General features: G+C 42.8%; 4 protein-coding genes and 1 non-coding gene across 6 annotated transcripts in view; 2 read left to right on the forward strand and 3 right to left on the reverse strand.

Moving 5' to 3' along the window:
• The window catches only part of hsf2 (heat shock transcription factor 2), a 22,959-nt gene extending 18,823 nt beyond the window's left edge, over positions 1 to 4,136 (forward strand). For both annotated transcript variants that reach the window (XM_078275184.1, XM_078275185.1), the window contains exon 12: positions 1,278 to 4,136. In XM_078275184.1, coding sequence (XP_078131310.1) covers positions 1,278 to 1,618 — 341 coding nt within the window. In that variant the 3' untranslated portion in view covers positions 1,619 to 4,136. The remainder of the gene's footprint in view (positions 1 to 1,277) is intronic.
• Positions 4,137 to 5,697: 1,561 nt separating this feature from the next.
• serinc1 (serine incorporator 1) lies at positions 5,698 to 17,533 on the reverse strand. The gene is made up of 10 exons (XM_078275186.1): positions 17,397 to 17,533; positions 16,545 to 16,706; positions 15,096 to 15,289; positions 14,734 to 14,813; positions 14,243 to 14,380; positions 13,007 to 13,176; positions 10,683 to 10,773; positions 9,693 to 9,834; positions 9,366 to 9,590; positions 5,698 to 7,344 (listed from the first exon to the last, which is right to left on the reverse strand). The coding sequence occupies exons 1-10, from the start codon at positions 17,433 to 17,435 to the stop codon at positions 7,206 to 7,208; spliced, it is 1,380 nt and encodes a 459-aa protein (XP_078131312.1). The 5' UTR covers positions 17,436 to 17,533; the 3' UTR covers positions 5,698 to 7,205.
• Positions 17,534 to 23,055: 5,522 nt separating this feature from the next.
• slc35f1 (solute carrier family 35 member F1) lies at positions 23,056 to 35,129 on the reverse strand. The gene is made up of 8 exons (XM_078274799.1): positions 35,032 to 35,129; positions 32,564 to 32,739; positions 27,938 to 28,065; positions 27,497 to 27,656; positions 26,637 to 26,793; positions 25,583 to 25,635; positions 25,291 to 25,445; positions 23,056 to 23,427 (listed from the first exon to the last, which is right to left on the reverse strand). Exons 1-8 carry the CDS (start codon positions 35,127 to 35,129, stop codon positions 23,194 to 23,196), a joined length of 1,161 nt encoding a protein of 386 aa, XP_078130925.1. The 3' UTR covers positions 23,056 to 23,193.
• Positions 35,130 to 41,258: 6,129 nt separating this feature from the next.
• nus1 (NUS1 dehydrodolichyl diphosphate synthase subunit) lies at positions 41,259 to 58,445 on the reverse strand. Its single transcript, XM_078275031.1, has 5 exons — positions 57,872 to 58,445; positions 55,648 to 55,779; positions 47,849 to 48,001; positions 43,081 to 43,180; positions 41,259 to 42,090 (listed from the first exon to the last, which is right to left on the reverse strand). Exons 1-5 carry the CDS (start codon positions 58,263 to 58,265, stop codon positions 42,000 to 42,002), a joined length of 870 nt encoding a protein of 289 aa, XP_078131157.1. The 5' UTR covers positions 58,266 to 58,445; the 3' UTR covers positions 41,259 to 41,999.
• A 6,086-nt stretch (positions 58,446 to 64,531) lies between these two features.
• trnaq-cug (transfer RNA glutamine (anticodon CUG)) lies at positions 64,532 to 64,603 on the forward strand. Its single transcript has one exon. It is a non-coding gene; the product is annotated as a tRNA-Gln (tRNA).
• The last annotated feature ends 7,486 nt before the right edge of the window (positions 64,604 to 72,089 follow it).

Below are 72,089 nucleotides of genomic sequence, written 5' to 3' on the forward strand. Positions count from 1 at the left end.
TCTTTGACAAGAAATCTAGGAGTTGAGCTGAAGAGTTGCTGAAACAAAATGACAATAAAAGGTGGCAACAGACGGCATTTGATTCTCCATGACTGTGTCACATGCTAATGTGATGATCACGTTTCTTTCCCCAGTACCTGAAAACCATTCATGTTACTAATAGTCTTTTTTATTTGAACGTCCCCGAAATAGGAGTATAAAAAGTCAGAGTGAGAGACGTCCCCTAACTATATCTACGTGGAGATACCGACCCTACGCCGTAGCCTGACGCACACCTCTCGAAAAATGTAACTACACGTCGCGGCGACGCATGTCGCTCGGCCGTGGTTGGTCGTATTCCCCCGACTCATTTGCTGGTTCTCGTTCTCCATCAACAACATGAAATCGAGGAGAGGGTTAACTTCTCCCGCTCCAGATTTCCCACCATGGTCAGAAAGAACAGGAGAGACACTTTGTTTCTCTCACTATGACTCTAGAGTTGCTACTCACTCTGAAGATAATCGCCGTCACTCTCTCACTCGCTCTACCACACACACACACACACACACACACGCCGGCCCTGCTATTCTCTTAAAGAGATCAACGCGCACACCAACGCACAGGTATAAACTTCAGGCCACTTACGTAGGCTACGGCGAAAGATCTGCGTGGAGCCTCCGCAGAACCGTAAATCACGCTTAAAGGTGCTCTAAGCGATGTCACAGGTTTTTTTAGGCTACAACATGTTTTGTCCCATACAGCAAACATCTCCTCACTATCTGCTAGCTGCCTGTCCCCTGAACACGCTGTAAAAAACAAATAAAAAAAACGCCGTCTCTGTAGACGGCCCGGGCTCCACAAACGGCAACAAAAACAAACTGGCCAACCTGCACCACCAAACATAACAAACAGAGTTCCAGCGTTCCAGCCAGTAACCGACAAGAAGGATTTTGGGGGTGGGGGTTGGGGGGGTTAGTGCGCGGAAGGGAGGGGGAGGGGACGAGATGAGGAGGAGGAGGGAGGGGCGAGCTGGCCTCGTTTTGTTTGACAATACTTCGAACGTCAACAAGAAGTGACGTCACCCAACATCGCCTAGAGCACCTTTAAGCTGCCCTATCGAATAAAGGCCTAATATGCCAAAAAAAAAAAAAAGAACAAATCTTAATCTTCATAGTTGTTCTCCATACAAGAAAGGATGAATGGTGTTCACAATCCAAGAAAGTGAATACCTTGAGGAAGATACAGACACAGTCCAGGCTGATCATTTTTTCTGGACTCCTCTGGTTTCTTGTGTTCAGACAAGCAGTTGATCCAGTACACCTCTTGCCCCCTGCTGGCCTTCCTTGATGGCAGCATTCCTCATCCAGAGCTGGACCTGGGCAGCGGCAGCAGCAGCGACAGCGACAGCTCCTATAACACCCACCTCCAGCCCTCTTCCAGCCCTGGCGCTCCTGTGGAGGCTGAGCCGCCCACCGAGCTGCTGGACACCAGCCTGGAGTCGAAGCAGCCGTCCCGCAGCTCCCTGATCCGCCTGGAGCCTCTGACGGAGGCGGAGGCCAGCGCCGAGACGCTCCTCTACCTGTGCGAACTGAGTCCCGCCGGAGCGGAGGCCGACGCCACCCTGCTGGACAGAGTGTGAGCGGGAAAGGGAACAGGCGTGACGGTGGCCCCATCCCTCCATCCTCCAGACAGGGACTGACGTGTGTTAATATTCCCTCACTTCTTCGGGCCTGAGCTGTGTGTTTGTTGAGAAGCAGTGAGAGAAGTGAAGGAAGAAAGCAACAAAATAGCTGCAGTTGGTACCGTGTGCACATTTAACGTAAAAGGCCTTTGTATTGAAGATCACATTTGAGTTCCAGAAGTAAGACCCATTTTCATTAAATATAATAATAATAATAATAATAATAGTTTTAACAACTTATGTTATTTGTTATGGGAGTCATAAGTGGGTCACAACAGAACACATACAGTATATCTGTATGTGCCCCTTAAGGAAATCATATTTTCTCCTCCGTATCAACAGTAAACCAACTGATTGTTCTGACATCAGGACTTGTGGTGTGTTCCAGTTGAACTAGGAAGTCGGAATTTTTTTTGAATTTTCAAAAGTATTGTCATCAACTTGTATTGCTAACAATGGCCAACCTGGCTGGAGTCCCCCTACCCCCGTTTCCCCCGACGTGTAACTGGACCGCGGTCCCACCCAGTTCTGACCTCCCGACTTCCGAGGTAAATAAGAAATCCTGCATTATTGGCAACGTTATACTACCTGTTTACATCACCCAAAGCATGATGGGAAGTATAGTCCCAAAACACAAAACATTTTCATCCCAAATGGAGAAAAAAAACCCCCACAAAGTGACAAAAACCCATTGATCCGTCGTCGCAAAGTGACACCATGACTTCGCGTAAACATACACGCCACTTTCTAAAGCCAAGTGGCGCGTGTTATCTGTACGCATTATGAGCTGTCCGCGTGTATGTCTACGCCAGAACGGGACGTTGCATTTGGAGCTCGGGTTGGGTTTAGGAAAAGAAGAACGGGGCGGTTGGACTTAGGAAAACAATAACGGGACGACAATAACGGGACGACAACAACGGCACGGTTGGGTTTAGGAAAAGTAGAACGGGGTTGGGTTTAGGAAAAGTAGAACGGGGTTGGGTTTAGGAAAAGAAGAACGGGGTTGGGGACACAATCCCCGGTCTCCTGAGTGAAAGTCCTGCGTTTGACCCATCCTCCCCCCCGACCGACCTCCCTACGCGGATTTTCGGCCTTTCATACTCCTCGCTACGGCGTAAATTGACGCGCAATCACGATCGTGATGTAAGTCAATGGAGGCCAAACGGCGTTGATAAACGCGCTAAAAAGCAATTATACGTCTTGGTAACACGCCAAAATAGCATAGAATTGGTGCGTCATACCTCTGGCCATTCATATACACACGTCCTGTGCTGTGTTTAAAACCTGCAAACAAACTGTCGGATTAATTGTGAGATTAAATCCACGTGTAGCTGAGACGCAGTGACTCCCGCGCAGAAAACGGAAACGGAGACCGTTGACTGCCACACGTCTGAAATGGAAACCCATTTCTTTTTGATAGGAGTACTTTTATTTCCACGACTTCCAATGTTTTTTCTTCAACACAATGCTTTCAAAGGTCACAATTAAACGATGTGCACAAACTGTGGCAAGTGTAAGCACAGGACACGAGGGCTCGGCTTCTCCTTCAGCGCAGCTTCACTTGGTCTCCACTTCTCTTCACTATCTTCAAGCATCCCACCTGATCCCACACGGTCCCCGTGACCAGCCTGTATTAACACACTGAACTTTGTATGTACTTCTGAAAATGTATTTATTCTGTTTTGAGGTTGTTTTTTTTTTTGTTTTTTTTACATACATTTTTACATTTATGTCCACAAAGCTAAGACTCTTCAGATAGTGTGAGTTTTGAGTTCATTCATTTAATGAAAGCCACGTTCTAGAAAACTGGGACAAAAGGTTATCTCAGCTAAAGACTGTACATTAACCTGGTAAAGCATCAGATTATTAAAATGGAATGCTAAACCTATCAACATTTCTGAGATATGTAGGTGCGTGTGTGAGAGAATGGGTGTCCAGCAGGTGATGCCGCCGTCCAACAAAGACACCACGAGGAGAATATTTGGGTCAATTTGATGTTGCGGTCAGCTTTTTAGGTAGCAAAGTCATCCTATATTGTCAGTTTGAATCACCTTTATCAACAGTCTAGAACAGTAACTGTAACCTGTTGTCCCAGCTGTCCAGAATAAAAAGGTCAAAACGTTATTTCATTATTATTATTTTTTTTTTTAAAGGAACTCTCTGATTTTGCTACAGTTGTTCCTTAACTTCACACACCTCTGAGATTTCTGTTCAGTGAGTTAACACTGTTAGAAAACGTCAGAGAACTGAGAGAAGGCGTGTGAGATCCGTGATGTCACTGTGGTGGTGTTGAGTAGCCTTTTAGTGTGTTCATGTTGTGCTCTGTCCTCGCTGATATAGAAGTGCCTGCATCCCTTTCCTCATTTCTTCTGGTAGAGCCCCACAGGGTCGTGGTCACTTCTCTGACCCGCCCCGCGTCCCACCAGCTGTCTCGTCGTTGCAGCCTTGCAGTTACAATAAAGAAAATGCTACTGTGTACACGGGTCGTTCATTTGGAGCTTTGGTTGCTTCTTGCCACGTTACAATCTCAGTGCTGTGACCACTTAGTCGTTTGTGCTCAAGTCCCAAGTCATTTTGGTCCAAGTCTCAAGTTCTTTTTTGTGGGGCGTCAAGTAGGTTTGGGCATCGAGAACAGATTCCTACTTGGAATCGTTTTCAAAAATTACGATTCCAGTAGAATCGTTTCTTTATTGGAATCGTTTGGAGGATTATGGTTTCAAATCCAATCATCGCTTCCCAATTTAATATGTTATGTATTAATTAATATTTTGGTTTCCGAAGCATCCAGGTAGAGCTGGGCAATATATTGATATTATATCGATATGGTGATATGAGACTAGATATCGTCTTAAATATTGGATATCGTAATATGGCATAAGTGTTGTCTTTTCCTGGTTTTAAAGGCTGCATTACAGTAAAGTGATGTCATGTTCTGAACCTACCAGACTGTTATAACTGTTCTATTATTTGCCTTTACCCACTTAGTCATTATATCCACATTACTGATGATTATTTATCAAAAATCTCATTGTGTAAATATTTTGTAAAAGCACCAGTAGTCAACACTACAATATCGTATCGATATCGAGGTATTTGGTCAAAAATATGTTGATATTTGATAGGGGGGGGAGTACAAGACACAGATAAACAATAAATATAAGTAAACCGAAGAAATAGTGGTTACACTTTACTTTAAGGTATCTACATAAGAGTGACATGACACTGTCATGAATGTTCTCATAAACAAGTCCTAAACGTTTATGGCTTCTTTTAGTGTCATTTGGTTTTTGTCATGACAAGTTATGGTTAGGGTTCATGTGACATGGCTGTGTCATGTGTTCATGACAGTGTCATGTCACTCTTACGTAGATACCTTCCAAGTAAAGCGTTACCTAAATAGTTATAGGCCCCCTTTTCACTTGGCAGTAAAATGCGTCCTGAGTGACCCCAGGTGATCGGATCTCACCCCCTCCGCTCTATATGAAAATAAACCTGTACGTCGTTTCTATTTGCATATAGGCTGGTAGTGTGTGTGTGTTTATAAATGTCAGTTCATACTCTCAGGAGGGGTACCTCACGATAATGAATATAATTACCTGTAATATCCGGTCTTTATGAAGGGAAAAGACAAGGTATGTATACTACTACAAAAAGTATGACAATGAATTTGATCTGTATTATCAATGATATGTATTATCATTATTGATATGTGTGATACAGTGAACTGGCATCCCTCCAGCCACCAGTCCACACTCCATACTTCGGTCCTTACAGGGACTTGAACCAGCGACCCTCCCAACTCCGTACGGACTGAGCTACTGCCACCATCTGTAAAGCATCCCGAGAGAACTCCTGCTGTGAACTGAATTGATGAGGTTCATGATATCGGCTGGACGAAGGACAACCTTCACAGCTCAGCATTTCTAATCGGCGCCATCTTTTTTGTCCGTGCTGTCGCTGGTCTCTGTGCGTCTGTCCCACGGAGACACTGGAGGCCTCACAGCTCCACAGAGGCAAGGACCAAAAACACACCTGGCTTCTTTTCAATCAGTTTTATTAAACGAGTTACAATATACTTTTACATGTCAAGGGGGAAAAAAACAATCATGTTAGGATAAAAAGCACAGGTGAGACAATCTTACCAATGTATGCGTGAGGAACTACAGTACATGCTAAACACTATCAAATAACTTCTCTAGAAGTCTTTCAAACAACCCATTTCAAATTGTACATTTCAAGTCAAAACAATTCAAACGCAAATCAAGAAACAACAAAAACAGGAATGCCTTTGCTGTGTATGTGCAAGCTGCAGAGGACACACAGCTGGTAGAGCTTTAACACAGGATGACTAGAATAACACACACGCACGCACAGCACTGCTCATGCCTGGTGATGGTACACTTCAGTGGACTACGATGAGCCGCTCTCGTCTCAGTGCCACAGCTTGGGAGTCCTGCTTATCAAACAGCGGCAGCACAATCTAAGCAGTTCATTTCTATGCAACAGCATTTCCACATGTAATACTGCAGTCAGCACACCCATCGTCGGCCTAATACAAGCTTCAGATACAGCTACTGTTAATGTCACATCAGGTTTAAAAAAAACAACGGAAAAGCATGCAGCTCTGTCTTTATAGAAGGTGAGCTGAGGGCGCTTTCACACCTGCCTCGTTTGGTCCGTTTAAACCGACCCCTGGAGCGTTTTGGTCTGATAGTCCGGGTGGTTTGGGGGGGGGGGGTTCGCTTCCATGTGAACTAGAGTTCGGTTCACTTCAGGCGGGAACGCGAACCGACCCAAATACAGCAAGTGAACTAAAACCGAGCGGTCGCTCTAGCCTGCACTTTCTACCTCGCGTACAATTTACGGACTTGTATATGATTTAAGGGGTTGATAACTTTCAGATCCATGAGCTGTTCTGAGCACACATCCCCGGTCGTCTGCGTGACATCGTCCCTTCTCCTTCACTCGCCGTCCGTCAGCTGCTCACATTGTTTCGCTTTCTTTTAAAATATGATGAACACTGAAGTGGAAACAGAAAACCCGAGGCGTTATAAATGGCGTTGCTCCGTTACTTCTGAGAGCGGGAAGTGTCGGCTTTCGGATATTCTGTCCAATGAGTCTACCAAACTGTAGGTGTGAAAGCGCCCTCAAATTCAGCCACTAGGAAATACACAGGATACATTTACAATGGCAAACGGCATGGGGGGGAAAACCACGACAACAGGCTGCTCAGGGTTCACAATGACATGACACCAGAGGAGCCCGGGCTGCAGTCAGAGCTGGGACAGGACTCTCCGTTCATCAGCCTCGCAGTGAAGAAACTGCGACGGACTACAGAGACGAGCCACAGCCGCCAAAAACGAGAGCGAGAGAGAGAGTCCTGAAAGAGCCAGTGTGAGCGCAGCCCCTGTCCAGCTGGAACCCACGCAGGGTTAGCTACCTACTGTTCTACTGACTTTGCTGAAACAAAAACACAGGTGTGTGTGTGTGTGTGTGTGTGTGTGTGTGTGTGTGTGTGTGTGTGCGAACAGTGGGACGGCGGGATTCAGTCAAAGTCCCGGTTGACCAGGACCAGCGGAGCCACCAGCGTCCACACGTAGAGGGCGATGCAGATCCAGCTGGAGGAGATCTTCACCCACACCGACGGCCACTTGCTGGTCATGGCTTCGTAGTTGGAGTCGGGGCTGCGGAGAGAACCGACGACAAGAGGAACAGGTTTATACTTTTCTGATATCAGTCTGGGTTTAAAAAAATAAAAATATCCCACTATATCAAATACCTACACATAGGGTACGTACATTTTAGTTTGAAAGAATAAATAGAGCATGAGCAAAAAAAAAAAAAAAAAGCCTGAGCAAAGCATTACTGTCAAAAAGGTGTGTTAAACCAGTGGTTCCATTGGGGTCCCCCAGGGGTCCTTGAGGGGGTTTCAAGGGATGCATGCCTACGTTCCCACAGCCCTAAGTTCCCACATTTCCGAGATCTTTTTCTAAATTAGGCCTTATGTTCGCCTAACCCCTTACCCCCCCTAACCCTAACCCTTGAAGGGAAATGTAGGCACACAAGACCTCATTTTGAAAATGTCCTAGAAATATGGGACCACTGGGCTGTGGGACCACTGGGCTGTGGGACCATTGGGCTATGGGACCATTGGGCTGTGGGACCATTGGGCTGACCATGTTTCAAGGGGTCTCCAGCAAAAAGGGGAATTATTTAAAAAAAATATATATTTTCAATATAATTCCATTCATAAGGAACACAATGACAGCATGTATGACTATTTTAGTCATGGGTTTCATACACTTAATGTAATGTAATAAAACATCTAAAAAGCAACAATAATATCAGATTTGAAGTCTATTCAAATGGGGGACAGTCGTGCTCTAATTAGTGTCAGTTTAGGGGTCACATGAAAACGTTTGGGAACCACTGTGTTAAGGCCCTGACACGCCATCTGAAAACATTTGAAGCGAGAAATAGGCCGTGCAGTATCTGAATCTGTCTTCATTTCAGATCGACAAAGGTCAGTTTAAAAGATTTTCGTCAGATTTTGAGAGCCATTCGTCATGCTAACATAAGTGCACCGATTCGCTAGTCAAGGGCTAGAACTCCACCAATCAGATTGGCCATTGAGTCCGACTGCCCTAGGGTAAAGTTTTAAAGAATTCCCTCGTGTCTCATACCTATTGCTCCAAAACTGAAAGATAGGCTCAACTGTTACATCATATATTCCCTGTACAAGCTTATACACCTGAATCATATCTCTGTATCTCCTAAATATGAGAGTCTGTAAACTTAAAGTGCTCATATTATGCTTTTTGGCTTTTCCCCTTTCCTTTATTGTGTTATGCATCTTTTTTGTGCATGTTATAGGTTTACAAAGTGAAAAAGCCCAAAGTCCCCCCCAAAGGAAAACACTGTTCACAAACTGCTCCAAACAGCTCTATTGTAGTCCAGCCTTTACTTCAGAGACAAACGTGGTCACTTTGGAACACGTTATAATGCTCGCTTAGCTGCTAGCGTGGCACGCCCTCATACTCTGCTTCTGACTGGCTAGTAGTCCTTACCTAGGTACTGTCAGGGCACGCCCTCATACTCTGCTTCTGACTGGCTAGTAGTCCTTACCTAGGTACTGCACATGTGCGACTCCCAACAAAGATGGAACAGAAGTGCAATGCCTCACTCTGTAGCTAAAACGGAGAGCTCAACACACAGGGTGAAAAGACCGAGCTCAATCTTTTAAGATTGAACATTAGTCTGGGGAGTCTGCTCTGTATTTTCTACTGCACAAGAGGCGGGATCAACGGGCATAGTTCAAATGACTCTGTACGCAATTGGAGAGTCCTTCAACCAATCAGACCAACGTAGCAGCGACAGCGGCATCAACGGGTCGCTGCGCTTCAGTGACCAGCTTGTTGAATGTAAACAAAAAGCTGCTTGCCGTGGCACATCGGGCAGGGTTTACCCAGTCTATCTAAATACAATTATGGACCTGAAAATGAGCATTATATAAGCACTTTATGGTAATGGTTATGCATTGCTCCCAGGTTGACCCAGGTGATCTCTGAATTGTCACTGACCAGGGATATATATGTAGACTGGCTTGGTTTGAATTTCCAAAAAGGAGGGTTGAACCCTGAACAGACAACCCTAGCCTAACTGACCCTGGTAGGTGCTGTGAAAGAGCCATTACTGTGAAGCCTACCTGTACCAGTTGGTGAGCGTCATCATGATGTAGAGCGATGCCAGGAACAGCATGAAGTGGAAGAAAGAGTAGGAGTAGGTGACGCCGTCCTTCTCGTTGTCCACAGCTCTGCCGATGCCGCCGCCCTCCTCAAAGTTGTCGCTCTGAGGCCCGTCCTCGATCAGAGCCGACTCATCGCTGGTCAGAGTCAGCTTGTTCACCTGGGCGTTGGACGAATTACGAATACTGACGGACAGGCAGAGGAGAAGAGAGAACGACGGTGCCGTCAGCCGTCTTCTCAAGCAATAGTACAAGGAGACAGACGTATGTCAAAGAGGACTTCCTCACCTGGAGTAGAGGACACACATTAGGAAGAGGATCAATCCCACGATCCCCTGGGCATCCCACCACTGAACCACATGGTCCTGACCCGCAGGACTGGTGCTGTTCAGCCCGATAATACCCAGAAGGCTCGGGTTACATTTCCTGTCTGGAACGAGAGAAGATTGTCAATTCATGCTACAGTATGTCATAGATGGGTTTCTGTCGGCTCTCGCCGCAGCTTTTCATTCATCTGCTACCTGTCACGGGAGCTCAGAGAGAAATGGGTGCTACGAGCATCACAACAGTAACATCACGTCATCGTGACGTATCATCATCAGCTGCCGTGTGCTCTTTTGTTACTTGGATCCTATTTTCATGAGTTTGGACAGTGTTTCTACCAGTTATGGGAACTGGTAACCAGCTTATTCAATTCAATTGTATTAATAGTATCAAATCATAGACACTTCACAGACAGAGTAGGTCTAGACCACGCTCTATGATTTACAAAGACCCAACAATTTCCCACGAGCAAGCGTTTGGCGCGACAGTGGCGAGGAAAAACGTCCTTTTAGGCAGAAACCTGGGACAGACCCAGGCTCTTTGTGAGCATCACTGCCTGCCGGTTTGGACACAGACACTGATATAGAAAAGAAAAAAAAATGATTCATAATTATTATAGTAGTTGGAATGATGAACAGTGGCAGTTATAGTAACAATTAAGATAGTGGAACTATGACTAGAAGTAATAGAAATAATATTTAACACTTATTCACTCAGCTGCTGCTTATTGTCAGCTTTTTTGCAGCGATACGACTTTTTAAACATAATATATAAGAGAAACATCATATATAAGAGAAACACAGTTTGTGTGACCCAGAGGAACCCAATTACACCCCCAAAAAAACTCAAGGGCTCACAGTAACAGAGCCAGGTGAGGCAGCACAGGTAGTTACAATACGCTGATGTGGTGTATAAAAGCTCTATATACAGTATATAGTATGGATGCTACCCTACCAGGCTCGTTGGTCATGGCCGACCAGGTCAGGTACATGGTGTACAGGGTAACCAGGGAGGACTGCAGCAGGCCAGACCTGGGCTGGGACTCCTTCACACAGAGAACAGCAGGAAAAAAATCATTCCAAAGACCGACTGACAACCAAAAATCACTCAGCTGCTTCCCGCTAACAGCCGTCTGTGTATCAGCACAGTCTAAAATGATGTTAGTCGCTCCGTTTCATCCATGTCTTTCACCTCTGTGATTCATTCCACATGCTTCTTCATGATTATCATCATCATGTGTTTGTTTTCCGTCAGTCATGCTACTGCACATCATTTCTTTATTATAAAAATACATATAAACAAGCATCACATTGCCAGCTGAATAGGGCTGGGTACCTAATTCAATACTTTTTAGGCACTGACCGAATTGCTTTTAAGGTATCGAGTATCGAAAAAATGGCTCGTCACTCAATACCAAATTTCAATACCCAAGGAGTAAATCTCATCAGCGTCAGTGAGCCAATGAGCACGCAGCACGCTTCTACCAAGATCTAATAAAGTCTGTGATTGGCTGTCTAACGTTACATGCCGTAGGGACACGCAGGAGAAACTCTACGTTACACACAGAGACGGGGCTCAGTAGTGGGGTGAGCCCTATGTTCCTACAGCCCAATGGTCCCACACGTTATGAAAAAGGAAATGTGGGAACATAGGGCCTAATTTTGAAAAAAAGTCTTAGAAATGTGGGAACATAGGGCTGTGGGAACATAGTTCCCACGTAGTAGGAGCTGAAAAAGAAATAAAAACAATTGTGCCGTAATGTGTATAATGTTGTAATTTCTTTTTGTTTTATAAAACTGGTATCGAAAAAAAGTTTAGGAACCGGTATCGAAGTCACGGTATTGGTATTGGTACCAGTGTCGGATATTTTTGAAGGATACCCAGCCCTACAACTAGGGATGCAGCGGGTAACCGATTCACTACTAACCGTGCTTTTAAAATGTCAGGGGTTAATTATTCACAAAGCGCTACACCAAACTGACTGTACGTTATGTGTAGCAGTTCTTATTAAACCTCCTTGACAACATACAACACGAGCTACACACATGAAATCACCGCAAGTATTGACTGTCAGAGTTATGTTCAACGGCTCCCCGTGGTGGGATAACTTACTGCTGCAATTTTCTTACGCTACGTAAAGTTAGCAAACGGCAGGAAAACTCAGAGCAGAGCCAGGCCCGACCTCACAACAGCTGCAACGGGGAATTCAACCCAAGTTGGTAAGCTTGCTAGCGACTTTGCTAGCAACTTGTTTGTTAACGTTAACAAGCTAACAAACACAGCTGTTTGTTAGTTTGTTAGCTTGTTAACGTTACCAGTTAGCGAACCTTAGCCTGTTTAATGTTAACGGTAACGTTACAGTTAACGAGTCAGAAGCCGACGTTTGCTTTTACAGCGGCCAGCCGACGATAGCGTTACGTTCGTACGAGTCAAAACGCCGCAACAGCTCAATCATGTCCGGACGTTACCACTTAACGTTACTTACTTACTCCTCTTCATCCCCTATGGGACATAAGGCTGCAAAGAGATCTTTCCATCACATTTATGTATTCCTTGGCAACATGCTGCGCATCTCTGTCTCTGTTTGTGGTGGGACTGATTCACCTCTAGTCTTTAATCGTTTCAGATGTTGGTTGATGATTGATCATATTATCATTTTCAAAACTGTTACTGTTATTTGGGTTTCAAAAGGCAGCAATAAATAAACACATTCAAATCTCGAGTGTTCATGTGATTTCATACATTAGCAGTGAAATTATGAATGCATAATAATCGTGAAACCGCAATTATTCTTCAGAATCTTACCAACAAAATCTATAATTGTTGCATCCCTACCTACAACTGAACCACAAAAGTACCACTCTACAGCCTCTGATCTTTCCAGAGATATAAAAAGTGAGGTTACACTTCACTTGACGGTATCTACATAAGAGTGACATGACACTGTCATGAACGTGTCATAAACGTTTATGACATAAGGCTTCTTTTAGTAATTGTCATTCGGTTTTTGTCACGACAAGTTATGGTTAGGGTTAGGGTTCATGTGTCATGACTGTGTCATGAAAGTGTCATGTGTTCATGACAGTGTCATGTCACTCTTATGTAGATACCTTCAAGTAAAGTGTTACCAAAAGTGAACATGTAAAAGTGCCTTGGGGTTGTGTTGAGTACAGACCATAAACATGCATGAACTGAAAATCCTCTGGGTAAAAGCATGAGAAATCTTATTTTCCCTTCTTCAGGCACAGACATGAACGGAGAAGAGAGGCGGTGCGAACCTGGATCTGAGGCAGGATGGACAGGACCGAGGCAGCGACGCAGAGGAGCATGTTAATGCTGATGAACACCTTGTTTTCGGTGCAGCCGTCAGAGTGGGTGTAGTAGACGTAGAACATGACCAGAGACACCAGAGACAACACGTAGTTGATTGTGGTGACCGACAGCAGAGCTGTGAACACACAAAATAACAGATCAACATGATCAAACAGGAAGCTCTTTACCTGGGAGCTACGACACAATCTGATTAGATCACTGTCTTGATTCTTTTTATCATTGGCTTAAATGGAAACGTTTTTTTCCTCACAACAATAAATAATGTCTTAAAGGTCCCATATTACGTTTGTTTTCAGATTAATACATGTATTTTGTGTTTCTACTAGAACATTTTTACATGCGTTAGTGTTCAAAAGACACATTTTTCTCATCTTGTCTGACTACACCTGTATTCACCCACTGTCTGAAATGCTCCGTTTTAGCGTCTGTCTATTTAAGCCCCCCTCCCGCACAAAAAGCCCAGTCTGCTCCGATTGGTCAGCGTTTTCCACGTCCGCGCTCTTTGAGTCTCTGGCCCGTCATTGCAGCCGGGGCCATGACTGTAACGGCACCTTCTACCTTATATATAATGTAGTTGTAACATCACAAATGTATAAAGTCCTGACGGCTCATTTAAAAGGCACAGTTTCTAAATACGGGCTGTGTGCATTTCTCTATGAATTGAGCGCTTTCCAACATGAAAAAAATAAATAACGACCATGTCTACAGAACAGGACATGTTTTACTGGTGGTACAGTATAAAATAAATAAATAAAGAGAACAGGACACAACTTGTCTTTGTCTTCTCTGATTCGTTCCGTTTTGTTGTCTCTATTTCTTCACTTACACTCTGTCGAAATATGCACACATTATCCATAGGGTTAGCGTTTCAAGCTCTAAATCAAACACAACTAAGCCACACAGCCAACGGACGCTCCACAAAATAAACAAAATATTGCATACTTATCGCGGCACTTTCAATATAATATTGCGCAACGTGATATCGCTTTGATCGATACCGATATTGAGTCGATATATCATGCACCCCTAGTCTCCATGAGCAGTTTACGTCACGGTCACATAAAAGAGCCAAAACACAGCTGACAAGCTGTAAATAACCCTAAGCTTCTTTTTTCTTAAGATTGTTATTGATCAAGGTTTTAATCCATACGTTTAGCCTCATAGCAACACTGTCGCCATACCTGCGTACCAGCAGCGAGAGTTGCCCTCCTCCATCTTCTCCACCCAGGACTCATTCCAGGAATGAGCAAAGTCAATGAGTAGGACCAGCTGGATGAGGATGAAGCAGAAGGCTCCAGCCATGCCGACGTAGAACCACACTGTGGAAGAGACACCGTCACAGCATCTGCAGATTCTAATACAAACGCAACCTAAAACCACCGCAAACTGAATTTGATTCTAAACCTGTTCTGTGTGTGCAAAAAGCTTACTCTTGGTTGCCAGGACAGGAATACAAAAAAAAAACATAACAATGTCCAGTAAAGACCATGTATCTCCAAACTAACGGACGGAATGCTTCTTTAAAGTTAGCCTCCTTTTAAGGAGAATTAAACCCTTTAAGAACCCATCGGGTTAATATTCAATGTGTCAGAGCCCAAAACGGCCGATAATCGGTCTATACCTACTACACTGCATTTCATTTGAGAGGAAAAAGACAATGATGAACAGTTACCAGTAGTGAAGGGACCTTCTGTGATGAAAAATGATCCAATTGTTATGGCAGCAGCTGCAGCAAACTTAAAGAACCAAAACCTGAGAGAGAGAGAGAGAGAGCGAGAGAGAGAGAGAGAGAGAGAGAGAGTGTTCCTGCATCAGTTGCTGGCAAAAAAAACTGCAGATATCAGTTCTTGCACAGAATCAAAGTAATCGCTAACAATTTTTAATATGGATTAATCATTCAAGTCAGGCAAAAATGCCAAACATGTTCTCTTTGCTACATTTCATCGGCCTCTATAATGCAGGTGATAAGTTCATTAACATGAGAGTGTCAGTTAATGGATGAACGGACGGATGGACGGACGGATGCTGACTCACCCGTTGTGCAGCGCAGCTCGGGGGTCCTGGCTGCTCTTGACTTTGATCATGAGCAGAGAGAAGAGCAGGAAGAACATGGCCATGCCGAAGCAGACGCGGTACACGGCCTTGTAGCCAACCAGAACGTCGCAGTTCACGTGACCCTCCACGCCAGGAATCGACGAGCCCATCCCGCCTTCACAGAATCCTGGAATCTACAGCAGCGCACACAGGACAGAAGCTGTCATGCTGCGCCAGGAAGCCATCTCACTTTAGATCAGAGTGTCCAACACACACACTAAGAGAGCTGCTCTGCCTTTAAACTCTGTTCCCTTTCAGGGAGTCTTCTCCAGGCCTTCAGGATCAGACAGAAAGACCAATCCTTCGCGTCACTAAAACCCAAAGTGAGAGGCAGTGTGGAATGCACCACGGAATGCAAACGACTTCATTTTTTAAATATACGGATTCACAAATGTAAATATAAAACATCTGCACCACCTCACACATCAGATTGTTTTTATACATAATGCCACCACAACTACCCAACCTCACCGTAGCTACAACAGCACTCCGACCGTGGAGATTAATCACAAGTCTTACGGTACGTGTCCACTGGCGAGTGCCATTTCCACACTTCCCATTCGTTGTCTACGTAAGCAGCCGGGCAATGCATTCTGGTAGCGTTTCGGCAACTTTCGAGAAGCGGGGCATCAACTTGCCCGCTCCTCATTTGCATCAAGTTGAGGTCCATGCTACTTTATGCAAATCAGGGGCGCCCAGGTCGAAAAACCACAAAAATATTTTAAACTGACCGAAAAATATTGACTGATTCTGCAACTGCACAGCCTATTTCTCGCATAACATGTTTTCAGAAACACATTTTGGTGAACTATTTTCGTAAACTAAGAGAACGACTCCAAACGAGCCGCCATTATGGTCCGTTTTGAAATCCGGGAGCAGACAAGTGAAGCCAATCAGGTGCAGCCATCGCGGCTGTAGGAGGGTCTAGCCTGTTTTCTTTCCTCGTCAGTGGACATTGAAGAGGACCTGATAACTGATAGTGCCAAGGCCACCAAGCGTCCAATGCTGGAAAGCGGGGTCGATCCCTGCCATTAAAAAAAAAAAACGCCCATGTGGACACATACTATTAGAGTAATAATTAGGGAATCATAATCGTCAACATTACAGTAGCTCAAACTTTAAAGAAGTGCGATGCCTCACTCTGTAGCTACAACAGAGAGCTCAACACACAGGGTGAAAAGAGGAGCTGCAGCAATGTGCAGTACGTCAACAACATGGTGTTTTTTGAAAATGAAACCACGTAAATGTATTCTGATATAACCTCTAAATACAATTATGAACCTGAAAATGAGCATAATATGAGCACTTTAACCAAAGACGCTAATGTTTTATTATAACCCACAGTTGTTTTTGTTTTTTTTGGAAGGGGGGGGGGGGAACCACACGTACCTTCTTAAGATGCCCCTCCATGCCTGGCATCAACATAATACAGGCAACACCCACTCCCAGCAGCAGGAAGAAGGCGTAGATGAGGCGAGTCACAGTGGAGTTGTTTCCGCTGGGGCAGCATCGACATAGCAGGCAGGGGGCGCTGCCGCACAGGCATGGGATCTGCACACAAATCAGTATTAGAATTATATTTATTTATAATAACAACACAGACATACAGGCAGACAGATATGGCCGGTGTAAGGTGCCTCCGCATGTCGCAATAGATCCTCGTGCTGCTGACCGCAGGGGATACCTGACCTGTTTACATGCTGCAGTGTTGCAACAGCTGGTGTTAACGTCACCTTGCTCTGTTGACATCATCGACAGCTGCGTGTTTATAATTTTCACAAACAGCAAACCACCAAATACACGTCGACACGCTGCGACTATACATATACACTATCAATTCACACGTTTCATTTAGCAACAACAGACGGTTCGGCATGTTGGCGCTTATTTAACGGTAGGGTTAAGGTTAACGTTTGCTGGCTGGTTGACGTTAACGTTAGCTGGTTTCCAAACAAAGGCAGACGCCATGTCAGTTAGCCTCCGGAACTACCGGAGCCAATAACCCACCCACGTTATGAACTAGAACCTTTGTCTCAGCAGCATTATGGACGAACAGTAACGTTAAGTGAATGCTAACTAGCTAACGTTACATTGCGTTTATTAACGTCCGCCGCAGTGAATTATTCAGAGGCCTGCCGTGCGTGTTATTGCGCAGTCACGACACTGACAGCGCTTGTGAAGTCGAAGCTAATAAGCGGAGATAATAACATATCCAGTGATAACAAGACGTGTGTCACTTACCCAGCTCGCCATGGAGCACAATCCCAGCACGGCTCCCATGATGGCCGATGTTTGTTCTTCTCTAGTCTCTCGTTAGATAGCTGGTGCTTTCCCCGAAGATTGATGATGCGCTTCGCTCCCCTTCTCTTCTTCTTCTAAAACAAAGTGGAAGGTGGTTTACATGCACTTTAGCGTTTCTGCTGCCCCCTACAGGACGACTGCAGCACTCTCAGTCTCATGGATGTATTACCATTCTTAACAGTCTTTGGTATTGGTTTTATCATGACAAATAACATGATAAACATAAAAAACAACAACATACAACAGAAAAAAAGTGAGTACATAGACAGATATCATCAGTTCATAAAAATATTATATAGGATAGGGTACATAGATTCAGTTTTAATAGTTTTCTTGTTTTTAGAATATAGGATTAACGTAACGTAAAGTTTGATTTCATTTCCAAAAATTAAAAAAGGGTGGTTTATGATTGGAAAATTTAGATTTATAAATGCGAGTAACGATGTCAAATTGATAGTGTTCATTCACTTTGGTAACAGAGGAAGAAATAAAAGCCAAACAACATATTTTCATAGGAAAAGGGAAAATTCAGAGTCAGTATATTGGAAAATACATTTACTGACAAGAGTGGGGACATGACCAAAAAACACTTAAATATTGAGAGACTTAAAGGAACACGCCACCATTTGTTGAAATAGGGTTATTCACCGTCTCTTCTATATTTATGTAGGTGGGACATTTTTGTCTCAGTGCATGCATTGTCTTAGTCCAGCAGCGCCGCCGCTAGCTTAGCTTAGCATAGTGAATGTAATCCTTTCTTGCCGGTTAGCATGTCGTGAGTCAAAGTGAGCCAACAACAACAAAAACAAAACCTAAGTACTTCTCGTGGCCTGCGTATTCATGACGAGTACAAATAGCAATGCAGATTAAGACTAGACTATTTCGTAGGCAGATATTGATTTGGGACTATATTGGGTGGAAGCACATGCGAAGCACTGCTACTTGGGCGCAGAGATATCATGCAGCACCTGAAAACCCCCAACTTACGTCAACATACCGGCGTGAATATTAGCTGGCTATTTTTCCTACAGTAGACAGTGAATGGCGATGAACATGGCGGATTTTGTGAGAGACGAAGAGGATGACTTCTCAGACAGTCAAGATCCAGAAGCATACCTCTACGAACCACAGTTTTCAGAAGAGGAGCTGCGTGCTTTGGGAATAGAACGACAGGAGGAGGAGGTTGCGATCGCTCAACGGCCTGAGGACGTGACGATGAGAGCCGGACACGAACTGGTGGTGTGAGTGTGGGGGAATATACCAACCTATGCCGACTGAAATAGAGTGTCTGTGCTGTGGCGAGTGGGACAAGGTACTGCCATTGATGACCAGGCTCAACATGTCAGATCAAGATGAGCGTGCCTGCAGTTGTGTCACAGCTACCGAGGATTTCTCGGCGTTGATCCATCCTGCAGTCCTCGACTATTTTTTCGGTGCGATAAAGTCAACTGGAAAAAACACTGAATGGACCCAATAAAAACAGCTGTCCACATCGTGATTATTGTAAACATGACGCATGGTTATTTTACGGGATAGATCGACCCTTATTAGACCTGTATTCAAACAGAGTTGCTGCGTGATATCTCTGTGCCCAAGTAGCAGTGATTCGGCTGTGCTTTGCCCCAATGTAGTCCCAAGTCAATATCTGCCTAGGAAATCTTCTAGTCTTAATCTGCATTGCTATTTGTACTCATTGTGAACACGCAGGCCACAAGAAGTAATTAGATTGTTTTAAGTTTGTTGTTGGCCTACGTTTACTCATGACATACTAACCAGCAACAAAGGATTCCATTCACTATGCTAAGCTAAGCTAGCGGCGACGCTACGGGACTAGGACAACGCATGCACTGAGACAAAAATACATTTGCCCACCTACATAAATATAGAGGAGACGGTGAATAACCCTATTTCAACAAACGGTGGGGTTCCTTTAATAATCATAACATCTTGTTCTGATATCAGCCTAATGTCTTTAGAGAAGTGGCCGTGGTTAGCTGATGGACAGGGCCAAACTGACATGAGGGGGGTGTGGTGTTGTTGATCTGATTTAATCCAGCCATTGCAGATTAGATTCATTCAGGGAATTGATTCTGATTCAGGAAGCAGAGGCGCAGGGCCTCCTTTAGTCTCATTCTCACAGTAAACGCAAAAGTGTTACGAGCTAGGTTAGCCTTTTGTAGCTGTGTTAGCTTTGTGGTACGAGCCCAGGTTAGCTTAGCCGTGTAACAATGTACATACATTAGATTTACTATTTAGTTCATAATTATTGTTTGGTGTATTTGCTTTTCTTAGATAAATAAATATTTCATAAATTGAGTTTGGTTCTGTATGGTCGATAAATAAACAGTTGTACATAAAGTGGTAACATGCTATGGCATGCTATTTAGACTTAAATCTATAGTGCGCAGTTTCTGTCTCCCCCATGAGGAATTCTAAGTAATGACAACAAAACTGTCGGCGCGTCCACATGATGCAAGCCTTCCGTAATAGCGCACGCGCCCCCACCCCTCCTCCACACAGCTGTTAGTAGCCAAGGAGGACACGGAGGATTAAAAAAACATGATGGACTCTTCAGAAGAGGTCATATCTTCACGTTTCTGCACGCGAAAATCGCCTGATGACTCAATCTTGGTACCTGCTCGACTCGCCTCGACTCTACTCACCTTTTTTGCACCTGGTACTAGCCAACAGGTACTTTTTTTAGTATCACCATCGTCAAGGTTCAAACTTGATGTGATTCTTATTTTCCAGGGTTGACACACCAAGCCGATAATTGGCCGTTGGACAGTCTGGCGAGATCAGTGACTTGAGTCTGTTCGGTGTGTTCCGTGCCGTCGTCCGTCCGAGGGGCCGTCGGCCTTCATTTTGGCTGATTTGACATGTATAATCGGCAGGGCGGGCACTGCCGGCAGTCGGACTCAATGACCAATCTGATTGGTAGAGTGCTAACCCGGAAATGGGGAGCGGAGTGAGCGTGACTAGAGTCTCTCAAAATCTGACGAAAATCTTTTAAACTGACCTTTGTCGATCTGAAATGAAGACAGATTCAGCAACTGCACGGCCTATTTCTCTCTTCAAATGTTTTCAGAAACACGTTTCGGTTAACTATTTTAGTAAAATATGAGATTGTATTCTGAACAAGCCGCCATGACAGTCTGTCTTCGAATTTCCAGAGAAACCAGACCCACGTGACGCGTTCGTCCAATCAGCTGCCGGTTTTCATTTTTGGCCGACAATACAGATTAGCGCCGTCTGCTGTTATGGAGACGTATTACGTCTCGTCGCTTTGGTGTGTTCCGAGGCATTCTTTTGACCAATTCGGGGACACTGATCAGTCCAACTGCCTTTTCTGCCGAGGGTCGGCCGTCTGGTCAGTGTGTCTGCAGCTTTAGTGAAATTGAATTTGACAGCCCTGATTTAGATTGTTCTTCCTGTTCAAGTGTAGCCTGATGTGGTCATACTCAGATTCTAGTCAGAATATGAGTCTATACTGCTCCATTGGGCTGTGATTATGTGGCGTGTTTCAACCGAACCAGGAAAGAAAATGCCTCTGCACGCAATTGGATAAAACTACAATCAATCAGAGCAACGGAGACAGACGTCACAGAAGCTGCAAGTCAAAGGCAGGCTTCGACAGAGAAACGGCAGAGGCGGAAGTTTCTGTGTCGTGCGGACGGGTGTGGCAATGTGTATATATACGTGACCGCGGTTCTCTGTTCCTCTTTTAAAATGAATGAATTATATATCTTATATAACAGACACAATGGCGGAATCTACACATCTCAATTCTCCAGCGGCAGCCATCTTTGTTGTAAACAAACTCAACCCAAGCGATCTTTGGTGACGTGGTTGATTATGTTACTGTTGATCATCTGTCCATCATCGTATAAAGCCCGCCCTGACAATTCAATTGGTCCGAACAGCTCTGGTTTGAGCATAGTTGCTCCACAACTTCCCGACCTCAAATGTTGTGGGCGGGGCTAAGTTCGGCTGGCATCCAGGCTAGTTCAAGTGTTCAATTGACCCTTTGCTAAGATACGCCCAAAAACCACCACAGGCCAATCGTGGCTTAGCAACCGTAACTAGGCGCGGGAGGTCTGTCAAGCTTTCGAGCGAGGAAACCGGGAAAGCGTTGTGCGTATGGATTGTGCAAATCTGATACCCGGTACCCTAAAAGTTTGGACGGGGTGGTGGATTTTTTTCCCTTCCCGAAAACTAAAACCCAAGGGGAGAAATGCCGGGCGTGGATCAAGCAGTGTGGGAGGCCCCATTCACAACTAAATGTCGACAGGATTAACAAAAACACCTACGTTTGCTCCAAGGTAAGAACACGCTAATGTTAGCTAGCTAGCTAACTCAGCACAGCATTGCTTGGAAATAATGATGGTTCTTTGTTCATAATGCATATATTTGAACGTAAAATAAGATGATTAAAGGCAAGACAGAGGCTCACTGACATACTTTAATATATATTTCAGCATTTTGTTAATCGCTAAAAATATAAGCGGGAGAATGTTATCATTGCAAAGTGGTCAGGCTAAGGTCTTGTGTTTATTCCATAAGATTTATGGATAAACTGTTTGATTTATAATTATTAGATTATTTTCAAAGTTCACTTACCCTGCTGTACATGAACATAGCTGTTCTTCAATTTGCGTGTTTACCATTTGAATGGTCAGCGTATGAGGCGGCTGCTGCTTGAGCTGGGACCTATAGGCTTTAGCTTCAATTTTGATGAAATTATTCTGTAATCGGTTGCATATTATGTCGTGGATATATCCCTCGAATGCATACTGCAGTCCCTTTTGTCTTGCTCTCTCCGATATTTCACCTGTTCGCCAAAAATGACTAATTATCTCCTTGGGAATGTCTGACACCGGTGCATACATACTGTAATAGACGTGCCAGGCACGAAAGCTTGTCAGGCGTAGCAACAGTAACAAAGGAGGGCGGGGCTTAGCGAAGGGTCAATTCCAAAACATTGTACATGAATGGTATTCGTAAACTGAAGTACATTTTAAAATTGGACTCTTCTCACAGAGCTGGTGGGCTGGGTGTTTTGACAAAGATGTTTTATTTTACTATAAGTAACATTGTAAGCACATTGTTGACAGCAACTTCAATGCACCACATCAAACAGGATACAAAAGCCAATTATAAGAGGGGAATAATAAATCCTTTGTAAATAATCCAGACAGGAGATTATATACAGTCATAAAGTTGACATAGAATCAAACAGTCTTTCAGTAACCCTGTGAAGTTAGGAAATATATTGCTTCCAACATTCCACCGTTTCAACTTTAGCATATACACCGGTATTAAGCACAAACATTCTTGACAGATATAAAAAAATGAAAGCGGGAGATTAAATTACAGTAAAATTACAATACCATCTATTTACATGATTTTTTTCAGTCACTACTGTCTACTCACAGTCTTTGATCACAGTGAACTCAACTCACTTTGCTATTTGTTTTAACGACATTCTGCTTTTAAATTTTTCAGGTACAAATTTTGAATACATAAATTTGTCTTAACTTGGTCACTGAGCGAGTGGAGACTTGGTCCACCCCCACATCCCCCAATACAGGCCATAAAATTAAAACCTGGACATACCTGGGTGATCTCCCAGCTGCCCTGCTGCTGCAGACAGGGTACAGCCAGCACTATTTCTCTGTATACAGTTGCAGCTGACCCACTGATCCCTCAGCTGACAGACTAAACTACCTGCCAGATTTTAGGCGACACGCACAGGAAGCTCATCCCCCGCCTCGGGACCCAGGCTGGTGTAGGTGACGGAGGGCTCCAGGACTCCAGTACCGAGCGGAGGCTGGTCGGAGGCCGGCTGACCGCCTGTGTTCCTGAACTGCTTGTAGACTCGCGGGTCCTGGGCCACATAGGTAGATGAAGTGGAGTAAAGGACAAGGCCCAAGATAATGATGAGGAACGACAACAGATAGAGGCCCGAGAACTGCAACACAGAGACAGATACACTTAAACATAGAGGCTGTATTTCTGCACTGTTGCTTTATGCTGGTTTAATTAAGCCATATTACACAAGAGGGGGTGATTTAACGTCATTTTTGGCACTTCAGCGATGTTTACGAACCGCATCACTGCCGTGCCAATAATGACGTTAAAGGTGCACTATGAATTTCAAACAAAACAGAGCAAGCTCGCCCCTCCCCCCATGTTTCCGTCTGTCATGACAGACTAATTGACTAACGGTAGGTTTCCACACAGCGAAATTTCGCTTCGCTCTCATTGAGGTTGAATGGAGGCGAAAATTGCCCTGATTGGCCGGGATGAGAGCGAATCGCAGAGGCAAGCCAAACAAAGTTGACGAAAGTTTAACTTTATTCAAATGAGGACCACTCGAGAACCAATCAGGTGCGCGTGTTTGTGTTTGGAGGCGGGAGTTACATAAGAAGTCTGACCAAGATGGCGGAGGTTATCAGCGCTGTGGCATGAAAATTTGTATGTGATTAAAATGTTTCTTCACGAACATTGATTTATATGACACACAAACTTAGTCAGGGCACATACACCACTAAATAGACCACTGTATATGTTAGTTTAAACGCTCACTTTCAGCTAGCCGACTAATCGCTAGCATGGATTTCATTGTAAGCCTAGCCAGGCAGCTAGGCTATTTGTGCATTTGTTTGATTACATGTTTTGTTGGCGAACATTGACGCTTGTACCAACACGGATTTCACATGCTACAATAGCAACGATAGCTTGCTAGCAAACTACCTGCTAGCTACCTATGCTACCTAGCTTCAACCCTCTCTGCTAGCTGCTTAGCAGCCGGTGTTCTGTTGCGGTCCGGCGTGTTGTTTTCACGACCAGGCCCCCGAGGCAATATTTCGCTGGCCGAAATTTGCTTGGTGTTTCGCTGTGTGGAAACCTACCGTTACTGTCACTAACCCCCACCCCCAACCATCTTGTCGGTGATTGGCTGGAGTGGTTTGTTGTATTTTGGTGCACAGCCTGTGCCTCTAGTGTTTGTTTGACGTTTATGACCCCTGTGTTGTCTCCCGAGACTGGGCTTTTTCACGGTGTATTCAGGGGGCAGGCAGCTAGCAGATCAAGGAGAGATGCCTACGATTTGAGACAAAAATGAAATCGCGCTGAAACCATGCAGGAACTCACCTTTAAATAACACCCTCTTGTATAATATTGTTATACCAACAAAATAAAAGATATAATCAAACTGTGTTCATATTGTGAGGCAATCTGCTCTCGAAATTACAAAAAAAGCAAGCGACCAGATTTCTAGTCCCTTCCTGTTTAGTTAGCCAGCCAACTTAAGCTAACGTTAGCTTTGTAGAGATTGTGGGATTTCCTAAACAGAATAAATACCGCACACATAAACCAAAAACTGCTATATGTCCGCAGACTTCACACGTAGCAGGCTATTTTTAACATAGCGCTGTGTCAGCGGCACAGCTGATGTGATCCAAACATTTCCAGTAACAGTTAACTCCATAACGTTGTAAAAAAAGAATTAATTTAATCCAATGAATCACTTTATATAAATCCACTAATCCACATCCATAAACCTTCTAAATAACAGGGAATAGATGTTGTGTTACTGTTACTACAGTGTAGAATAGATTTATCATCACACTCCTGTAACATTGTCGGACCGCAGCAGAACCACAGATATTGTATTTTTTGTTAAACACATTCTTCTTCCTCGTCAACACCTTGCGGCCACTTAACCACCATGCAACCCGAGCACCGACACTTTGTTGCGTGATGCTCGATGTCTGGGCATCTTTTGACCTGCACATCACCGAATGAATGCTTCCTGGCAGTTTGACAGTACCTTGTAGTGAAAGAGGAAGAGGCCACAGAAGAAGCAGTATAGGTCAGCTGTGAGCAGAGAGAGATTGACTGAGGTGGCACTCGTTCTCTTTATCACCACCGGCATGAAGCTGTACAGGCCGAACATGAAGGCACTGAAACCAACGTAGAGAAGACCTGCAAACACACAGAGGGAGAAAATCATTAGACGTTACATGCACACGGCTTTTTAAACACCTTTTGGGTAACCTGTTAATTACATTTCGTGGTAATATTACTTGTGTGTCTGTTTATGTGTGCATGTGCATTCTCACCTATCTGCCAGTCCCAGGGTACCTTCAGCAGCTCCTTGTGTTCCATGATGGCCCTGCAACAGAGCACAAACACAGAGATTAAGGGCGTTTTCACACCTACCTCATTTGGTCTGGACTTTCCGACTTTTTTTGATTCGAACCACAATTACAGGTTTGAAACCTCCCCGGATCAAAAGACCAAATTTTGATCTGATAAAAAGAGGTGGTCTTGGTCCGGACCAAACTGAACCATGGTCCTGTTCGTTTATAGTGTGAAAGCATTTTTTGGATGTTCTCCTTGTGTTACAAGACCGGGGAAGCTCCTTTAAGGAATAGCTAGGTGCTTAGTGTGTAGGCTACATGTACAGTATAGGTTTCCGTTTGTCTCAGAATAAATGCTCCAGAAAGAAAGTCCCTGTGTCTTCTCAACATCACAACAAAACAAAAAGAGCCGCGGCAGTAGGGGAGAGCAGCAGTCAGTTGAAAAAACTCCGACACAGAGAGAGGATACGATTGGACGGGGACGCCCGTCTACAAACCAATCAGTTATAAGTATCTGGAGACGCAGCTCACGTATGTGATGACGGCAGGAAGTTTTGTCACGTATAGATCTTTAGTGCGCTTGCATAACTGCAGTGTGAAACCAAAACTTACCAGATCAAATGTATACAATGTAACAAAAACATTAACCTTGGTCCGGACCTTGGTTCGGACTTTCAGGTGTGAAGAGGCCCTAACACAAACCCTGCACACATACAGCAGGAACGTCATGGTGTCTACTGGGAAAGTTGTCCCACTGAGCTCTACAGATTCATTTGCCTAGTCTTATTTCAAATATTTCAACGCCTTATAGTGGAATCAGAAAATGAACTCGTATTTGACAACATCATCTGCAACCCTCCCATGTAAAGGTGAAGATGGGATGTTTGTACAGAAGCAAGGGTTCTCCTAAAACATATAAGTACAAGTACCATAACATTGTACTTAAGTGCTAACAGTACTTGAGTATTGTTAGTCACTTTCCACCCCTGCCCAGGTGTCATGAGGTACATCTCTCCCCACCACACCAACTCACAGCTGGATGCCACTGAAGAAGGATCCGAAGAGTCCCATCATGCCGAGGAACTCCACCCGGCTCAGGTTCTTCACGATGAACTCCTCACAGACGTTGGAGATCCCGTACAGTGTTGCTCCTCCCAGAACAAGAAGGTCCCCAAACAGCTTCTCCTCTCCTGATTGATGAAGAGGAAGGAGATACATGTGAGCAAGAGATTAACTTCCAACAAACTGGCAACATTCACATGCACCCTGAGGATGAACGTGTGTTTGTGCATTTTGTGCCACATTGGCCATGGAGGAAGGTCTGGCAAAGCGAGACTAGGAAGAAATTAACATTAGCAGCCATGATTAGAGGTTTGCCTGGCGTTAGCATGCAGCTACTTGTAGTTAGTAGTGGATTGTAATGGAATAAAGCAGCACTTTTTACTGACAGAAATCCCAGATAAAAGCTTCTGGACCAAATACTACCTGTTTCAGCAGTAATGTGACCTGAAATTGGGGGGGAAATTAACAACAATTGCAGCCAAGATTATAGCTTTCCTATGTAAACACAGCAGTAGCCTAAAAAACTGCAAAAGCCTGCCTGGACCAATCATACAAACCACAGTAGGCAAAAACCTGTTGAAAGTGTAGCGTTTAGAACATTGGGATATCTGAGGTTTTTGCTCACGGGGATTTCTCTGGAATACGTTTACCTCATTATTTGAAGCTCTGGCCACGTTTAACATGAAAATCTTACATTGTAACATTATAGATATAGGTAGGAAAAGCATACTAGGTTCCCCTTTAAAGTCAGCAATGCAACAACCTGTATCTGTGGGCCTAGATGAGCTGACTGCAATCAAAAGTACCTTTGTAACGTGTTCTTTTACTCACCAAGGCCTTGCTGCCGACCAAGTAGGAAGTCAGCTCCCACCATGCAGCCGACACCCAGCAGGCACAGTCCGGCCCCGACAAAGTGGACAGCCTTGTACCTCACCAAAAGAAAGAACCAGGACAGCAGCAGAACCACTGGGATGACGAAACAGTCCAACAGCTGACAGGAAGGACAGAGACACAGAGACATAATGAGTCCAGGTTGTTGTTTCAGCTAGGGCTGCTCCATTATGGAAAAAAATCATAATCACGATTATCATTGGCTTTTGGAAAGATGTTGCAATTATTGAACTTAGTGCAACGTAAGAAAGCTTTTTTGCACACCTCTTTTGTCGGGCAGGTGCGTAGGATATGATCAAAAGTAGGAGCTTAGAGAAGAGTCTCTGACCATTACGAAAGCTGTAATTTATGCAATTTAAACAAAGTTTTACAGAAACTCACCTGTACACTGGAGAGTGTAGTGTACTGGTAAGCTTTCAGCACCAGATAGTTGGCCTCGATGTCTATCAAACCCAGAATCATGTATTTCCACCAGCGCTGCTTCAGAATGGCCAGCAGGTTCCCTTCCCCTGGTGAGACGGAGAGAGAGACAGGGTCAAAACATTAGAATACAATGTTACAATGTGAGAAAAAGAGGTGATACTGGGAAATGTGGGACTGCATCTATGTTGAAATAAACAGACCAGAGTGTCATTGTTACATGTAATGCCAGTGGTGGAATGTAACTTAGTACATTTACTTAAGTCAAGTACTGTACTTAAAGCGTAACTCTCGCCAAAATGCAACCTAGGGTCTTTTTGTGAATGCACCTGAGTCAAACTTTCGTTTAAAAGCATATTTAGGACGGAATCGCCACTTTTAAGCTTTACCGTATTTTCGTTTTTCGGTCAAATGGCCTTTTGAATGGGAGTGCTAGGGGCACTTTTATGCTAGCCTCAAAATAGCTATTTTTAAAACACTAAGAAGGCTCGACACAACATGAGACTTTTCTCCAAGTATCACCAGGGGCTCTACACCTTAACGAAAGCGTTGACAACATTGTTTGTGTACCCAGAGTTTACTAAAAAGAAAGGTTTTCAACAACTCACCGTAGGTCTTGTTCTTTCCGGCCGCTACCACCTCGGCAGTCAAAACGAGTCGATATCCGAATGCGAATGAACGGACTCCATATGAGGCTCCTTTTTCAACTACGAGGTCAATGTTGTTTTTCAATAACGACAAAACAAGAAATAATCCGTGCATTTATATGGAACTAAGCTTTAGGAGCTTTCCATCTGTTACGTTGCATTCAGAAATCAATTGTTTTTGACTGATAAAATGGCTGCGGCCGGAAACAACAACAGCTACGGTACTAAATGTGCTTTTAAACGAAAGTTTGACTCAGGTACATTCACAAAAAGACCATAGGTTGCATTTTGGCGAGCGTTACGCTTTAAGCACAAATTTTGAGGTTCTTGTACTTTAATTGAGTCTTTTCTTTTACTGCCACTTTCTACTTCTACTCCGCTACATTTCACAGAGAAATATTGTACTTTTTACTCCACTACATTTATCTGACAGCTTACTAGTTACTTTACCGATTAAGATTTTTGCACACAAAACACTTATAGTTTATAAAATACAATGTTTTATTATAGATTAAACTAGCCAACAATATAACGGCCTACGAGTCCAGCTGAAATGATTAGACCATTAAACACACAACTGTTTGGATCTTTACCAGTTTCTAAACTGTGAGGATTTTTCTTTACTTTTAATACTTTAAGTACATTTTCCTGATGATACTTACATACTTTGACTTAAAGGTCAACTACCGTTTTTTTCAACCTGGACTATTTTCTTACAGGCACAGTCCGGCGACAAAATGGACGGCCTCGCAAAGAAGAATAGGACAGCAGCGAGCCGCTGCGGATGTGAAACAGTCAACAGCTGACAGGAAGAGTTTGGGAGACACCTGAGGAGCATGAGTCGGGTTTGTTGTTTCAGCTGGAACTATCGTTATGGAAAAATCAATCGCGATTATCATTAACTTTTGAAAGTTGCAGTGTTGAACCTGTTTTCAATGGCTTTCTTTTTTGTCGGGCGGTCAGGATGATCAAAAATGAAGAGCTGAGAGAATCTCTGGGCGAATAAGCTGTAATTAATTCTAGTGGGACACACAGAAACTCTCTGTACTGGGTGAGTGTATGGTAAACTCAACAGTGGATTGGCCTGATGTCTATCAGAGCCCAGAGATCATGTATTTCCACTGGCAGCTGCTTCAGAATGGCCAGCAAGGTTCCTTCTAGTTGAGGCTGGAGAGGGGCAGGATCAAAAGCATTACGAAAGTGGCAATGTTGCAATGTGGCAGAAAAAGAGAGGTGATCACTCGAAATGTGGGACTGCATCTATGTTGAAATAAACAGACCAGAGTGTCACTATTTGCACCTGCCATCGTCATGCTCTCTGATGGGTGAGAATGTAGCTGAGCACTTTGCTATAAGTCCAGTACTGCTACGCCTTTTGCGTAACTCTGTAGAAAAATGCAACCTGAGGTCTTTGTGAATGCACCTGGGTCAAAGCTTTGCGTTTCAGCATATTTAGGGCGGAATCGCCACTTTTTAAGCTTTGGCGTATTTTCGTTTTTCGGTCATTAACGCCTGAATGGGAGTGCTAGCACTTTACCTGTGCTAGCCTCCCAAAGGCCAGCTATAAAGAAACACTAAGAAGGCTCTGACACAACATGAGAGCTTTTTCTCCAGAAAGTATCACTCTGAGGCTCTGCACCTTATGCAGCGTTGACATCTGTTGTTTGTGTGCAGGTTTGCAAAGAAGGTTTTCAACATTCTGCACCGTGGAGTGCTGTCCACTCCGGCGCGCTACCTGGCGGTCTCAGCGATATGATCGATATCGAGTATGCAAACAAACGGAACTCTACATGAGGGCTCCTCTTTTCAACTACGAAGGTCCAGTATTGACTTTCCCAGCAGCGCGACAAGACAAAGTAATCGACGTGCATTATATGGAGCTAAGCTTTGGAGCTTTCCATCTGTTACGTTGCATTCAAATGCTGTATTTTGACTGATACATGGCTGACTGACACGGAAAACAACAGCAGCTATGGTACTAAATGTAACCTAGCGTAGGTTTGGCTCAGTTACATTCAAAGACCCTGAGTTGCATTAGTGACGTTAACTGGCACAGCTTTGGTGAGGTTCTTGCATACCCAGTGAGTCTTTCTCTTTACTGCCGCACCACTTTCTAACTCGCATAACACTACATTTCACAGAAGATATTATTGTGTACTCCACCTGCATTTATCTGACAGCTTTACTGAGATTACTTTGCGAGTCAGTTTTTCAGCTGCTACTAGTTTATGCTATATAATCTCAATATGTTTATTATAGATTAAACTAGCCAACAAATATAACGGCCTAGAATCGGCCTTTCAGATGGTAGACCATTAAACACACAGCTGTTTGGATGCGTGCCAGTTTTACAAACTGTGAGTTATCTTTACTTTTAATACTTTAAAGAGTACATTTTCCTGATGTTGCTTTACATACTTTGACTTAAGGTCAACTACCGTTTTTCAACCTGGACCTATTTTCGTGTGTTTTTGTGATCCATAGAAGTGACTGATGAAGACAATCGTGCGACATTCGCGTCAGTATTAGCGAGATCGCTGCAGTTGTAGCGGCGAGGCAGACTACAGCTAATAGGTTACTTGGACAATTGTCTGGCATTCATTGCTACAAAGATATGCTTCGTTTTGCCACTGACAGGCTCAGATTAATATTCTAAGTGTCTCACGACAACATTCTGGAAAGGAGTCTAAGCGAGTTGACAGCTTTCTGTTAAAAGTAGATCAATATTTTTAGGCTATAAAACATCCAGCGAGACGCGTTAAAGCTAAACCACATACTCCATGATGAATAAACTTTTGCACTTCAACTAAAGCTTTACCAAACTAAAAATACACTTCATTCAAAGTCGACAGAAACAAAATAAAACTATGAAAAAGGCCGTTTTGGGTTGTCTAAAACTCTGCTCCAACCATCACAGCTCTAGTGATTGGTTGAAATGATCACAGTTTACTGATTTACATGTGAAAATATGTTAGCTCTATAGCTATAAAAAGTATTGTAAATGGAGTCTGGTGGGTTTGTGGCTATGAGCTTCAGATTCAGTTTTGGTTAAGCAGAAAGATGAAAGTTTTTAAGGTCTCTCTCTCTGAAGGGATCCTACTCCATAATGTTGTCAGACACTTAGAATAACAATCTGGGTCTGTCGGCAGCAGATCGGCATGCACCTTGTAGAAATCATCTAGCTGGTTCAGTGCCTATTAACTTACATTGCAGCTTGTTTCTGCCGCTGCCGGACTATCTGCGATCTAAAGCAATACTGGACCAATGGCAAAGAATTGTTGTTTCAGCAGTCATAGACACTTGAAACTTTGCGCGAAATCTGGTGATCCAGGTTTGAGCAGTGACCCTGCTATTGGCTGTATTTTCAATGCAGGACTTTAGCTTGTAACAGAGTATTTTTTACAGTGTGGTATTAGTACTTTTACTTAAGTAAAGAATCTTTAATTCTGTGAATATGTGGATCCTATATGTGGAATTTTGTTGCGTTAAACACTTCCTGCATTCTGGTTGAATTTTTATGCTAAAATGTAGGGTGGGAAGGTTTTTTTTCTCCTGTAGATCATCTTTTGTCATTTAATGACATTCAACACACACACATGTAGGAATGATTTACTTTTCCTCGTCTTTGTGTCTTTTGTTTGTAGAAGGAACCTCTTTAATTGTGCCTGTTCACATCAATGAAAAATGTATGCATTTGAATTCATTAATAAACCTCCGGACTTTAATAGCGCCGATGTGTTTGAGCAAGATTTCTGCTGAAGTTCAAAACATATCTCAGATAATTGTGTTGTACTTTCACATGTCATGACATGTCCCCAGGGTAAATGAAACCTAGGCATACACACGCAGGCACGCACACACACACACACACACACACACACACACACACACACACACACACACACACACACACACACACACACACATACACACAGTTTACCTTGCCTGACTGCCAGTGTGGTGGTGTAGACCAGAAACAGCAGGATGTAGTTGAGAAAGCTCTGGAACACCGGCGTGTTCGCATGGAAGTCATCAGCCAGATACTTGCTGGTCAGACTGATAGCACAGACTAACAAGGACAGGACCTGACCCAGGGCCAGGGTCACCAACAGGTCCCTGCAGAGGACACGATACATGGACAAAGGCTCATCTGTGTTTCATTAAGGCAATATGATAGTCTGAGTATTTATCAGCAGTTACATACAATTCTGTCACACATCGTGCCCTAAATCAAGGCCAGCCATGCTTCCTTTGTTTTGGCCCACCATAGCATTTGACATGCTCATGCTTATTCTCCTCTTATTTTGAAAGTGCTGTAAAATCCAGCTATCTTCTAACCGTATACATACTGGGAACTATATTCTCAGAAGGCGAAGCACTGCTAATTCTGCTACTTGGGCGGAGTGATTTGCTCGCAGAACTCCAGGTGAACTCTCTGCTCCTCATCACAGGGCTTCTCAGGTGCTGCTAGCTAATCACTCCGCCCAAGTAGCAGTGCTTCGCCCTACTGAGAATATAGTTCCCAGTTTATATATATGGTTAGAAGATGGCTGTGTCTCATGTGACCTTGTTATTTGTACACGCTGTGACTATACAAATCACAACATGTAAATAGGAACATGTTGGCGTTATTTTGTCACTTATTGGGAGCAGTAGGCTAGATGGAGCCGGTTACCTCCAGGATCTGTGCTAAGCTAGGCTAGCGGTGCGTCAGACAGAGTTACGACACGCACGGAGATGAGAAGGGTATGGACTTATCTAACTCTGGGGGAGACGGGGAATAAGACAAAGTCCCAATAAGTCGGCATGTTCCTTTACTATAAAAGAATTTGGGCACTTCTGCTTTAAATCATTCGTAAACCTTCAACTTGGCCACTAGGGGCAGCAGGAACAAGCTGTGAACACAACATTAACATAGATGTTGATCTTATTTATACATCCAGCAGTTACAGAGCAACAGAATAAAGATAAGATTAGTGTACCTAAAGTGAGAACATGTGCAGTGGTCACTTTATGAGCTACACCTTTCATGCTGCAAATCTCCCATTCCACCTCAGCCCAAAGGTGCTCTGGTGACTGTGGCCGCCATTGGAGGACAAATACAGTATCTTGATTTGTCAGATCAGGCGATGTATTTCCTTTCCATTTTTCCACTGTGCAGGTTTGTTGAGCCTGTGCTTTCTGTAAGCCTCACTCTGCTGTTCTTAGCTGGCAGCAGGTTCTGCTGCTGTGGCCCTCCACTTGGAGGTTTCCTCCAGGTGTGTGTTAGAGATGCTTCTCTCTCTCTACAACTGTTGTAATGTCCTATTTATTTCAGTTACTGTCAGCCTTCCTGTCAGCTTGGCCGTTCTCTGTAAGCTCTGGAGACTATTGTGCTGTGCTATTGTGTTTTTGAACAACAGCTGAATCTCTTGACCATGTCTGCACGCTCAGTGTGAACATGTATTATGGACCTGAGTACTGAAATTAAGAACTCTGATTTTTTTCCTCATCTGACCGGAGGCGCATTACTTTGGACTTCACAGCAGCTAATATTGAGCTGCAGCTATTTCTTGCCATCTAGTTACGACCATAGACTGGACCGATCTCACCATAATGAGTTGATGTTCAGCCTTTCTCTCCTGCCAGGTTAACTGGGACTGAGAGGTCCCAAATTGCTGGGTAATATCTATCATATTTATTCTTTGCGTGCATGTACTATTTTGTGTTTGTATTCTGTTCACTTCCCTGACATGTCACCTTCTTTGCTTGTTTGTGAGCCTGCTTTGTTCTGTCTGCCTGCTTTTAATAAAAAAGGAAGGATTACAATAACATCCCTTTGTGGGACACACACACACACACACACACACACACACACACACACACACACACACAGTGGCATGGGTCTGATATGCTGGTCTCAAATTTGGATTGTTACCAGGCTCCACAATCACAACAGAGACCAGGGATAAAAGTGTGTGTGTGTGTGTGTGTGTGTGTGTGTGTGTGTGTGTGTGTGCAGCACAACCTCAGTACAGGGCAGCCTAATAAACCCACCATGGTAGCCAGCAGCAGGCACCGAACCAGCTCACCGTGCCCAGGCTCTGCTCCAGTACCAGAGGGTGCAGGAATGCCCCCAGTCACACACACACACACACACACACACACACACACACACACACACACACACACACACACACACACACACACACACACACACACACACACATGACGTGATGTTGGTTGTTATGTTGACATCTGTTGCACAACATGCTTCCTGCAGCAGCAGCGGCGGCACACTGAATATGACAGGTTGACGTTACAGGTTGTGTTAGAACAAAAGGTGTCCGCAGTGATGAGCCGCTGCTGAGCGTGGAGTGAATGCAAAGGGATGCTCGCCGAGGATCAGCGCCGTCATCACCATCTTACCTGGTTAAGACCCTCCTGATCCGCTGGTAAAGGCTCGGCGCTGGGGTGCCCGTACCTCTGGGAACGCTCTCCACAGTGGAGACGACAGACATCATCATTCCACAGACTGAGCGCAGATCAGCGCATTGTGCTCCGAGGAGAACCGGAGGAGGAGGAGGAGGAGAAGGAGGAGGAGGAGGAGGGGACGGGGAGAAGGCTCACCTCGGCGGCAGCGGACCTTCCTTGTCTCCGTCCGTGTTGTTTGGCAGCAGCGCAGTTCCAAAAGGGGGAATACACAGTACCGATGGTGTTAGGGTGGAACTAACCTGCTGCAGGGTCCAGGATGCCCATCCCTAGATTAGAAACTATCGGATTCCGAAGCAGGTCCTGCTTTGGACATGGAGAAGCTCATTTTACCACAAGGTGGCGTCGTTTTCCCCACACACCCTCATGGGATGAAGACGTAATACATCAGGATGTATGGACATACATGTATCAATTCAGAGCATAGTCCCTGAACAAAAAAAAATGAAGTCCAAAATAGCTACTGTTAAATGATGTTACCACGTGATTCATGTTGTGAAACAGCCAGGGCCATGGCCTGAATTATATAATTACATCAGTTCAAATTCCTCCTCCATTCCCTGTGTCCCTTATCTACGGAAGCATAGTGGTGCCACAGCAGAAAATGGAAAAACATATCAGTATCACGTAAAAAATAAAAATAAAAGTCTATTAAATAATAACACAATGTTTTTCATGTTTTAACAAGATCATTTCACGTTATTACAACATACAAACTTATCAAGTTATAACAAGAACATTTTCTACATTTATTACAATACCGCACCGTCCATGAAGATTGTGATTGGTTTAAAGAAATGCCAATAAACAGTGTTGGGCAAGTTACTTCCAAAATGTAATACATTATAGATTACTAGTTACTGTCATTTTAGAGTAGGCCTAATTAGTTATATTACAATATTACTGTTTCTGAATTGTAATGCGTTACACTACTTTTGCATTATTTTTGAGTTACTTTCACCAAAATAAAAGCGTAAGTCTGACTTGGCAGGCAGCTTGTGAATCTCACCACCGGATCAATAAAGTCTCATCTTTATCCACTTTAATACATCATAGATTATTCATAATAATTTGTATTATTAACATGAACATGCAAAGTAACTAAAGCTATAAAAATAGAGAAGTAAAACGTACAATAGGCAAGTAGGAGAAAATGAAAATACTCAATTAAAAGTACCTTAAATTTTACCTTACCTTGTATTGAAGTACGGCATAGTTACTTTTCCACCGCTGATAAAATGCAATGGTATTTACGTGTAGCAAGCCTAAACATTAATTCCCGACATGTTTCTATCTGTCAGCAGCTCGGACACACAGCTGTCCGCGCTGACGTACCGTCACCTGTTGGGACACAGATGTCCGTACCGTCTCTGGTTCTGGCTCTGACCACGGGGAACAGTGACGGGACAGCTCGCTTCAACGCAGCGTAATAACTCCTGAAAATAATATCCATCTCGCAAATGTATCCGTCTCTGCAGTCATCTCAACCATCGAATACAGCGACAGGAAATAATACTCACAGCTTCTTTTTTTCCCGTGAAGAAATGTCTCGCTAAATGTTGTGTTAAAATGCGTTGTAACTTGCATTACTGAGATTGTAACGGGTATGATATTACCGAAATTGTATTAGTAATGTGTTATATTACTGCGTTACAGCAAAAAGCAATACATTACTGTAATTGCGTTACTTTTGTAATGCGGTACTCCCAACACTGCTAATAAACCAGAGCACATTTTCCTCCCATCCCGGAATGCTGTGTGGACTCACCAGACCCTCCTCCGCAGCGCTTCGGAGGAGGAAGGTCTGGCAAAACGAGACTATAACTTGATAAATTTGTGTGTAACAATAACGTGAAAATATCTTTTTAAAAATGTGAAAATGTCTTGTTATAAGTAAAACCTCTTGTTTTTACAATAAATGTTAGTTCATTATTTAGTAATAATGTGATACTGATACGCTTTTCTTTTTCAGGTGTGGCAGCATATGCTTCCGTACTCAACAGAACAGTCATAAATCAAGAGTTCTTTCCGCCTGCATACTGTTTATACCTTGTCTTCTCACCATTTTAGTGGGAACAGACTCAAAGGGCCAAAGGTTGGAGCGCAAAGCCACACGCAAGTGTCTTTGCTAGTTTAAGACCGACGCAGTTGTCAGTTTCCCGTCCAGCGCCCGCGTTGTTTAAACAGCAAATGCACCTGAGCCCATCTTTATGCCCATGGGGGTGCTGGTCTTACAGGGAGGTGTGTTCAGGTGTATTCTGGGCGTATTGCTATCTTGAGGCAGCGGGAAGTGGTCGTGCCATTAACCAACAAAAACCTGGTCTAAAGTCAATAACGCAGCATTTCATTGTTATTTTAAGGCTCGTGCACAGTGCACACACACTATGCTTGTTACACACACAGGGATGCACAGCAGCACACACACATGCAAAAGATTACAAATAAAAACATTACAGTGCAAATCCTCCATCATGATAGCAATGCTCCAAGGTCCAAACGCGCCTGGCTTTTAAAGGGAATGGGAGATGATCTCTGATTGGTTGATTGCATGTTACGCCCAAAACACACCTCTGATTAATGAAGACACTAAGTACAACCCTTTTGAACCGTGCGCCTAGCGCACGGACCCTTTTTTCTGCCGTCAAACTAGCAAAAGTGGATTTGGACACGCCCTAAACGCACCTGCGCCATTAACTTCACATCGTGCGCTTAGATCGTTAAAATAGGGCCCTAAACCTGTTTAGAATGAGCATGTAGTATATATAGATTCAGGAGACAGCTCGGACTTCTCCCTCTGCTGTAAACATTAGCAACACATTCCATGGTAAGCTGTAGTAGAGTAGTTCAGATTCAGATCAGTTTATTGTCATTTAAGCATGTTACAAACACGAAGGAACGAAATGTGTTACCCAGATTCAGCATCGTACACAATAAATAACATTTGCAGTGGTTGTCAGATGTTGCATTTGAATGAATTCTAGTGCAGGGATACCCAATCAGGGTTACTTGTACCCCAAGGGGTTCTTCTGCATTTGCCAGGGGGTACATGGAAAGATTGGAGAGAGTAGCTCAACTAATCAAAAAACAAGAAAATCCCTCAAAAAGAAAAAGAAAATATGATTTGATTAAAATAATGTATCCACATATTAACATCAAGTCAGCTGTAACACCTGAACAAATACCTGTTGCAGTTATGTAAGAGTGTGTGAAAACTAGTTAGAAAGCTAAGAGTAAAGGAGAAAAGAAAATAGTTAGCTAAAAGTAATGTTAATGGATAAATGATTGAAACATTCAGCTTCACTCCAAGTAGTAGTAGGCTAGTATTAGTACAATTGCTGACCAAAACCTTGATACCTTACTATTGTCAGTTCAATTGTATGAAAAAAAACGTAATATCCACTTTTATATAATGAATGGTGTTATACATTTGGAACATACTTTGGGATTCAATGAAGGGGTATGTGAGTTTATCCAAAAGAGCTGTGGGGGTACCTCTAGTCTGTATCCACGACGTTCCACTTCCGGGATTGCTTCAGTGCCGCAGGAAATTACGTCGGATGCATGTGTTTTCGCCGATGTCCGTTTCCTTCCTCTTTCTTTGTGTTGGCGTTCTAACCTCCGGTGGATTTCTGAGGACTATGGTTAACTGCTCCTCAGATCTCACATTTGTTGAGTAAAGACATTGATCCACCAAGCAGTTTGTTGTGCGTTCATCTCACCAAGGGATTACCATTAGCTATATACACACACACACACACACACAGTGCGTCTCACTATCTTTGTGGGGACCCGTCATTGACATAATGCATTCCCTAGCCCCTTACCCTAACCTTAACCATCACAACTAAATGCCTAACCTTAACCCTTACCCTCACCCTAACCTAATTCTAACCCTAATCCTAAAACCAAGTCTTAACCCTCAAACAGACCTTTAAAGTTGTGGGACCTAGACCCACAAAGCTGTCGGACCCCACACTCTATTCCCGGTTTTTGGACCCCACCAATATAGTTAAACAAGAACACACACACACACACACACACAGGCAGTGGCCCAGAACAGTACGTCGACAGCAAATAACTATTTTAAAATATGATAGATCACAGTCAAGATTGTGATCTATGAGCAAGTTCATCATGGTGCAGGCTCGATATCTCACGATTAGAACTTTACGACATCCGAACTTTTTGGTATTTTGCTTCTTTTCACTGGAATATTCTCTTTCATTAGCCATGTAAACAGCTTAGTCTGAAAATATTGTCTTTTCGGAATAAGGGCAAAAAACAGGATATTATGTGCATGTAAACGTAGTCAGTGATGTCACTGTGTTCCCAGATCATCTCATTTAGTAACTCGGTGAGGACAAAGTTATTATTACTGATAGAAAAGAGAATAAAGGTCTATTTACAGTCGCCGCAGCCGACCCGTCGCGCACCAACGTGACGTCAGATCTCGCCAGGATTTAAAGTGCGCAACCAGAGGGCGTGCACCACTCTATTTTTATAAAGCGGACACAGGAGGCCTGAACGAGTTTGAGGGTAACGTGATGCCAGGACTCTGAGTGACTGCAAGTCTCTCTTGTAAACTTACCGGGTTAAGATGAGTTCTTTTATGGTGAATGAAAGGCTTGATCCCACCAAGTAGCTCATCCAATCAAATCGAAGCATTGACGTCAACGCTGCTGCCAGTTCTGCCGCTGTTTACCTTTTTCTTCTAGTCCGTAGAAATAGTCGGTAGTTTCCTCATTAGCGCCACCTCTGTTCAGGAGAAGACTGCAACTAGTGTTGCGACCACCACGCGCGAGTATAAACAGTTACAGCGCTCCTATGACGTCACACTGTCATCACGAGACCCGAATATGGACCTCGGTTACGTGACAAGCAGGATCACGCACAAATGTGCGGCCGCAGAGGTCTGATGACACCTCTGCAGATTTTCCAAAGATTTTAAACAATCGATCCATCGTTCATCTTCTCCAGCCCAAGTAAAAAAAAATAAAATAAAACAATGCTGATTAATTCAACAAATTTTCATTCTGGATGACTGCTGGGAAAAAAATAATAATAATAATCGGCAGATGTCATTTGGGTCTGGTGAGAAGTTATAACTTAGTTAATGAAACAATGTCAGTCAGGATGAGTTAATATTAGGAGCTATGTCGGTAACAGTTTACTTGAAGGTATCTAAATAAGAGTGACATGACACAGTCATGACACATGAACCCTAACCTAACTTAGGCCCGCAACTCACTGGCTGTGTGGCGTGTCAGTTGCGTCTTTACACACCAGAAACGTGTCTGACGTGGCGCTGCTGCTGCTAGCCTTGTCTGTACACATGGATGTTTCCCATTGATGAAATGAAATACCACGTTAAACAAATATATACTGATTTGATTACAGCAAAGACAACGGAAGTATTGACGGCAAAATAGGCTACAGAATACTTCGTTCTGTATTGACAGGTGCAACATTTTTATTTATTACATCTATATCTGCATATCAAAACCTAGAGACTTTAGAGAACATGTCATTTATTAAATGTATTTGTGTCAAAATGACATAACATCTTTTCGTATTCTATTTTACCTGGAAACGCTCCAACACGCTTGCGTGTGGCATGAAAAATAGGCGTTGGTTCTATTTCTAGCACGTGCACGTTTTCTGAGACGTGGTAGGTCCTAGGTTATGTCATGAACGTTTGACTTGTTTATGTTTTATGACACGTTCATGTCACTCTTATGTACACTACCGGTCAAAAGTTTGGGGTCACTTAGAAATGTCCATTCCACTCCATTATACACAGAATACCAGCTGAGATCAGTTGCATTGTTATTTTTTTTTTTAATCAGTGCAGCAGTTTTCAGATTACATCATGTGTTTACATAATTGCAAAATGGTTCTCCAACATTTTCTTAGTTAGCCTTTTAAAATGATATCAGATGAGTAAACAGAAATGTGTGTGGATGAAAATGGTTGCTGATAATGGGCAATGTAGATATTGCATTAAAGATCAGCCACCCACTCAGATCAGCTGGTAATGTGTCTATAATGGAGTGGAATGGAAGCCGGTAGTTTACTTCAAGTAAAGTGTAACCGTTACGTCCTTTAAAAGTGACAGAAAATTGACTTTTCTGTAAGAGCTGTCAGGAGACACAGAGAGACAATCAGACAGTGCATGTCTTTATTTCAGAGCTCGCTCAGTCTTACAGGAGCCTCGAAGAAACCTCTGCATGTGTCTGAAGCAACACTACACATGAACACAACTGCAAGCTGGAGGCCACGGGGACAAACACAGAGCAACAAGAATTTCTCATATTTACACATTATTAATTAACCACTCTGTTCCTCAGCTCAACTTCCCCTTCCCTGGCTCATGTGTTGCTGGGAGTTGAGCTTCTCCCTGAAATGGCAGCTGGATTTCCCAGCGTGTCTCAAGAAGACGGGCACAAAGCCTCGTTTCTTCTTTGTTATCTGCCGAGTGAAGGCGAGTCATTTTCTAAGTCTTGAGCAGAAAACAGCAGCTGGAGACTGAATGCCAAACAGTGAGCCAGAGGGTTTGAGAGGACAGAACAGGGCTTGTGTCTTCTCATGTCAGTGTGTGTCTCTGATGTGCTATTTTTTCTTGGCTTGGAGAGGCATGTTCCAGAAGTCCTGGAATGCGAGTTTATTATAAGACAAGAGCTGGTGGCAGGAAGTGAGCCGGCTGGTTACGTCTTCTGGTTTCCCCGTCTTTGAGCTGTCTTTTCGAGTCTATCAGAGATCCAGGAGATGGACAGAGTTGGGGAGAGGAGTAGTCAGAGACACACACGAAGCATGGACCACCTTTTCAAAACTCTCCTCTGACTGTGTTAACCCCCCCCCACACACACACTTCATCCTGTCTGAAGAGCCTGACGCAGGCCTGCAGATCATTGGCCGAGCCGCTGCTGACAAACACCGAACCGCTGCAGGGCGCCCAGCAGGTCCTCGTAGGAGACGTTTCTGTGGGAGGGCAGGGAGCTGAGGACACACACACACACACACACACACACACACACACACAATTCAAACACAGGAAATATCAAACTGTACACAGCTGAACACATCCACAGAGCACTGAGCGCTCCACAGTGCCATCAACTGTTCATGCTGGAAGGTTTTATTTTGTACTATCCATATTACAGGGTATGGTTCGATACCGGTACTGATATCGGTACCGCGACTATGATACCGGTTCATAAAAGATATATATTTTTTTTCTATACTAACATTTAGAGCTGCAAAGATTAATCGATTAGTTGTCAACTCTTAAATTAATCGCCAACTATTTTGATATTCAATTACCCGGTTTGAGTCATTTTTTGAAAATTCTCTGATTCCAGCTTGTTAAATGTGAATATTGTTCTAGTGTCTTCTCTCCTCTGGGACAGTAAACTGAATATCTTTGAGTTGGGGACAAAACAAGACATTTGAGGACGTTTATCTTGGGCTTTTTGGGAAACACTGATCCACGTTTCACCATTTTCAGACATTATATAGACCAAACAACTAATCGATTAATGGAGAAAAAAATCAACAGATTAATCGACAAGGAGAATAATCGTTAGTTGCAGCTACCAACATTTAAAAAAAATAAATAAAAAAAAATTACATTGCGGCACAAATCTTGATTTATTTTTCAGCCCCGTCTCTGTGTAACGTAGAGTTTCTCCTGCGTGTCTCTACGGCGTGTGACGTTAGACAGCCAATCACAGACATTATTAGGTCTTGGTAGAAGCGTGCTGCGTGCTTATTGGCTCACTCACGCTGATGAGATTTACTCCTTAGGTATTAAACTTGACCGGCGGCTCGCGGTGGTCTGTACCCGCTCACGGTCACCTATCCTCAGGTAACTGAACCACCAACTACTGCTGACCTGACGGAGCCCCCATGTGAATTATAAGTCGTCGTGCCTCCGTCGTTGATATATTTAAGGGACACATCTAAAGCCACAGGCAGACGGTAGCTTACACGAATTCCGTGAGTCTGATGTGCCAGGGCAGGAAGCCCAGTGTGCTGTTCACGGGACCAAACTTCACCACCAGCTCAGGGTCGGGGGTGTTCTTGGACTCTGAAACGAGCACAAAGACATATTTATCCACGTGAACCCGTCAACAAGTAAATCAGCAAGCAACATCAGTAGGCAATAATCGATAATGGTCTGTCAGCACATCGATGCAGAATCGTCGATGCGGTGATTCATTTCAACGCCCCGACTGCTGCCACGCGTTTGTTTTCCGTCCTTCTGTCGGACTCATGATTTGACCTCCTTCATCCAGAGCAGCTCTCACTGAGGGCTACAGGCTGCTGGATGAAGAATCTCTTTATAGTAATACTGATAACGGGCTAGGCAGAGAAGCCAGGACTCTTCATCGCTTCACTGCTCAACTCACTGAGAGGACTAAGGGAAACTACACACTGTTTTGAGGTGACGATATTTGAATTATTTTCTATTTAACAAGTACTTTTAAAGAAGAAACGTCATCACTTGTATTGCCTACAAAGGTTGTTTCTACTTATTTATTTTTTTTAATAATAAAAAATGATGTGAATGTCATTTCATTTAAAGTTGCAAAAACAAACAAACAATCTACATACAGATCCCTCAGTTTCTTTTTTTCTAAAACAATTGTGGCCAAGAGACATTCTGAGTGGGACATCAGTCTCACAGTAACATTCTACTGTAGCGCTCTCTGGTGGACTGTTATGGTGACACTGTTTCTCAATGACCTCAAACCTAGTTAAGAGCAGATAAGTGTGTATTAGGGCTGGGCAATATATCAATATTATATCGATATCATGATACCAGACTAGATATCGTCTTAGATTTTGGATATCGTAAAATGGCTTAAAGGTCCCCTGACATGTTGCTTTTTGGATGCTTTTATATAGGCCTTAGTGGTCCCCTAATACTGTATCTGAAGTCACTTTTATATAGACCTTAGTGGTCCCCTAATACTGTATCTGAAGTCACTTTTATATAGACCTTAGTGGTCCCCTAATACTGTATCTGAAGTATCTTTTATATAGACCTTAGTGGTCCCCTAATACTGTATCTGAAGTATCTTTTATATAGACCTTAGTGGTCCCCTAATACTGTATCTGAAGTCTCTTTTATATAGACCTTAGTGGTCCCCCTAATACTGTATCTGAAGTCTCTTTTATATAGACCTTAGTGGTCCCCTAATACTGTATCTGAAGTCTCTTTTATACAGACCTTAGTGGTCCCCTAATACTGTATCTGAAGTCTCTTTTACAGTCAGGTCCATAAATATTGGGACATCGACACAATTCTAATCTTTTTGGCTCTATACACCACCACAATGGAGTTGAAATGAAACGAACAAGATGTGCTTTAACTGCAGACTTTCAGCTTTAATTTGAGGGTATTTACATCCAAATCAGGTGAACGGTGTAGGAATTACAACAGTTTGTATATGTGCCTCCCACTTTTTAAGGGACCAAAAGTAATGGGACAATTGGCTGCTCAGCTGTTCCATGGCCAGGTGTGTGTTATTCCCGTCATTATCCCATTTACAAGGAGCAGATAAAAGGTCAGAGTTCATTTAAAGTGTGCTATTTACATTTGGAATCTGTTGCTGTCAACTCTCAATATGAGATCCAAAGAGCTGTCACTATCAGTGAAGCAAGCCATCATTAGGCTGAAAAATCTAAACAAACCCATCAGAGAGATAGCAAAAACATTAGGTGTGGCCAAATCAACTGTTTGGAACATTCTTAAAAAGAAAGAACGCACCGGTGAGCTCAGCAACACCAAAAAGACCCGGAAGACCACGGAAAACAACTGTGGTGGATGACCGAAGAATACTTTCCCTGGTGAAGAAAAACACCCTTCACAACAGTTGGCCAGATCAAGAACACTCTCCAGGAGGTAGGTGTATGTGTGTCAAAGTCAACAATCAAGAGAAGACTTCACCAGAGTGAATACAGAGGGTTCACTACAAGATGTAAACCATTGGTGAGCCTCAAAAACAGGAAGGCCAGATTAGAGTTTGCCAAACAACATCTAAAAAAGCCTTCACATTTCTGGAACATCCTATGGACAGATGAGATAAATATCAACTTGTACCAGAGTGATGGGAAGAGAAGAGTATGGAGAAGGAAAGGAACTGCTCATGATCCAAAGCATACCACCTCATCAGTGAAGTATGGTGGTGGTAGTGTCATGGTAGTGGGCATGTATGGCTGCCAATGGAACTGGTTGTCTTGTATTTATTGATGATGTGACTGCTGACAAAAGCAGCAGGATGAATTCTGAAGTGTTTGGGCAATATTATCTGCTCATATTCAGCCAAATGCTTCAGAACTCATTGGACAGCGCTTCACAGTGCAGATGGACAATGACCCGAAGCATACTGCGAAAGCAACCAAAGAGTTTTTTAAGGGAAAGAAGTGGAATGTTATGCAATGGCCAAGTCAGTCACCTGACCTGAATCCGATTGAGCATGCATTTCACTTGCTGAAGACAAAACTGAAGGAAAATGCCCCCAAGAACAAGCAGGAACTGAAGACAGTTGCAGTAGAGGCCTGGCAGAGCATCACCAGGGATGAAACCCAGCGTCTGGTGATGTCTATGAGTTCCAGACTTCAGGCTGTAATTGAATGCAAAGGATTTGCAACCAAGTATTAAAAAGTGAAAGTTTCATTTATGATTGTTAATCTGTCCCATTACTTTTGGTCCCTTAGAAAGTGGGAGGCACATATACAAACTGTTGTAATTCCTACACCATTCACCTGATTTGGATGTAAATACCCTCAAATTAAAGCTGAAAGTCTGCAGTTAAAGCACATCTTGTTCGTTTCATTTCAACTCCATTGTGGTGGTGTATAGAGCCAAAAAAGATTAGAATTGTGTCGATGTCCCAATATTTATGGACCTGACTGTATATAGACCTTAGTGGTCCCCTAATACTGTATCTGAAATCTCTTTTATATAGACCTTAGTGGTCCCCTAATACCGTATCTGAAGTCTCTTTTATATAGACCTTAGTGGTCCCCTAATACCGTATCTGAAGTCTCTTTATATAGACCTTAGTGGTCCCCTAATACTGTATCTGAAGTCTCTTTTATATAGACCTTAGTGGTCCCCTAATACTGTATCTGAAGTCTCTTTTATATAGGTCTTAGTGGTCCCCTAATACTGTATCTGAAGTCTCTTTTATATAGGTCTTAGTGGTCCCCTAATACTGTATCTGAAGTCTCTTTTATATAGACCTTAGTGGTCCCCTAATACTGTATCTGAAGTCTCGTTCCCAGAATTACAGCCACTAGAGCCAGTCCCACAATGAGCTTTCCTTAGGATGTGCCATTTCTGTGTCTGCAGCTTTAAATGCTATTGAGGAGGAGAGAGGGGGGGACAAGGTGGAGGGTGGGGGTGTGGCCTTGACCAACTGCCATGCTTTGCTCGTTTAGAAAGCCATGATGTCTCCTCTCTCTCTCTCATGGGTGGGCCAAATTCTCTGGGCGGGCAAACCAGAGAAAGGGGAGTAACCTTTCCCCTTATGACATCATAAAGGGAAGATTCCAGATCGGCCCATCTGAGCTTTCATTTTCTCAAAGGCAGAGCAGGATACTCAGGGCTCGGTTTACACCTATTGCCATTTCTAGCCACTGGGGGACCATAGGCAGGCTGGGGGAACTCATATTAATGTTAAAAAAACCTCAAAGTGACATTTTTCATGCCATGGGACCTTTAAGAGTCGTCTTTTCCCGGTTTTAAAGGCTGCATTACAGTAAAGTGATGTCATTTTCTGAACTCACCAGACCGTGCTAGCTGTTCTATTATCTGCCTCTAACCACTTAGTCATTATATCCACATTATTATAACATATAAATCTAAGATATTTTGTCAAAGCACCAATTGTCAACCCTACAGTATTGTCGTAATATCGGCATCGAGGTATTTGGTCAAGAATATCGTGAGATCTGATTTTCTCCATATGTGTAAAATACTGACCTGAATTAAAAGCCCATAAATAATCACTGTCAGAAAAATAGAATGCTATAACACCTGCCCTCTACTGTATGCTGCACATATAACACAGACCAGCAGTCACTTCTTTTAATCAACCCAGCGGTGTCCAGGCTGGTGTTCCACTCAGGCTATAGGCGTGTCAACATGACCTGAGCTGTTTGCTCTGGTGCCTGTGGGTACATCTAGTTGGCTGGGAAGCTGCAGTGCAGCAGGCCTTGTTTTCAAGATGTTCACTTGCATATGAATCATGGGGATTTCATTTGTTTTGTGTAGGTTTTTGCAGCAAGAAACTTTTGATATCAAAAATGTAAAAGAACACATAAAGCGGATACATGTCTGACGCACTGCATCCCTAACACAAGACACATTTTTCTGTGTACCTTTTTTTAATTTTTTTTTTTTTTAATGTATTAGGACAATGCACATTAACATCTCTGTAGATGCACCAGTGTTTGCTAGTTGGCTAATTTTCAACTGTAGTCCTAGTTACCTACAATGTATGTTTTATTCTTTATGGTGGGAGGAAACCCACGCACACATGGGGAGAGCATGCTAACTCCACACAGAAAAGGCCTGGACCGGACCGGGGATCTAACTCTGCAGTGCCCACTTGCTGCAAGGCAGCAGTGGGAACCACTGAGCCACCGTTCCTGCCCCATCGATTGTAAGAGAGATGTGACCACCAGACCATTTTATGTAACAAAAAGGTCTCAGGAACCTTTACACACAGTCATTAAGTGGTACCTCTGAGCATTGTGTCCAGCATGGAGACGCTGATGTCCTTGGAGCTCCTCTCTTTGTTCTCCACCGAGCGACAGAGCTGCTGCGCTGCCTGGACAATGCTCTGCTTCCCGTCCTCTGGAGACAACACCTTCAACGTGGGCCTGCAGGACACCACTGAAAGAAAGAAAGAAAGAAACACACACACACACAGAGATAAATAAACACATTAAAAGTGTACTCACTTCTGCAACTATCATTAAAGGCACACTGTGTAGAACGTCTCCCATCTGGCGGTGAAATTGTATTTTGCATTCTAACGAATACTGCTCTCTAGCGCCTCGCTTTTTCAAATGCGTGTTGCATCTACGGTAGCCGTTATGTACCAAGAAGCTATGACAACATGTCTTCCAATTTTAAAATACAACAATTTTTATTTTTAGCAAAAATGATTTCCAACATTATTTTATTGAACTAAATGCACTCAACACAAAAAGACAATAAAAAAAATGTATGTGTCTCAGTCTTTTGCGATTCTTTTTTATGGCAATAGAGCCTTTAGCGGTAGCTTTTAGGGCCGCAACAGAAATTCAAGGAGTGACGAGCGGAGGGGTTGAAAATGAGCCGTTTCTATTTGCCGAAAATGTGTTACAGCTTTTAAATAACAGACTTATGGCGTTTTGCCATTACATGGTACCTGCTCGACTCAACTCACCTTTTTTGGTTTCCCATTAAGAAAAAAGTCCCTGGTACTAGCCACTACTACTTTATTTAGTATCTCCTCCGTCGAGGTTCCAAGCGAGCTGAGGCGATACCAAAAGGTAACCTGAAAACCTGCAGACTGGTCGGAGAGAATCGTCACTAATCACTGCGTCGTCATCGCTAGCGAAGGATGGGGGGTGTCCTGAACAAACCTGCCAGTTTTAAATACAGTCAGGTCCATAAATATTGGGACATCGACACAATTCTAATCTTTTTGGCTCTATACACCACCACAATGGAGTTGAAATGAAACAAACAAGATGTGCTTTAACGGCAGACTTTCAGCTTTAATTTGAGGGTATTTACATCCAAATCAGGTGAACGGTGTAGGAATTACAACAGTTTGTATATGTGCCTCCCACTTTTTAAGGGACCAAAAGTAATGGGACAGATTAACAATCATAAATCAAACTTTCACTTTTTAATACTTGGTTGCAAATCCTTTGCATTCAATTACAGCCTGAAGTCTGGAAGGCATAGACATCACCAGACGCTGGGTTTCATCCCTGGTGATGCTCTGCCAGGCCTCTACTGCAACTGTCTTCAGTTCCTGCTTGTTCTTGGGGCATTTTCCCTTCAGTTTTGTCTTCAGCAAGTGAAATGCATGCTTAATCGGATTCAGGTCAGGTGATTGACTTGGCCATTGCATAACATTCCACTTCTTTCCCTTAAAAAACTCTTTGGTTGCCTTCGCAGTATGCTTCGGGTCATTGTCCATCTGCACTGTGAAGCGCCGTCCAATGAGTTCTGAAGCATTTGGCTGAATATGAGCAGATAATATTGCCCGAAACACTTCAGAATTCATCCTGCTGCTTTTGTCAGCAGTCACATCATCAATAAATACAGGAGAACCAGTTCCATTGGCAGCCATACATGCCCACGCCATGACACTACCACCACCATACTTCACTGATGAGGTGGTATGCTTTGGATTATGAGCAGTTCCTTTCCTTCTCCATACTCTTCTCTTCCCATCACTCTGGTACAAGTTGATCTTTGTCTAATCTGTCCATAGGATGTTGTTCCAGAAATGTGAAGGCTTTTTTTAGATGTTGTTTGGCAAACTCTAATCTGGCCTTCCTGTTTTTTGAGGCTCACCAATGGTTTACATCTTGTAGTGAACCCTCTGTATTCACTCTGGTGAAGTCTTCTCTTGATTGTTGACTTTGACACACATACACCTACCTCCTGGAGAGTGTTCTTGATCTGGCCAACTGTTGTGAAGGGTGTTTTCTTCACCAGGGAAAGTATTCTTCAGTCATCCACCACAGTTGTTTTCCGTGGTCTTCCGGGTCTTTTGGTGTTGCTGAGCTAACCGGTGCGTTCTTTCTTTTTAAGAATGTTCCAAACAGTTGATTTGGCCACACCTAATGTTTGCTATCTCTCTGATGGGTTTGTTTAGATTTTTCAGCCTAATGATGGCTTGCTTCACTGATAGTGACAGCTCTTTGGATCTCATATTGAGAGTTGACAGCAACAGATTACAAATGCAAATAGCACACTTTAAATGAACTCTGGACCTTTTATCTGCTCCTTGTAAATGGGATAATGATGGAATAACACACACCTGGCCATGGAACAGCTGAGCAGCCAATTGTCCCATTACTTTTGGTTCCTTAAAAAGTGGGAGGCACATATACAAACCGTTGTAATTCCTACACCGTTCACCTGATTTGGATGTAAATACCCTCAAATTAAAGCTGAAAGTCTGCAGTTAAAGCACATCTTGTTCGTTTCATTTCAACTCCATTGTGGTGGTGTATAGAGCCAAAAAGATTAGAATTGTGTCGATGTCCCAATATTTATGGACCTGACTGTAGTTTAGCCGGCGGTGGTTTTGTTTGCTGCCTCCAGCTGCATTAGAAACTAAATGTGTCTTCTGGCTGTGGCAACAGCCACATGCCGAGAATCGAAAACAACACGCCTTCAGCGTTGTGCGTGTGTGTGTCGCGTTAGGTCACGGCAGTTTCCTGCGGCGTCGCTTTGACGACCAGCCACGCTCGCCTCAGGCATGAGGCGGTACAAAATCTGCAACGGAAAAAGGAGGACAGGGCACCGTGGCTGAGTAGAGTCGAGCAGGTACCATGTAATGGAAAAACGCCATTAGTGATACGACCACTTCATTTGGAACGTTACATGTGCTGTCTCTGAAAAAGAAAAGGCGAAAATCATACACCAGATAAAACCCCTTTCTATATACACGAAACCCTGGAGCTACAGCCTATAGAAGGTACAAACCTATACAGACCAAAGTGACACTTCTCTAAATTCTTCAGAGTTACCCACATTAAATGAAGAACAAAATGGAAGAATGACATATAACTGCTATAACTGAAGGGGGATTAAACATTGCAATTAGTAGGCTGAAATTAAAGAAATCTCCAGGATCAGACAGACATCGAGCTGAGTGGTATAAAGAATTTTAAGATAACTTGACACCTATTATACTTCCCACACTGAACTGGGCTTTAAAAAAGGTGCATATGCCTATACCAAAAGAAGGAAAGGATAAGATGGATTGTGGGTCATCGAACAACATCTGTTCTTAACGTAGATTATCGGTAGAGCTGGGCAATATATCGATATTATATCGATATCATGATATGAGACTAGATATCGTCTTAGATTTTGGATATCGTTATATGGCATAAGTGTTGTCTTTTCCTGGTTTTAAAGGCTGCATTACAGTAAAGTGATGTCATTTTCTGAACACACCAGACTGTTGTAACTGTTCTATTATTTGCCTTTACCCACTTATCCCTTATTGATGATTATTTATCAAAAATCTCATTGTGTAAATATTTTGTGAAAGCACCAATAGTCAACACTACAATATAGTTGGGGTATCGATAGAGGTATTTGGTCAAAAATATCGTGATATTTGATTTTCTCCATATCACCCAGCCCTAATTATCGGTTATTTATATTTATTTATATATACATTGATTATGGCCAGACGATGAAAAGAGTTCCTACCTGCATCGATACATAGTGACCAGACAGGTTTTATACAACAACGCCAAACACAAGACAATATAAGAAAGACATTACACATCATAGATCATGTACAAAAAAATAACACTGAGGCAATCGTGTTGACGCTGAAAAAGCTTTTGATTCGGTCAATTGGAATTGTCTCTATAGGGATTTACACTGATATGGCTTTCATTATACAATTATTAAAACTATAAAAAGGCTCTGTATGACAATTCTACGGGTAGAATTAAAGTCAACAGATATTTGCAATACACCACGCCGCGTTATCCAGGAAATAAATCTGACTCGTGTGCACAGTGTCCAACGGTCACACAAATGCACCGCCCGACACGCGGGGAAGTGCGAGGGCCTGTACATTGCCTGCTTGCTGCTTTAATTCTTAAAGAGTAACACTTTACTTGAAGGTATCGACATAATCGTGACATGACACTGTCATAACTATGACATGACACTGTCGTGAACGTGTCATAAATGTTATAAACAAGTCATAAACGTTTATGACTTCGGTCATTAAGTGTCATTCGGTTTTTGTAAGTTGACATTACATTTGTTTGGGATGTCTTTGTAAGGACAACTTGACATTAACCAGGATGACATTACACGTGACATGACACTGTCATAACTATGACATGACACTGTCATGAGCGTGTCATACACGTCATAAACATTAAGTGTCATTCGGTTGTCGTCATGACAAGTTGACATTGTTTGGGTTGTCTTGATTATGACAAATTGACATTAATCAAAGTGACATTACCAGAAGTTGTCTTGGTCATGTGACAAGTTGACATTACATTTGTTTGGGATGTCTTTGTAAGGACAACTTGACATTAACCAGGATGACATTACCAGAAGATGTATTTGTCAAGACAACTTCACATAAAATTTCCTTGGAGTGTCCTTGTTAAGACAACTTGACATTTAACAGGATAACATTATGTCAAGTTGTCATTACAAAGACATCCCAAACTAATTTAATGTCAACTTCTCATGACCAAGACAGCTTCTGGTAATGTCACTTTGATTAATGTCAATTTGTCATAATCAAGACAACCCAAACAATGTCAGCTTGTCATGACAACAACCGAATGACACTTAATGTTTATGATATGTATGACACGCTCATGACAGTGTAATGTCACGATTATGTCGATACCTTCAAGTAAAGGGTTACCTCTTAAAGCTATAGTGTGTAGTTTATGTCGCCCCCATGAGGAATTCTAAGTAATGACAACACTGTCAGGGCGTCCACATAATACAAGCCTTCCGTGATCGCGCACAGCCCCCACCACCCCTCCTCCACGCAGTTGCTAGTAGCCAAGGAGGACACGGAGGATTAAAAACAAATGATGGATTCTTCAGAAGAGGTCATTATCTTCTATCTGCGTGCAAAAGTCACCGGACGCCACAATCTTCTGAACATAGCCATACTGAGAAATGCAGAGAGAGTTGTGTGGCGCTGATAGTCTTAATTAGCTTTGTAGCAGCTCATTTGGCAATGGCTTGAATGTAACGGATGTTCATTAATATAAAAAAATTACACATTAAAAGCTTTAATGTAATTACTGCAATTATGAATGCGATGAAACCTCCACAAACTAACATTGTGTTGGAGTACCTGCAGAATCAAATCCAGCAATGAAGCATTGTGTGTCTTGAATCTTTTGGACTTGTTAACACCAGAGCTGGGCAATATATCGATATTATATCGATATCGTGATATGAGACTAGATATTGTCTTAGATTTTGGATATCGTAATATGGCATAAGTGTTGTCTTTTCCTGGTTTTAAAGGCTGCATTACAGTAAAGTGATGTCATTTTCTGAACTTACCAGACTGTTGTAGCTGTTCTATTATTTGCCTTTACTCACTTAGTCATTAAATCCACATTACTGATGATTATTTATCAAAAATGTCATTGTGTAAATATTTTGTCAAAGCACCAATAGTCAACACTACAATATCGTTGCGGTATCGATATCGAGGTATTTGGTCAAAAATATTGTGATATTTGATTTTCTCCATATGGCCCCAGCCCTAGTTAACACTGCCTTGAATAGCTGTGATAAATAATCCAGATGGATACCATTTTTAGATACATCATTGTACTAAACTAGTGTGAGACAGAAACCTGTGGGTGTGGGTTTTAGTGGGCTAGCTGGCAGTGTCAGTTTCTGTCTTTTGTGCCCTGGAAAAATATCCTGGAAACTAGTCTAAGAGGAATGCAATACTCCTGTCCTGGCATTCATCCAATAGGATGACAGTGGACAGGGGAAATAATACACTGAAAACTGAGACTGTAGTTTGTGCATACAGTCCTCATGATCTTCTTATTCTACAGTCTACAACCAACTCATAGTCGTTTGTTAAAGAAGAAAGATTTGAGGAGCTTTGAGGTCATCTCATCCAAAAAGGATTTGAGGAGGCGATATCAAACAGATGGTAACCTCATTCTGTCAGCCACTTTATTCAAGCTTGCACATTGGTCTGTAAATGTTTTGGCAATTCTATATGTCTGTGTGGATCTGTGAATCTGAAAGTGAAGCAGGATTTAGCTCTCTATAAACAAGATGACCATATTCTTATACTGTATATGATGTTTGAGTATACAGTAAGCAAACCAATCAAGAGAGACAAGGAAGTGAAGCTTCAAATGCTTTGCCTTGATTGCAAAGTTAACACAGCTAAGCAACATGTTGCAGTAAATATCTTACAGTGCTAAGCATAAGTGAATACACCCACGCTAACGTTGACTAAAAAGAGGAATAAAAAAAAAAAAAAAATCATTAAGATCTTAATGCCTTAATTAAAAAAAATGAGGAAAAATCCAACCTTTAAGGACACCAATTTTCTTTGTGAATGAATAATGTATCATAAATAAATAAATACATGTTCTTCCTTAAAATACAGGGGGCATAAGTAAGTACACCTCTATGTTAAATTCCCATAGAGGCAGGCAGACTTTTATTTTGAAAGGCCAGTTATTTCATGGATCCAGGATACTATGCATCCTGATAAAGTTCCCTTGAGCCTCCTTACGATACGCAGTCTGAAATTTTTACATTTCATTTTCATGTCATGTGCAGAACTCCACGGTCGTCCACCTCAGTCAAAGCTTCTTCCTTCCAATCATTCTCAATCTAAACTGCAGCTGAGTGCGAGTGAGGCAATAAATGACTTATGTCCACATTGACGCCACTATGTTGCATTAGTGACTCAGTGCACTAAGGTTACCGGGTTACGAGGGTAATCAGGGTTTACATCAACGGTAGTAACCAAGTAACTGTAAATATGTTTACATGCAGCAGGTCAGGTAATCACATTTCTCCCCTAACTACAAGCTGATTTTGGAACCACAGCTTGCTTATTTTAACTGTAGTAGTAGCGTCCCTCTGACTTCTCCGGATTCAAACCCAGAAGGGTTATAACTCAATCAATTTTATTTGCCAAGTTGTACTTCAGAAATGATCTTCTCTTTAGATTGACTTTGACATTAAGGGCCCTATTTTAACGGTCTAAGCAGACGGCGTGAAGCGCCTGGCGCTGGTGCGTTTAGGGCGTGTCCGAATCCACTTTTGTTAGTTTGACGGCGGAAAAAAAAGGGTCCGTGCGCCAGGCGCATGGTTCAAAAGGGTTGTACTTAGTGTCTTCATTAATCAGAGGTGTGTGTTGGGCGTAACATGCAATAAACCAATCAGAGATCATCTCCCATTCCCTTTGCTGGGTTCAGACATAAATATCTTGATGCCTGTCGGGCCGGGCTCGGTTACTGCTCTGTCGGACGCGGGACGGGCTACGACAGAAAGACGTGGCCCGATCCGCACTCTAGCGCCCAGGCGTATTTGTAAAAAGCTGATTAGAAACCTGGTTACGTGCATACATGGCAGAGAAATCGGCGTTCTCCAGGCAAAATCTATTTTGGCAAACAGGTTTCCATAATCCCCCATCCAGATTAGGGAAACCACGTGTCTCATTTACATGACAATGAAGAAATCAGTGTAGTGAAGAAAGACGACTGATTATACTCAAGTGTATGTAACATACTGACTAAAACGGTCCTTACCATGGTGCTGGTGTGTATCACTGCCATTGCTAAGGAACTCCACGTTGTATTTGGATCCGTCTGCACCCAGCAAGTCCTGCTGCTGCCTTACTATCTCCTCCATCAGACGGGAGCTATTCTTCCGAAAAATACCTGAGTGAAGATACCGATGTGGATGATGAGTACATCATTCAATCCAGAATAAAATAAAACACATTTTTATTCATTTCACTAAGATGCTAGAGGAGAAAGGAGGATGAAAGACTGCAGCTCTGACTCTCTGGTTTGATTTTTCATTCCTTCATAATGAAACAATATAAGCGACAGTTCCAAGAAAAGTACGTTAAGTGCTAAATCAAATGATCAGGTGTTCGGTTTATCCAAAATCCGAAAGAACAGCTCTGTGCAGCACCGACTCCAAGTCTCCAGTACTTAATGACAGTATCACATATTCAAAGATGGTTCCCCTGAGAGAGATGCATCACTTGGAAAAGAGAAGACAGGGCAATGCTACAAAGGAGTCTTTTACGTCAATCAAAAAGGGGTGAGCATGCAGAAGAGAGGATATAGATAAGTAATAAAGCCAGTAGCACAGAGATCGAAAAGTGGCTGATGGCGTGCCACTGTGGTACAGCGGCCTAAACTGATCCCCTGGCGACACTGGCCGCTCACTACACCAACCTGTGGCCATCGGCGGAGTGGCACCACCAGCACAACGTTTAACGGCAGGTGGAAGTGGTAACGTTAAGGCCCTGACACACCAACCAGACGGGCCGACCGTCGGCAGAAAAGGCAGTCGGACTGATCAGTCAGGTCCCTGAGGTCCAAAAAGTGCCTCTGAACACACAGAGGCAACGCCGACTTGAGCGTACGCGAAACGTAATACGTCTCCATAGCAGCAGGCGGCGCTGCTCTGTATTGTTTCCATTAACAGTCCGATTGTTTCCCAGAAAATGAAAACCGGCAGCTGATTGGACGAACGCGTCACGTGGTTCTTTTTTCTCCGGAAATTCACAGCCAGACTGTCATGGCGGCTTCTTCAGAATACGATCTCATATTTTACTAAAATAGTTAACCGAAACGTGTTTCTGAAAACATTTTCAGAATCTGTCTTCATTTCAGATCGACAAAGGTCAGTTTAAAAGATTCGAGTCCCGACTGCCCTGTCTCCAGACTGAACATGTCGGGTCGGCCCAAATGAAGGCCGATGGCTCCTCGGACGGCCGACGGCACGGGACACACCGAACAGACTCGAGTCGCCGACCTCGTCGGACGGTCCGACGGCCGATTATCGGGCTGGTGTGTCTCCTCTATTAGGCAACGCTCAGTGACAAACAGTAAATATCCTCGCTGACCATCAGCCGCTGCTCGATCTCGGCATCATTCAATAAAGCAGGGGTTTACATCACCAATTTGCATCATTTAGTCAGATTAAAAGTCTGGATTTTGAAGAAGGATATAGTTTCTTTTGGGATGAATCACTTTATTATAATGGAGGGGTTTATTGGGGGAATTTTTATTCTGTTTGAGCGCAGTTGATGGATCCCAGTTTAAAACACAGCTTGTGAACAGTCTGAGTTCTAAACTGGGATCATGGCCTTACATCTGATATGAGCCTCTAGAAGAGGCTGGCATAAGTCACACTGGTCCATGGAAAATAATGCTGACCCAAACAATAAGTAGGCCTATTAGATTTTCAACAGGCTAGGCCTAATAATATAGTCTAATTTCTGGGTTTTTTTTCTGAGAGACTTCAACGTGAGTGTAGGCTCTGCTTCACTTTAAAACTAAGGCGCATAATGTGGAACAAACCAATATAACATCTACAGTCATATGACATGACTGAAATAAGACGGGGGAAGGGAGGTATGAATTATGGTTGGTATGAAACACTATGAGACACAAACCAACTTATCAAATCAAACAGAGGGTGCCTTAAAATGATGAAATTAGAGAACTATTCTTCTAGACATTATTGTAGTGTGTTCAGTGACAGGGAACCTCATTAAATCGCAGTTAGTCACAAGTTAGTTAATATTTAGAGAGCCGAATTTACATAAAAACACCAGGACAGTCAAAAAAAAGCATGGATTTTGAATTGGGGGAATGGAGAGTGAGAGATTAACGTTAACGTTGACTTAGTTAGCAGCAGTTGAGATATTGTGGAAAGTTAAATTAAATAACGTCATGGTATAACCAGCAGAGACCCCGAAAAGAGCCGGATACTAAAGGTTAGAGTGTTTACCGTGATGATCATAGACGCTGACACATGATATACCAACAGCCATACACCAGACCACCAGGTTTGCTATGTCCGTGTAGCTGGGCTCTTCTTCCGTTACCAATAGGCCGATGTGGACCGGCAGTTTCTCCAGAGACCTGCCGTCAGACAGCCACCGGGACCGACGACCAGCGGTGCGGTTTCCTGGGTTAGCGTTAGCATTAGGATTCTGAATTAACTTCTTCTGATGGCCCGGGAACCCAGCCAGGGCTACCGGCAGCAGCAGAGCGGACACCACTCGCTCCCACAGCCGACCCTTCCAGCTCCGGAGCCGGACACGAAACCAGGAGACGAGCGCTCTGTTAATTTGGACCAGAACCAGCAAGAGCTGCCATAACAAGCTGTACAGCAGCGCCATTAGTGTCCGAATTCCTTAAGAGTGAAGTCGTAATGACAGTGGTCAGAATATGCAAGACAGGCGCTTACTCTTCAGTAGTATCTTCCTGCTAAACTTGTTCCATCGTCATCATTGCCTACAGTGCACTCTGCCTGCCGCCATCTTCCTCTTTCGTTGGCAACCCCTCAACTCCTAACCTGTGAACCCTCAGCGTCAGGCCTCAACGTGATACACGTAGCTCGCTCATTGGACGAGATCAACGTGACGCACTATATTGCCGCCCAGGCCATGACACAGGCCGAATATGACAATATATATATATATATATAAATTAACTTGTTTTTTTATGTATATATATATATATATATATATACATATATATATATACATATATACATATATATATGTACATATATATATATATACATATATACATATATATATATGTACATATATATATATATATATATATATATTTATTGTTAATGAAACCAAAAAGTACATTTTCCCAGCACAAGGAGAATTCAGGGTAAATAAGATCAGCTAAGTATCGAGACAGTTTACTCCAAAGTAATTTAATATGAGGGCATTACCAAAATAAATGCACAAGAGTTTCTCTTTGATTCCCACATAATATACAGTTTACATTGTCTTTTTTGAGCTTCTGTAAATAATGGTTGGTTGGGTAAAACCTATGAAGTATCTCAAAAGAAATATCTTTGACTTTATTAGTCAGAAAAAACTTCTGCGGTAGAAACCAGGGGCCTGTTGCACAAAAGTAGAATGAAGAAATCCAGGATAACTGAAAAAGCGCAGCTTGACTTAGTGTGGTCCGCTCATCGCGGCTTAATCGGTTGCACGTTTGCCGAGCCAAGATGAGAAGGTGAAGCTAGGTCAAGCCAGGTGTAGATAGCTGGGATAAGTGCACGTCCACGGCTTTCTTAAATAGACCACGGTATCAATCACAGATTTACTGATGCAGAAATGGAGAAGACGCGTGTGGCATATGTTTCACCCGCTGAGAAGCAGCTGTTAATGGAAAATTACAAGGAGGTGAAACATATAATATGCAAAAAGGGAAATAGGCTACGGCTCTTGTTATCAGACAGAGAGAAAAAGCCCAACAGACAATAGCGGACCGACTGAATGCGTAAGGATTTAAAAAGATGTACTTACTTTTCACTCCACATTTTTACAAAGTTGTGCACTCTGTTTTAATAGCTTTTAATATGCTTGTTTTGTGTTGGTTGTATTGCTGTATCTGTTTTTATGTGCTAAATGTGCTGGTTGTACTGTAAAGTGTCTTTGAGTAGCCTGTAAATCACTATATAAATAAAATGTTTTATTATTTAGCCTACTTTGCCTTAAAAGTGAGCAGAGGGAATTCATGTTCCTCGGGACATTTACCCTAAGGACTAGGCTTAACTTCAAACCCTTATTCACAATGAGAGAATATGTTTTACAACCATATCCACAAATCTATATAAGCTATGTCTAATTCTAAATATCTTTCTACAATTAATGTTCATACAGAACAAACATGACTGGACAAAAACTAGAAAAAGAAGTAAGTGACTTCAATACACACTGTAAGCATATCTGTAAAACAATATAGCCTATTATTCATGTTTTTTTCTCACTCCCAAGCTCCAAGATGCGTGACAGCACCAAAATAAAAAGATTAAGAAGCTTTGTGGCATTCCAACACATTCTCACTCCCATCTCGTAAAATATGGACGTTTGGTCAGGTGCCATTGTCGTCGTTATTGACGCTAAAAGTCTCCTTTAGAGTCCGCTGCACGGTGTGGGAGGATCCCCCTGCAGTTAGCCTGCTCTGGAGCAGGCTAGCTGCAAAGAATAAATCTCCATGGTTACTTGGCTCGGTTTAATTCAACCTGCTTTTGTGCAACCAAATAAAAGCTAAATTCATCCAGGATAACTTGAATATCCCGGCTTAATCCCTTATCCTGGTTTTGTGCAACAGGCCCCTGCTCTAGGCTACGGCCAACAACGTAATCACGGGGGCGGTCCCTGATATTCCCAGGTGGCATGAACGCAGCATAAATTGCAGATATCCAAATTCAATTCTCCCTAAAAAAAAAATTACATTTCAAATATCCACAATGCCATTTTTTTTGTGTCCACAATTGGCATTTCAGATATCCGCAATTTGTCTCGGATTAAATAGATCAATATTAGATTGTGTGTGTGTGTGTGTGTGTGTGTGTGTGTGTGTGTGTGTGTGTGTGTGTGTGTGTGTGTGCGTGCGTGGTGTATGTGTGTTTGGATTGGATAGATTTTACATTAGTCCAAAACAAAAATAACAAAGATAAGAATTTTATTTTGAATTGTCGAACAATAAAGCCATACAGAAAGTCAAAAACACTTATTTTTAGATACAGATGCTTCAATAAATGTAATCAAGAACATAGGAAAAACATTAATTGTTTTAGAGTTATGTTAAAGTCTGGAAATGAGTTAGTGACGGGTCTATCAGTCTTGTTAGCCTAACGGTGACCTGAAGAGAGGAGCCCATTGAGAGCAGTGACTTGATCAGATTCAAGCTAATGAAGCCACTTTATGTTGAGTTTTCGCAAAGATATAAACAGAGCCGCGCACAGCAGTAACAACACATCTAAAAACACAGAAAAAGTATGACGCAGTTGACTGGGAATATTACAATATTCACTAGAAAATGCATTTCCTGCAGAAAATGCGTGTGGATGCTGAATAGCTAAAGTGCTAAAGCTAAACTGGATTAATTGCTTAAATCTGTAAGAAGAAGTTGAAGTAGTGAGGACAGTTGGAAAAGTGGGAATGGTTTTAATTGGTATGAATTTCATTGACAAGTTGAATAACACAACTAATGTAAAAAAAGATGTGGAATAATGAAATGTTTTTTTGAAAAGCTAATGCTAACTCTAAACTGGATTGCTGGTTAAAATGTGTAAGAAGAAGGTGAAGTTGTAAGAAATGTGGAAAAGTGATACTTGTTTTAATTAATATATCTTTAAAGGTCCAATGTGTGGGAATTTCTCCCATCTAGCGTTGAGCTCACATATCACAATCAACTCTCTCGCGCCACGCAGTTCAAAGTACGTAGTATGGCTACGGTAGCCTTCACGCTTCAAAAAGACGCTCTCTTGCTCTTTTCAATATCCTTTTTTTTTTCTGGGCGAAGAAGAAGACTCCTGTTCCTGAAATTAGGATTTTGAATACGTGTGGTCCTCCAATGTTTCCTTGTGGGAGTGAGAGCAAGTTATAGATAAGGGACTTAGATGATTGTTTTAAGGCTCCGTGCTCTAGCGATGACATCCCCCCACTGTAATACATGTGACTTAAGTTGCATGGTGATGTGTGGCACCTATCACATCTATCCTCCACTCCAGGAAACATTTTAGACAACAAGGTTTTAGAAAAGTGAACCCTATGAAAGACTCTGAATTGTATGAATTCCAGTCAGGCACCAAGGGGGTAAGCTTCGCTTCAGAGCTCGAACCTCCTATGGCGCCATTTTGATGTTACAAAACGATCACCCGACGTTAGCATTCCATTGACTGCCATTCATTTTGACGTCACTTTCACAGCGAATAACTTTACATCTGAAGTGTTTAAAGACTCTATTTGTCCATTGTTTATTTCTAAAGAAACACGACAATGTATAAAAGGCTCCATTACCTTGTACCTCACGTTATGGCTCTGTAGCAGACATTTTTGTAAAAATAGGCTAACGATTGTGTCATAACCACGAGACTTACTGTTGCACAGTAGAGGAATTACCGTATAGTACAGGAGAAGCTTGCAGGCAGTTTCGACTTACATTAGCTGTTTAAGTTTAATTACTAACGTTAACTAGCATTTTAGTTAGCAACAATTAGCCTGTGTCCATGTTATCTCCTTACATATACCCACACTCTCCGTCTCTGCAAGATTGGGAATGATTGAGATTTCTCTTGGCACAGCTACCAGAAGACTTCCAACTTTCAGACAGGTTGCTCACATCACATTTACGTCGTCTCTCTCAGTTGGAGACTGCGCAGTAACGCGCAGCGCTCACCAGAAAAGTGCTTCTAATATCCTTCACTGGTCTCCGTCCAGAGCAACAGGATCTGTTGGTCCATTCTTATATACTGTCTATGTCAGGCACACAGAGAGCTTGTATATGTCCCTATGATAGCCCCTTTCCTCCCTTGCTCGTGAATTTAATGCCCAGTTCTTGCTCCCACACAACCCAGTCTCACGGCAGTTCGTGAAATGGTCTCGTAATTTATTTGATTCGTGTACACAAACACGTTTATCTCGTTTTTTTCGTGATGGTCAGCACGTTTTTTAAACTAATGTATTTCAATGGAAAGCATCTTTCGTGATCACAGCATGATTCTCAATGAGAAGATGACGTAGCATTAAGAGCGACTACGGTAGCGAGTAGTATGAAAGCCCGAAAAGCTGCGTAGAGAGGTTGGTTGGGGTGGTGGATGGTTTCAAACAACACAGGACTTTCACCCAGGAGGCCGGGGAGCGTGTCCTGCGCGTCACGTTTCCTAAACCCCACCCAACTTTATTCTTTTACTAAACCCAACCGTCCTGTTATTCTTTTACTAAACCCAACCGTCCTGTTATTCTTTTACTAAACCCAACCGTCCTGTTTTTCTTTTACTAAACCCAACCGTCCTGTTATTCTTTTACTAAACCCAACCGTCCTGTTCTTCTTTTACTAAACCCAACTGTCCTGTTCTTCTTTTACTAAACCCAACCGTCCTGTTCTTCTTTTACTAAACCCAACCGTCCTGTTCTTCTTTTCCTAAACCCAACCGTGCCGTTGTTGTCCCGGGTCCCGTTATGGTTTTCCTAAACCCAACCGCCCTGTTCTTCTTTTCCCATACCCAACCCGTCCCGCTGTATACAGCTATGCAATTGTTGGTATTATAAAAAAATGTGCTGACCATCACAAAAAAAACAAGATAAATGTGTTTGTGTACACGAATCAAATTAAAGTACGTGACCATTTCACGAACTGCCGTGAGACTGTGTTGTTCCTGTAGTGTATGAACATTCTATAACTTTCTATAAACTTTGACTTAAGATTTGGTATAAGGCGATGCATGAGCTTTACCCCACTTTTATTGACAACATCTGGAAACTGTTAACATGAGCAGAGGGCCCCCCAAGACAGGAGAGTCCTTTTTTGGAGTTATGCCAGATAAAAGGCATCGATTGGTCAGTTCCCTACTCCAATCATATACTTACACATATCACGTCTTATGTTAATACAATGTACAGGATATATACTGGGTTCACACAAAGAAAAGGCAGAGCGACAATATGTGAAGATTGGGTTGGTCGCCTCTCCGAGCTCCTGCAGGAGTTTGTAAAATTTATGCTGAATCTTAGATTGTAATAAACCTGCGGAGGAGGGTCTGGCTAGTCCACACAGCAGTCTGGGATCGGAGAAAAACGTGCTCTGGTTTATTGGCATTTTTTTAAACCAATCACGTCGTCTTGGGCGGCACTAAGCGCCGTACGGAGCAACACGCCTCTGTAAAATAACATCGGGAAGGAACTTGTTTTGGTGGAACGTGTACGTTCAAAAGTTGTTTTAGTCGTGCAACAGAAAACTCAGATTGGACAGATAGTCTAGCTAGCTGTCTGGATTTACCCTGCAGAGATCTGAGAAAAGGTTAACCATAGTCCTCAGAAATGGACCGCTGTTTAAAATGCCAACACAAAGGAAGACCAAGGTAACGGATATCCGGCCTAAATGCGTGAAATCCTGCGGAATTTCTGGTGGCAATGGAGCAATCCCGTAAGTTGACCGTCAAGGATATAGACTAACCGTGAGATACAACCCTTCAGAGAGCACATCAGTAATTGAGAAATAGAAATATAGAAATAGATAGAAATAGCAGAGCAGAGCAAAGTTTCGGTGACCAGAGCAGATGTAGTAACGTCTCTCGCGAAACAATGTCTGATTATTTTAATGAAATGAGCTGGTTTGACCACTAGACCAGAACACAGGACCTTCTTCCTGTATTTACTTTCTTGCTCCCGCCCCCAGACATATCCGACCAATAAGAGGAGTGCACGTTCTTGCCTGATTTGTAATGACGCATTTTGGTACGCATGGATTTTTCCAGGTTTGAAACCAAACCAAACCAAACCAAACCGACCGAGGGCAAACCGCTCCAAGTTTACTAACTCACCAACTGATTCGGACCAAAGCAAACGAACTACATGTGTGAAAACGCCCTCAGTTTTCTTTTTTTTTGTAGTTTTCGTCCTCATGTAGTGGTTCCATGGTGTAATGGTTAGTACTCTGGACTCTGAATCCAGTGATCTGAGTTCAAATCTCAGTGGAAACTAGAGACCTTCTTCACAGCAGACATGTTGACGTGTTATAGTAGGAAAAGCACAGGTGTATTCAAAACCATTAATTTTATGGCTGCATTCCACTTAGGAGAGGCCCTGGTATTGTGCATGCTGACTCACTGAAATAGCTTACTGGGACACTTGATGGAACTGAGCCATCGTTAAGGTTATCAATTTCAGCCGTGCTTTTCCAACTATGACAAGTCAAAATGTCTGCTGTGAAAAAGGTCCAAGTTAAGTGATGGACTGGAGTTAAAGACTTCATGATAACAACACAGGCTCTTTTTGTGGGTACAGTGAAAATAAAGGGCACTTGGAGTAACAGATTCATGCATTTAAAAGGCTAATTGGATGCCAAAGCACTGCACAACACTCTGTGGTATTCAGACAGGATTATCATGGCTCAGAGTTCATATTGGATAAACATGGCATTCTTTAAGCTGTTCACTTCACTGAGAGTTGAACTCAGATCACTGGATGAAGTCCCGAGTGCTAACCATTACACCATGGAACCGCTACACAGTGTTGATAGTTTCTTATGTAATATCATGGTATAGTGTAAATTCAAGTGCTGCCTTTCAAAAAACACTATTTAATGGACACGTATTCCAAATAAGATCAACTAAAGTCCCTAAAAAAACAGAACCTGTTTTTACAGCTGGGCAGCATTAGAGTAGGGATCTTCAACAGAGGGCCCGGGACCCTTAGGGGGCCCCACTGAGTTGCTGTTTAATTATTTTTAAAAAGAAAAGAAAAAAAGGCTGTATGTCTGAAAATATACATAAACATGGGTCCAACATATTAATAGCAAAGATAAATTGGCCTATTTGTGACACTGATGACTACTGGCCTGTAGGTAAGGTAGCCTTCCACAGATACAGTTTAGCTTAAGGATTAACTGTGCTTGAGTTTAATTTGCAACTCAATTTTATACAACATTAGTAGGCGGTCCCTGCTCCCTCTCTCTTTCAGCTCAGGGGTCCTTAGCCTAAAAAACATTGAAGACCCTGTAATAGAGAAACAAAAGAGCATACCTACACTAACCCTTAAAAAATTCTTCAGCCCAGACATGAAGTTGCATACATGGTACCCTGGAGCTCTGTCACACAGACCATCTGTTAAAACACACATAACAACTCTTTATATAATAAAATGATATAGTTGTTGTCTGGCTTGGTTTGCCAGTCTTGTACTAAGAAAATCCACTAGATGGTAGGAAAGTGTAGGAAAGTGCAGGCCTACATGTGAAAGTCTATTTACTGTGAGTGCTGCTTAGGTGGTATGCTAAACAGCTCCAACATTTTAAGGAAGTGATGATATTATTGACTGATCAATAAAGAATAACTTGCATACATAGCATACATGCTTGAATGTACACCATTATGTGTGTGTGTGTGTGTGTGTGTGTGTGTGTGTGTGTGTGTGTGTGTGCTTGTACAGGTACTTAAAGCTATAGTGCATAACCTTTTTTATATTATTATTATGAACATCTGTAACATTCAAGTTATTGCAAAATGAGTTGATACAAAGCCAATTAAGCCTATCAGCTCCACAAAACTCTCTGTATTTCTCAGTACGGCTATGTCAGTGATAAGAAAAGACCTACACGTTCAGCAGAAGGACTAAAATACAAAAAGAAAGTGACCGACGGTAAAGACAAACACGACCATTGGTGTGGCTTTTCCTAGTTGGAGAGCGCTGAACAAAGAAAAGGGACCGAGGTGAGACACGGAAGTCGCTTTACTGCTTTTGAACAGGTTAGTAATGGGTTTTGTAACATATTAGGAATAATTGCTATTTCCTTTACTGGACCTAAATTATGTCCTATTGTCTTGAAATGGGGGATATTTCTCTGTGTTATATTGGGGTAACCTGGGTAAGCTTAGATGGCCCGATGTTTCAACCCGTCACCACGTAACCAGAAACTCCTCGAAGACAAATCAGGGACAACATGTTTGTTCGCATCTTAACCCTCTTTGTTATTGTAGCTTGTTTAAAGAACTGTATGGGCTGACTGTAAAATAAGCCCCCAAAATTTGTTAGCCCATAATAATAATGGTTATTACCCTTATGGGTAGATAGCAGGGACCCATAATCAGCCCACATGGGCACCCAGATGGTAGAAACCTGGGTTGCCCATGTGGGTTTTAGCTAGGGCCCATGTGAAGCCCACCTTCAGCCCATCTGGGCTTGCCCACATGGGGCCACCATGGAACCCCCAGACAAAATTAACTGGGACCCATCTGGGCAGCCCAGATGGGGCCCATTCACCAGCCCATATCCAACCCATATGGGCCCCACATGGGTGTGTTGATAGGGGTGTATCTGTTATTGTTATATAGTGAACTAAAGTAGGGCTTTGCCTATACTTGTTAATGTGATGTTTGCTTTATACCCATTATCTCCCAAGATACCAACATATATATATAAAGTAAAACTAAGTGATATTCTTCCTTACTGCCTTCTTAAAGGACAATTCCGGCGCAAAATGAACCTAGGGGTTAATAACATATGTGTTATTTCATGCTTATCGAATGTGTCTCTAGCTTGAAACAAGATACTGCAAACCGCTGATTAGCTTATAAAGCTAGCCTTTCCGGGCAGAGGGTAAATCGCTATTTCTACACCACTAACAAGGCTCAAAATAGCACCACACTTCAACGGTAGCAAAATGAGGGTCCCTACATGTAAACCGAAGCACTGAGAACTTTGTAAGTGTACAGACAGTTTATTAAAAAGATAGTTTATAAAGACTGTACCGTTCACTATACAGGCAGGCACCATCTTGGGAAAACAGTCATGATCAGTCGAACGACGAACGCCGTGCAACCAGTAACCAGTAACATAGCTCAAGCACGGCGTTTGCTGAAAATGTATTCACAATTGAAACTTTCAGGTGGTCATACCTAGGCCTCTACTTACATGGGACTCAATAATGGTGTCTATGGACAGAGGTTGAACATTTGGAAGGAGGCCGAGTGTCCTAGGCTCATCAGGACGTAGAATTCTCTGCCTTGGCAACCCCCTCAGAATGCAGTCTTTTCCTCAAAATGGCTGCCTGCAGATCAGGGATGTAGCTGTAGTCCTTCACAACTTTCAGGGTGTAGACAGTCCATCTCCCAGATTACTTTTGGTATTGTCAACGGAAGCTAGCCTAGAAATCTAGATGCACCCTAGCGGCAGCAAATGTAATTTGCAGCCAGGGTCAGTCTAGCAACTCTCCGTTGGCATGCGAGCTGGAAAAAACAAACTCTAGTCAGGCCAATCACATTTTGTATAGAGTCGGTGGGTGGGCTTAACATAATGACGGCAGTTGTGACGGTTCCACGTGAATTCCCTGCTACTTTATCCCAAAAAAAAAAAAAAAACTGCTACTTGAAAACAAAGAAAATGGCTGCTGCTGCTGCTGCTGGCGAACAGCGGTCTTTCGAATCGGCTTTGGCCGCGACTGTAAGACTTGGAGTTAAGCTTTTCTTTGAGAAAAAAACAAAGAAACGGCACTGAAGTTATTCTTAAAAAAGGAAGATGTGTTCGAAGTTTTGCCGACCGGATACGGCAAAAGTTTAATCTATCAACTAGCTCTGCTGGTGATAAAACGCATGGGACTCACAACCCGTTTGTGATTGTTGTCTCACCACTGATAGCGCTTATGGAGGACCAGGTAAAGGAGGCTACAAAATTTGGACTCAGGGCCATGCAACTTGGCAAAGGCAACCAGGAGGACATTCGAAGTGGCTGGTGCCAGTTGGTATACGGGAGTCCTGAATCCTGGCTTCTTGACAAGGAATGGCGAGATATGTTGGCCACCAAGGTCTTCCAAGACAACGTTTTTGGAATTGTGGTGGATGAGGCTCATCTCGTCATACAAATGGTAAGTATGTTTTAGCGATAAAGTAGATATTTAACAAGTAATCTAAACTGAATGATGTTTGGGGTAGCCTGCGCTACAACCAAAGCTACAACAAACTACTGATGTAGAGCGCTGCATTGGGATTGCCAATCTTGCAACGCAAGTCTCGCGGGAGCGGGCGGTTTGAACTTTGCTGCGGGCGGGAACGGGCGGCTCAAAAAAATACTGCGGGATCGGGATGTAGCCTAGCGACAGGATGGAGTCAATAAATGATGTGGAAAAGAACCTCAAACGAGGTCTTTACAACACAAAAACAAAGCAAGGCAAGTCTGACATTTGGAGAAGTTTCTCAATTGTTTGTGACAAAGATGGAAACAAACTGTATTTTGTTCGTTGTGACAAATGTGCATAAATACTAGTCTACAACGGACACAAATCCAGCACCTCTGGGTTGAAGCGACACACCTGCGCTGTTCTCTCCAGTCAAAGTAAGGCAGCTTTTCAAGGATAAACAACATCTCCCTACACACATTAAACAAGAAACCACTGAGAAATGTGTGGAAGTGTGCTGTCTAGACATACGGCCATATGACTTTGTCACCGGGAAAGGCTTTGTTGACATATCGCAACACTTTGTTAATGTCGCCGCTAAATATGGCAAATTTGATGTAAAAGATGTTTTACCTCGTCCAACCACTGTATCCAGACACGTCGAGGGGCGAGCACAAGCACTGCAGGTGTCAGTTGCATTTGGAGAAGGCCACTCACATCACCATAAGCCCAAACAGAAGAAATATTAGGCTTGGACTGTCTGAACTGGGTTGTAAGGAAACTGAAAGAGAACGGCCCGAGAATGTCGCCAGTAATCATCTACTGCCGTACACTGACGACTTGTGGAAAGGTGTTCTGTCACCTAAAAGAGGAACTTGGTGAGGACTGCTCGGTTGATAGGGATCCAGAACACAGGGTAGTAAACTTACTTATCGGTATGTTTCATAGCCAAACACTTCCCCATCACAAGAGTAGAGTACTCGCTTCATTAGGCGGCGATGGTGCATGCAAAATGGTTGTAACCACCACAGCTCTCGGAATGGGACTGAACTTTCCCAAAATATCCCATGTCATAATGTATGGCTCACCTAAGGATGTGGAGGCCATTGTACAGGACGTTGGCAGGGCTAGGTGAGATGGGTCTCCATCACATGCCATTATTTACAGAGTAAAGCAGGACATAAGAATGGATATGGTTGTGAAAACACTGTTAAAAAAGGGCACCACTAGCTGCCTTAGGAAGACGTTATACTCACACTTTGAGCACCACACTGAAAGTGTTCTACCAGGACATTTGTGCTGCTCATACTGCCACTCGTTTTGTTCGTGCAGCTCTGCAGGTTGTGACATGGCAATACCTGAATACGAACTGTCTCAACAAGACGTTCATGCCACAGTCAAAAGCAGGGAAGTTACATTGTCCACCCCCTTTTCTGTCCAGGAGAATTGTTAGATTCCTTATTAGAAAAACATAAAGGTTACAAATGTCCTGCTGTGGCATCCGGTTTTTGGACCATTTTGTTTGAACTGTATAAGCAGTGTAAGTGTTAGTGTTACATCTCAGTTAGGTTAGGTACTTGTAGGATTGTGCAGTAATGACAGATTCACACATTTTTCGTTTGTTTACAGTAAATAAATAAATAACAAACAATTACAAATCTTAAAGTCAAGTTCATAAAGTCACTTTCTTTGCATTATTTTGATTCCCAATTAAGATCCACTGGTAAGAATGGCTTTCCATTGTTAATATGTACTTAAAAACAGTTCTGAAATGCAAAATAATAGAATTGTATTCATGTGATAAAACATGCAATTAATCGTGATTAACTATAGAAATTTGGCGATTAATCGCGATTAAAAAAATTAATCGTTTGACAGCCCTAGTTTTGAGCAACTCACTGTAGCTGTTGTTTTTCCGGTCGCCGTCTATCGAGCCAGTCAAAAATAGTCGAGGGAGGAGAGTAAAGATGGAAAGCTCCTAAAGCTTAGTTCCATATAAATGCACGGATTATTTGTTGTTTTGTCATTAGTGAAAAACAATATTGACCTTGTAGTTGAAAAAGGAGCCTCATATAAGAATGACATTTCCTCCTATGGAGTCCGTTCATTCGCATTCTGAGATCGGCTATTTTTGACTGGGAAAATGGTGGATAGCGTAAACAACAACTGCTAACGTGAGTTGCTCAAAACCTTTCTTTTTAGTAAACTCTGGGTACACAAACAATGTTCTCAATGCTCGAGTTCATGTGTAGAGCCTCTGGTGATACTTCGAGCAAAGTTTCATGTTGTGTCGAGCCTTCTTAGTGTTTTAAAAAATAGTGATTTAGAGGCTAGTATAAAAGTGCCCCTAGCTCTCCCATTCAAAAGGCCATTTGACCCAAAAACAAAGATACGGTAAATCTTAAAAGTGACGCTTCCGTCCTAAATATGCTTTTAAACGAAAGTTTGACTTGGGTACATTCACAAAAAGATCCTAGGTTGCATTTTGGCGAGAGTTACACTTTAACAAACAAAAAAAGTGTGTCATGTACTTTCAGATTTCTCCACTCCATTTTTACCCTCATCCACTGTCAAAGTTCTTTGGAACAGATTGTGGATTTTGAACATGTACCTTGCCTAACAATGAAAGTATATCTAACTGTACAGATTATTCACAATGGGTCTATAGACAAGATAGGAAACCACAAATGTGTGTGAGTTTTCTCCACTCCGTCAGTTTGAGCCTCATCCACTGCCACATTTCTTTGTATTTGATTTTGCGCAGTAGATTCTTGTCAAATTTAGGGTAGGCCCAAACTTCCCTGCCAGGTATTTCTGTAAACAGTTGACCCTCCATGAAAACCTCTATTAGAGTCAAAACATCCTGTGTCTGCTGCTCGGCACGATGGGAGCCAGTTGGCCTGTTGACACCCAATTCGCCATCCACCTTATCCATCATTTCCTTCAAAACACCAATGGACTGGCTGACCCGGTATGCTGATTTTTCAGACAGGTTTGGACCCAGACCCTTCAGGAAAGACTTTAGGAAATTGTTTAGGTGTTCCAAATGAAGGTCTCGGGGGATGTTGCCCCCATTCCCTCCCTTGCTGCTCCAAAACCTGTTCCAGATCACGCTGTGCGACATCCGAGGGGTCAGACACGCATTCACCTGCAGTGTCATGAGGAAAGTACTGTGAGCATAGTGGCTGTGCCCATAGGCTTTGTAATACAGCATGGCAACTTTGTACAGCCTCTCACCATCACCCTCTTTTACCGCATCAAGCATGTCCAACATCAAGAAGCTAAAGCTTAGCCTTGCCAAGGTGCATTCTTGTTTGTGGTCTCGGTTGGTCAGTGGCGTATTCCCAGGCAACGTTTCAGAAGGAACATCCAAGTTGTGGTTTTTAAGCTCGTGGCTGTCTCTGGCTTTGAGATATGCGTATACCTGTTGACACCCCTGCGCTTGACAACGGTACTGCTTTGTCCGAGTCGATGTCACAGAGACCAGTCATGGCCTCTAGCACATCCCCAAGCAGGATGAACTTTTCCACCACCTCAGCAGATTTTGCATGCAACCATGTTCGCCTTACGTCTGTTGA

Source organism: Sander vitreus, chromosome 18 (genome assembly GCF_031162955.1).
Source record: "Sander vitreus isolate 19-12246 chromosome 18, sanVit1, whole genome shotgun sequence".
NCBI lineage: Eukaryota > Metazoa > Chordata > Actinopteri > Perciformes > Percidae > Sander > Sander vitreus.

Bases quoted from the DNA above. Each gene is read 5' to 3' on its own strand.
- serinc1 (XM_078275186.1), bottom strand. From the start codon at position 17,435: ATGGGAGCCGTGCTGGGATTGTGCTCCATGGCGAGCTGG. The intron at 14,381-14,733 runs GTAACTGTTCAT...TCTCTTCCACAG, and splicing joins AGAAGGTCCCTTCACTACTG to TGTGGTTCTACGTCGGCATG. The intron at 9,835-10,682 runs GTAGGGTAGCAT...CTCTCGTTCCAG, and splicing joins GGCCATGACCAACGAGCCTG to ACAGGAAATGTAACCCGAGC.
- nus1 (XM_078275031.1), bottom strand. From the start codon at position 58,265: ATGGCGCTGCTGTACAGCTTGTTATGGCAGCTCTTGCTGGTTCTGGTC. The intron at 55,780-57,871 runs GTAAACACTCTA...ATCTTCACTCAG, and splicing joins CAGCGTCTATGATCATCACG to GTATTTTTCGGAAGAATAGC. The intron at 48,002-55,647 runs GTAAGGACCGTT...TCTTTCTTTCAG, and splicing joins TGATACACACCAGCACCATG to TGGTGTCCTGCAGGCCCACG.
- slc35f1 (XM_078274799.1), bottom strand. From the start codon at position 35,129: ATGATGATGTCTGTCGTCTCCACTGTGGAGAGCGTTCCCAGAGGTACG. The intron at 28,066-32,563 runs GTAAACTGTGTG...CCGTCTCACCAG, and splicing joins CACACTGGCAGTCAGGCAAG to GGGAAGGGAACCTGCTGGCC. The intron at 27,657-27,937 runs GTGAGTTTCTGT...CCTTCCTGTCAG, and splicing joins CTACACTCTCCAGTGTACAG to CTGTTGGACTGTTTCGTCAT.